Genomic DNA, 72,089 nt, shown 5'->3' on the forward strand with positions numbered 1-72,089 from the left:
TGCTCTAGTTGCAGTGAGTGGGGGCTACTCTTCGTTGCGGTGCGCAGGCTTCTCATTGCGGTGGCTTCTCTTGAGGAGCACAGGCTCTAGGCATGCGGTCTTCAGTACTTGCAGCACATGGGCTCAGTAGTTGTGGCTCTCGGGCTCTAGAGCTCAGGCTCAGCAGTTGTGGCACACCAAGTTAGGTGCTTCCGCCATGTGGGATCTTCGCGGACCGGGGCTCAAACCTGCGTCATCTGCATTGGCAGGTGGATTCTTAACCACTGCACCACCCTGGGAGTCCCTGGATGTTTAAATTTAAAATACCTTACTTGCACCAAATTTTGTGGGAATCAGAAATTTCAAACTGGAAATGAGTTAAAAAGCCAGGCCACTAACTGACAAAGTGTTTCTTCATTCCAGGATGTCAAGATAGTTTAAATATAGGTTATCTGCCTATCTACTTAAAACAGAGTATATTTTCAAATTATCATACCATTTTAACCATTTTGATGGTTGAAGCTATGTATCAACTACTAAAGAAAAACGTGAGAAAAATGGAATCCAAGTAATTAAACTCTTAGCCATTACATTCATTTCATCCCATTTCACAGAACCATGAACAAGAATCAAACTGAAGTTTTTAACTCAGTAAGGTGTATTATCACAAGAAGGCACAATGCTAGAATCTAGGATACCTGAGTTTAAGTCACAATTCAGCCGCAATTATTAGGAGTCGTGGCTGAGTCATTTCTAATTTCTCTAGCATCAAGCCCTTCAAGATTATTCAGAGGAATAGTTTTCAGCTGTACGAACTACAGAACTCCACTGGGTATTTTTCTACTGTCAACTGCATAAGTCAATTTTATTCGTCTACTCCAAAAATTTTGATGAATGCATGGATGAGAACACCTGAGCAAATAAGCAGTAGCAGAAAACACTGGAAATAACCTATTTAGCTGCACTTTTAAAACTAGGTTTGACGTCAATGGAATTTCTAGAAATAGTAAACTATGAGACATCAAATCATGAGGGAAAATACCCAGTTACAAACGATCCATATTTATACACTGGCCATTCTAAACCTTTCCTGTTAGTGCTGAAGCTCCCAACACTGTCAAATAAAAACCTGGTGCTTTCAGAAATTGAGTCCAGAAGTACAAGGAAAAAGGCAAGTAAGAGTAGGAACCTGAGAGTTCACAGAAGATGGGAAGGAAGGTTAGCAGGAGACAGTCATATGATACCAGAGGTACCATCCTCACCACTAAACTTTTCTTCTATCCTACCTAATTCACTGAAGTTTCACTTTAATTCCTAAACTTCCATGAATTGGGCCTGGGAATTAGCAAATACCCTTAGTGAAGAATGTAAATACTTTTCAGCAGGGAAAGGGGTTAGCAATCATTACCTTCTTAGTAAGAAAGAGTGTGGATATTTTTCTTTCCTCCTATATCCTGAGATCAGCTACTCCAAAGGAATGAGTTTCTGATGGGGGAGAAAGTAAACATTAATTTGGGAACCTGGAGCACTTGTAGGGAAAGGTCAGGAGGCTTCGGTAGTGCAGTGGCTCTAGCAGTATGGAAATGGAGAGGAAACTAAAGGATGGCTGACTTCTTAATCTCTATAACGAGATTGCTGTGTTAAGGAAAAACCTTTTCTTTACATCAAATGCTCCTTTAAAAAAAAACCTTATAACATATAACATAGTTGAACTATATGTGGACTGCATCAGAGGCCTAAGAATAATTTAGGCAGTGATTCTATGGCAAAACTTCTTTCAGCTCTCTTAAATTCCTAGTCAACGTCAGGAACATAGCTTTACTCTATGTGCAAATGCTACCAGCGGATCATGTAGAGAAACCCACTTGGTATCACCATTTGTCATACCAAAAAATTACATGCATCTTATGTTCAGAATACAGATGAAACTCAAATCTTTGGTAATGCACTTCAGAAATGGGAATACTTTTAACAAAAATCTTTATCTGGATAAGCAATCATGAATTCTACAACAAAAAATATTTTTACCTGGCAGACTGATCAATAGTTTTGGGTTTTTTTTTTACTAAATTAACATTTACCATGTAGTTTTGTTTGTTTGTTTGTTTTTTGTTTTTTTGTGGTACACAGGCCTCTCACTGTTGTGGCCTCTCCCGTTGCGGAGCACAGGTTTCAGACGCGCAGGCTCAGAGGTCATGGCTCACAGGCCTAGGCGCTCCGCGGCATGTGGGATCTTCCTGGACCGGCGCACAAACCCGTGTCCCCTGCATCGGCAGGCGGACTCTCAACCACTGTGCCACTAGGGAAGCCCCTACCACTTAGTTTTTCATGTGTAAACAGGTAAGCAGAAAAAAATACCTACAGACAAACAAAAAGTTCATTATGTTAACCAATCAGGGTCTGGAAACTTCTGCAGTTTTCTTCCCAAGTGTTCTCCGATCAAATCATCTTTTTTTTTGTTTTCCAGTAAACAGTAACATAAATACAAATTGTTTAATAATAACCATAAAGTCTCATAGGCTGAGGTTTAAGTATTTATACTTCATATGGTAAGGAGACAGATATTGGACAATTTCTAGACTCCTGAAGATTTGGCATTAAAAACAAAAACCTCAGTCATCAGAATTCCTATTTCTACGTTTGTGACTAACTACATAAATAACCATTGGAAAACAGGACTTTCCAAGCTAACTTTCCAGTTAGACTTTAATCTTTTTTTTTTTTTTTTTTTTTTTTTTTTTTTTTTTTTTTTGCGGTATGCGGGCCTCTCACTGTTGTGGCCTCCCCCGTTGCGGAGCACAGGCTCCGGACGCGCAGGCCCAGCGGCCATGGCTCACGGGCCCAGCCGCTCCGCGGCATATGGGATCCTCCCAGACCGGGGCACGAACCCGTATCCCCTGCATCGGCAGGCGGACTCTCAACCACTGCGCCACCAGGGAGGCCCTAGACTTTAATCTTAAACGAAGTGTGTATGTGGTTTTATTAATCTACTACAATGCACAAGTTGGATGTCTTTCCATGAATGCTACTTACCACCACTGACATCAACCAATGAAACAGAACACAATACTTCCAATTTAATGAAATTCCAACAGCAAACAGTTCCTATGGGTTTTGGTTTCCAATACCTGCCTACCTAAAGTTAATAATACTTATTACCTGTTCAACAATTACAGAAAAATCTTTTAAAGTTAAGGAAAGTTTGAGGTAAATAAAGAATATTCATTTAAGAATGAAATAGTCAAGATTTCCTTTTACTCAAAAAAAACAAAAAACCAAACACAAAAATCACTTCCAAGAGTCAACCTCCATGTACAAAAGGCAAGATCAATCACTGGACACAAAGGATATTCCAAAGGTCTTTAAAAATGGTAATTAATCTCAAAAAAGGAAAATTAATTTTAGCTTTTATATTTCATTCATTATCAAGACCATATTTGCTTAACAAGATAATTATGCGATTGATACAAAACATACAGCATTTACACTTAACTGTACAAAATAATTTAAGGTTTATAAAAATATTAGAATGTTTAGAGTTGACTGACACAGTCTTAAATCATCTCTTCTAGACAAGTATAGTAAGACCACTGATTTCCATTTTATTTCTTTTTTAATAAGTCAAAGAAAGGATGCTGCAATGCTTCATCCAAGGTAATTCTTTTCACTGGATCATATTCTAACATTCTTTGAATCAGGTCAAACAGTTTCTCATGTTCTTCATCATGACAGAGCATAAATTCCTGAGGGGAAAAATGACTTTGTTTAAGAAAGACAATAAAAAATAGTTAAAACAGGTTTTTTTTTTTTTTTTTTTTTTTGTTTTACCTTTAATGGTTTGCAGTGTCCCGTAACATATCTACCAGCAGAACTACGTTCCTCCCAATCTAGCTGATTATGATGAAAATACATCTGTTTCCTATAGGAAAGAGAAGTCTGGATTAAATTTTAAGAAAAAAAGAAACCCCAAACCCACATTCTTACCCTGCCCCAAACAGGGGATTGGGGGAAAAGATGGAACCATAGACATCTCTCTATATATACATAAACATACAATTTCTAAAAATCTCAGCAATAATTATATCGGATACCTTATATGGTATTTTTCCTAATCTTGTACCCTCTGAAGTTTTAGTATCCCACCTAAGTTGTACCATATGTGAAACAATGCCAGCTTCAAAAACAGAGGTTCCTAGATCCATTCCTGTAAATTCTGATTTCACTAGATCTGGAATGGGGCTAGAAATCGTTAACAATTCCCTGGATGACTTCTGCGGTGAAGCTATGTTTTGAAACCACTTATAGTATTCTTGTCCAAAGACGTACATGTGGTTTGCAACAGTCTGGAATTCAAATTTAGATAGGACTCCAAAATCAAGCTCTTTTTACTACTCTATGTATTATTTTTAAATCAACCTAGGAAAACATTTATGCAAAGGTTAACCTGAGTATAAAAACACCACTTTATTTACTGGATCACAAAGTAAATATTGCATTACTTTTCAAAAACTTGACTTCATGAAAAAGAATTCAAAATCTACAGTCTTTGGAATAAGCAATAACAACAAAGATGGGTTTTCTATAGTTTGAATATAGGCCACTGCATGTACCCAATAAGGACTTTAATCTTAAAAAGCATACCTTGTTTTCTGAATCATGTGTGTTGGTATGGGTCCTAATATACGTTCCATCATTGCCAGGTGTTCTTTATTATCATCAGTCTAAAAAAAATAGGAAAAAGAAACTTAGCACTTTCCATTTCCCTACACGCACATAAAAGGATAACACAAGAAAACAGTGTGTCCGGGACTTCCCTGGTGGTCCAGTGGTAGAGAATACACCTTCCAATGCGGGGGACGTGGGTTCGCTCCCTGGTCGGGGAACTAAGATCCCACACGCTGCGGGGCAACTAAGCCTGCCCACCACAACAAGAGAGCCCGCGAGCCACAAACTACAGAGCCCACACACTCTGGAACCCGCACACCACAAGTGGAGAGAGAAAACCCACGTACCGCAGCAAGAGAGAAGCCCACGTGCTGGAATGAAGACCCAATGCAACCCCCCAAAAAAAGTAAATAAATAAATGTTAAGAAAAAAAAAAGAAAATAGTGTTCCCATAAAAGGACTAGATTAGACAGCTATACAATTTATATTACACTCTACTTCAAAGATGGAATAAAACTGAATGAGCTACACTGATTGTCTGATTTCTGAAATGAATTGGTAAGGTTTGTAGAGCTGATTGAGGAACAACTTTTTAAGTATATTTTACTGAAGTACAGTTGATTTACAATGTTCGAATAATTTGTTTAATGTAAAACAGAACAGTTTTTCCTTATTTGTATTACTTGCACTGTTTAACTGAGGGATGACTGGGAAGATTACCAATAACCTGGCTACTCATTTTATCGGTTGCTTAACTAACCTCCATTACCCAATGGATAGCAACTTTGTAACACTAATCCTAGACAATAAAAATACAGTCCCAATAATTCTTACAACAACCTTGAGCTAGGAATGTGGGAACATAACTTTCAAAGAGGTTAAGATACTAGCTCAAGCTCATATAGCTCATCAATGAGGAAACCTGAGCTGTGAACCCAAGTCAAAACTCATATTCTTAAATTACACAGTAACAGAGCTTTGGCTAAAGTCGAATAAATTGTTAAACTAAATGGTACACTCCTAAGCAGAGGCTGGAAAGCTTCTTCTATAAAGGACCAGATAGTAAATATTTTAGGCTTGGATGGTCACAGATGGTCTCCACCACATATTCTTTTTCATTTTTTAAAGCAGGCATCAGATAGGATATAGTTTGCCAATCCTTGCTCTGAAGAGCAGAGTCTATGTGCAATGCTTTTTAAATCCATTAACTACTGTGCCTAGCACACTGCTTTCAAAATGTTCTTAAGTCATGACAGGAATAAATAATACAAGCTCCATTATCTTCAAAAAGTTCCTTAGTTGAAGACTATTTTGGAGGGTGGAATTAAAATATAAACCACATCTCAAACCAAAGTTAATAATCGACGCTTAAGGTCTCAGAATGATTTACAATCATAAAACCATCTGAAGGATTTTATATGTGTCAGAATGAAGAAAGCATGCACTGTGCTCAACTTTTTCCTTGACCCTATAGCTTACTACCACAAAACCAGACACCACCCCCTAGAAATGTCCGACAGCTATGTTCTAGATATCAAACTTGTCTACAAACTCAGAGTACTTTTAACAGATCTCTACGGAGTAGACAGAAGTTTGGTGAGGTGCCCCAGAGCGGCGAACACATATATTCTGCAACAGCCACCTAAGTGACTTATAATTCATCACAGCTTCCTCCCTCCTCATCCTGCATTGCCATAACCTCAAAGCAACCTTGACAGTATTAGCCAGGAACTTCCTAACCACCCTCACCCCATCCAACAACACACCTTGATCAAATCACAACCCTCTTAAAGTTCTCCAATGGTTACACCACTTGAAGCTTTCAAGACTTTTAGTTTTCCGACATAAGCAAAATTATGAGGAAAACAAGTAGAGACCTAAATAACATTTTCTCCTTTTTGTTCTGCCAAGTAAGCCAATAACTATTATCATTGCATAGAAAGAACATTTTAATACCAAAAAAAACAGGAGAGATAATTTCTAAATGAAAGCCAGAACGGCAACCCTACAAAATCATTTTCATTTTAGACCGGTCTACATTTGGAAACCACTGACTCCTAGGATAAAACAAATACCTTTCTATGGCAAACAAGTCCACTATGAATCAGTACTTGCCTACTGACACCATTTTCCTATTTATCCAAGACACTCCGGCAGCACTATTCATCCTTCCTCAACTAGAGTAGCTTCCTTTATGCCTCTTGCATTTATGAATACCATTTCTTCCTGATATGGCCATCACACACTCTAGTTTTCTGACAAACTCTTACTCTTCCTTATAGCTTGGATTAAACTCCCTATTCCTCAGTGATGCCTTCTCGAAGGAAACTTAACCGTTCACCTTTTCTGGGTTCCCTTCTACATTGTTCCATTATAGCAAGTATCATATTGTACTGTACGTTTTCCCATGTCTATCCTGTGTATGTCTTCCTTGAGGAGAGAGATGCTGTCTTTTCATTTTTATACACACAGTGCTTAGAAATGTGCCTAGGGTGTCATACATGCTTAATACAACTTACTGTTTCTGAATTCTTTTAATAAAAGTGCAACATAACCAGCGCTGAATTAAAACTGACCATAGTAACACTAATGTAAATTTATGAAGGAGCATCACAATAAAATGGATCATATGAAGTCAATATGAACCATGTGTTTAAAAGCTCCACATGCAGAATGAATTATGACCATTCACTGAGAGTAGTTCATTCAACTGTGGTTTTAGAGAAGGATGACTATTTTGCACATGGAAGTTTACATCTTAAGAATAATGACACTATGGCAACTTTCCAATATGGAAACCAAAACTTTAACATGCCTTTAACATTAAAGCTCATTATGAATCAGTAAGTAACATTTACTAAATACATACCTGAAAGACTGTGAAACCAAGGTAATATTCAATAAGAATGCAACCTATGCTCCAAACATCACATGGCTGAGACCAACCTAAAGCTATTTAAAAACAAAACCAAACATTTTATTAGGCAACAGTTTTTAATTGCCAATACACAATATCTTTTCCTATGTGGGTGCTCTCTTTATATAGCCCATTTAGGAGAAGATGATAGTAAATTCAGGGTTTACATTTTTAGTTTTATACCAAACATGATTCAGTATGCTTTCAGAGTCCTCCATATCCTTGTATCAACTTACAGTATTTTAACCTGGGGGAGGAGGCATTTTATGGAAAGTAAGAGGGGTGAGCAAATAGTCCATAGTCTCTGAATTGCTTGTGCAATGAGGAGCACTGTTATACCCACTTAACGGTTGTTCTATGAAATTTTACATTTTATTAGTGCAAACATAGGTCAATAATTATCCTCAGAGTGTAATTACTAACCCCTTATCAATTACCATCAGCTTGATATCTGAGTTTATTTCTTCCATTAAAAGAAATAGTAGTGTCACCTAAATTATGTAAGAATTATAATGGATATTATAAGCAGTGTCACCCATAAGCAGAATTATACAGATATTTAAAGTTCACATAGAGAGGTATCTATATATGTACTTTCAGGTTGTCTAGACATGATCATATATTTTCTCCTTCAGAATTCTCAATAGTAACATTATTCAGAAAAGAAAAAAACACCTAGCCTTAAGTCTCTATCTATTTAGAAAGGAAAAGAGTAAACCTAAACCATACAGATGTTTTAACCTTTTAAAGATTAAGTTTTTAATAAAAAATAATGTACAAATAAAACCTACTTTAAAAGACATTTCAATTACTTTCAGTAACATTACTGAATTTAAAGACAAAGGAAGAAACAATATATTCAAGGAACTTGACTATGACTTAGCCATTTTTGTTAACCCTCATGGTACTTATCACTTGAACAAAAGGATAATGGAGCATGGTTTCTACTTACAGTAACACATACAAAATCTGCAAATGATAGAGCTTGGATCTAAGATGAAAGTTTTCTTTTCCAGCCACTCCTGTCTCCCAGTCCAGCTTTCTCCCAAGTGACTGTAAACTACCTCATTCTCTTATGGCTCAGCTCTCATACTCTTTGGAATTTCACATCATTCACTTTGACCAACTTCTGTTTACTACCAACACCCAAGACATGAGACCAACTGCCCTCCTCAGTGGTGGCACCTGACAACATCTTCCTCTTCAACCTAATTCTGCCTTAATCCTCAGGAGTAACACTTCACAAACACACAAAGAACCCTTCTAATCTTCCCATCTGTTCATTTCTTTTCCTAAACACCAATAACCCCAATTTCAGATTTATATCAACTATCCCCAGCCTGGCCACACATGGGACTGTATTATTACTAAGAATCACTGTATCTTACGCAATCTAGGAGGAGGCCATTAACTAACTGTAAGATACACCACTGTTTTATGAACCAATAACCAAGAAAAAATGCTGTTTTGTCTTATGTTTCCTCACATGTTAAAATGTGGAGAAAAATCTTCTTCTTAAAATTGATAAAACACAGCAAGTTATCTCTTTTTAAGCTCTGAAAATACCTATCTGTCCACAATCTCCTCCCACACTCTTTTCTTTTACCTTCATTGCAGGCTTCAGTCCTCAACCATGAATACACTTTCTAAACTACTGCAACATAGCAGCTTCTTTCAGACCATACTAAGCAGAAATCCTAGTAACATCAATCTCAAAGATGAGCTCCAAACCTGTGCTATCCTATGTGGTAGCCACTAGCCACATGTGGTTATTTAAATCTAAAAGTTTAATTAATTTAAAATTCAGTTCCTCAGTCACACTGGCTATACTGAAAGTACACAGTAGTCTACGTGTGGCTACTAATGGCTACCATGTTGGATAGTGCAGATATACAACATTTCTATCATCATGGAAAGTTCTACTAGCCAGCACTACAAACTATTCTTAATTTCCTGTCCCTTTTACTAATTCTTTACTCTAGGTAAACATCATTAGTTTGCTTTCACACTCATATTCTCAACTACCCAGTCCTCTTCGACAAAAGGTAAAAAGTGGAAAAGACTGATTCCACAAAGATGTTTTACTATCCAACCTCGGTTGAAACTTACTTTTGGCAAAGTAATATGCTTATACCATTTAACTATCTCCCAATATCACCTGATCTGAATTTTTCCCACTGTCTCCAAGCCCCCAAATCCATCTCTGACTTCCTTGCTCTATCAACATGACTCGGTCTCGAACTTTTAAATTTTGAGGCATAAGATGCGCTCTCCCTCACTGAGTTCCCTTTTATTAATATTGAAAAACCCTGCACCTTAACTAATTTTCCTTTCCATGCTTTCCCATGTCAAAGATGATCAAAGAAGCTCTCCTCTTAGACTAGCCCCTCTTTCTTCTCCTCTTAACCTCCGTCCACCCTACATCTAGACGTCTGCCAGCCAAATCTTTAGCATGTTCCCCAGCACCATGCTTTGTGATGAGACGAAAAGAGGTGCCCACATCGCTTCAAAATCACACTGCTGTCATGGACTTAGCCAATACAGCTTGTTCTCTTATGATCTTGTAAGACTGACTTGTTCAAAAAGAACCACCACCTGGAATATCTTTACAGATGATATCACATCTTTCCCACTCAGGAAAATTATTTATAGCAATGTCCAGACAGCTTTTATGAAAACAGAAAACATTTTCTGTACACTGCTAAGAAAATTACAGCTATCCCCCAACTACCTGCCCCCCAATAAAAGCTATAGAGAACAAAAAATCTCTTTTTCAATTAAAATATCAGGAAGTCTGGTATCTACTAACCCAAAATGACCTCTGGAGCTCTGTAATGCCGTGTAGATATCACAGTGCTATGATGTTCATCATCGTATGTTGCACTTCCTAAGTCAACAATTTTGACATCTGTGTTTTTCAGTGTGCGTTCATCACGTTTCTAGAGATACAGTTAAGTAAACACAAAGATCAATAAAGATATGAAATATTTTATAGCACTATCCAAAAGGCTTGCACATGAATTCTCTTTTTGATTTTCAAAATAACCCCATGAGAAAGGCAAAGGATTACCCTTTTGGGGTTAAACTTCAGGATATAATAAGCCTCAAAGGTAAAATTCCTCATCCAAGGATCACCAAGCTAAATTAATTTTAAAGACAACTACCAAAATTAAAACAAGTGTAACTTACCATTTTTGAATTATACTTGACTACATAGTCAGACTCCACAAATAAAATATTTTCAGGCTTCAGATCTGTATGGGTTAATTTATTATGATGCAAAACTACAAAAGAACAAAAAGACATTATTAGTTTCACTTACAAATGTAATCTGTACCGGGGGAAAGGAGAATTAGTAGTAGAGGTAGGGATCAAAAGTGGTTTCATCTTTACTTGCAACGTGCATTTTTAGTGACAATGGTTTGATATGTTGCTTGTCCAATAAAACCTTTAATTGACTGGTATTTAAAAATTTAACAAGTATACTTACAATTTACTGACTGACAGATCTGATATGCCATTTGCCTGATATGGTCAATTTGAAATGGCAGAAAGCTATTTTCTTTAATGAAATCATAGGTACTAAGTCCCAGGAGTTCGAACACAATACAAATATGACCATGATGATCAAACCATTCTAGCATCTGGACACATCGGCTGAAACAGATCAGAATACAAATAATTCAGTTCACAGAATTCTGATTATTTCATGGAACATAATGGATCACAGTTCCAAGTTTCTTACTTACAAGACATTATTGGGATCAGTACTATTTAAATGCTCCAATACTTTGATTTCTGAATGAGCTGCTTCACGATATGGTCCCACATTTTTTGTGATTTTCACTGCTACATGTATGCCACCCCTTAAAAACAAAATGAAAATGGTAAATGTACAGAAGGGCGTTGAAGACATGTATCCTCTAAAGCAGCTGTCCCCAACCTTTTTGGCACCAGGGACCGGTTTCATGGAAGACAAGTTTTCCATGGTTGAGGGGAGGGTGTGATGGTTCAGGTGGTAATGCAAGCTATGGTGAGCAGCAGATGAAGTTTCACTCGCTCGCCCACTGCTCACCTCCTGCTGTTAGGCCCAGTTCCTACCAGTCCACGGCCCAGGGGTTGGGGACCCCTGCTCTAAAGCATCATCTTGTTAAGTACCAATCACTCTATGCTATTTTCCTAAAATAATCTTTCAGGGTATATTATAGCAGATCTATAAACATTTTTTCAAAACATTTTGACAAAATATACATTATACAGAGTGATGATTTCTCTTAATACTTAAGAACGTTAATGTTTGTTTCCAAAAGTTTAAATTGACCTAGATTTTATAAGTAGTTTTTTTTTTAAAAAAGGATAAAAATATAAACCTTGAAGATACTACTGCTGAAAACATTCACTCATTCGCCAGGCTAGACCGAATGTGCCAGATGTTGCATTGGAATCACTGTTAAAAGGAGCTTGTCCCATGTACCTCACAGTCTAATGGAAAAGACAGACACTTGAACAACTTATCATTAGGTTAGAAGTGCCTGGTATAAGGTATAGAGAGAAGAAAGAACCTAACCATCAGAGTTAGGGGAGCTCAGACTTCTTCAGAGAAGAAAGACAACTATCAGTTTGTTAGATAATTCTGGCAAAGGAGACACCAGCAATAAGTCATCAAGCCAAAAAAATGTTTAGTGCATTCACGGATGCGAAGAGGTATAAATAGCAACAATGTAGGGCAGCGTGTTTTAGACCGGGGCATCTGTAGTACTTCCTAAAAAGTACAGAGGGAATTCCCTGGTGGTCCAGTGGCTTAAGACATGAGCTTTCACTGCCGTGGGCCCAGGTTCAATCCCTGGTCGAGGAGCTGAGATCCCGCAAGCCATGTGGTGCGGCCAAAAAAAAAAAAAAAAGCCGTAAATGATTTTGAGGAAAAGGATTTCCAAATCTTCAGCTTCCTTCTGTCCTCTTTTCTAAACCTGATCTTCTTGAATACAAGCCAGCAGTCAACCCTGCATTTTTCACTATGGCCTTCCCACATTACAAAAGAGAACCCCATGCACGTGAAATTAATATGGCAAGGTTTGTGCCCCAGGCTGTTTATAAAAAAGAAAAAAAAATTCTTTGAGGCAAAAATTTTTCTAGTGGCTGAATAGCAAACCTATTCCGAACTCATTTCTTTTGACAAGGTCCCAATGAAGTTGTGGGCTGATATATAATCATCAAAATAAATTTTTAATGATTTATCTCCCTATGATGTATAGCATATATCTCAAGACTTAAAAGAATTACTATAAAACTGCTGTGACAAAACTTCTTCTAGTCTCATCTATTTCATCATATGGACAAGTTTTCTAACTGCTAATAAGCTATAAAAATGAACAGTGCTAATAGCTATAAAAATGAAAAATGGATAATGGTGTTAGCTAATGCTACTATAGTAATCATATTGCAGTATATAAATGTTCAAACCAACGTTATACACCTTAAACTTATAAGCTTTCATATTACTTGTCAATTAAAAAAAAAGAAAAATGGAAACTTAATGTTAAAACAGTAAGATTTATCTATGGACACATGAACTCATTTTTTTAAAGGCCCCAACCATCTCGATAAAAGATATATTTACAATTACATTGTATGTTTTAGGTCTAATAAGTATCAAAATTTGTAACAGATTTGTACTTGATCAATTGAATACTCTTCATTGGAATATCTCAAATACTCAAGTCTTGGAACCTCAAGAAATTTTTAAAAGACCTCAATGGGACAACTAGTGAAATGTGAATCAGGTTGTAGATAAGCTGGCAAAACTTGAAAATACATATAACATGTAAATATAGAGAATGATTAAACACTGTAAAATGTTAACATTTGTGGAATCTGGGTGAAGAATAGATGGGAATTCTTAGCAACTTTCCTAAGTCAAAGTATTTCAAAATATCTTAAAATTTTACTTTATGTTCACATTTTTGTCATAGAGAGGAAAGGGTGATAATAAAAGACACTTAGGATAATATTCTTTATAAAAAGTGAAGTAAAAGTTAAGTTCAAGATAAAGCATTTCTAAGTATTCAAGAAAAGTTTGTTCATGGATGACAGGAGGTATCAAGCTGTTGTATTTAGATTCCCCCAAACATATTTAGAAAGAGAGATATGTTTTTTTTTAAAAAATCACCATTTACAATAAGCTGGAAATTACATCCTCAACTATTTTATGATGAAAAGTATAGATGTCAATTTAGAAATGTGCAGTTTCCACTAAACTGTTGTAAGACGTTCACTTACAAAAAAATTTGCAACCGCAGAAGAGAGATCCTAGAGGAAAACATGAAAATGAAGCAGAGAGGGTCAAAGAACAAAAAGTTTAGTATAACTCATTAAAGAATCTGGACTTTATTCTGTAGGCTTCAAGTAATATAATTTTTTTATAGTTTGAGAAGCTAACCCTAACGTGCAAATATTATCCTTTGGAAATAAAAGTTTTTGAACCAAGAAGATTAGACATGCTAATTTATTGTCTCTGCAATTCAAAAGTAGGGTAAAGCACTCCAAATCTCTTATAGAAAGCTAAGGACCTAAGTTCTGGGAAAGTCTTCACTTGAACACTGACATTAATTTCCATGAACTCCATCTGATAAACATTTTCAGCATTCTTGGTCAAAATCCATACTTATGGTAAATAAATCGTACACAGTTCAAGAACTTCTGAATACTTATACCTCCCAGGAAAACACATAGCTACCACTTAAATTCCATTTCATCTAAATTATGGATCCTTCTCCACCAAAAATATCAGAATGTTCAAAAAAGAAAAACAACAAACTTACATGCCATGATCAAGGCACTCTACAACTCTGCCAAAGGTCCCTTCTCCCAAAGTGTTCACGATTTCATCTAAAGTGAGGGGGGAGAAAGAAGTGTAAGTACCTGAGTACAAATTATCAGTTATTCAAATAATGAATGCTTAAGTGTGGAATTTTTTCAAATGCTCTCTATTAAAGCATAATTAACGTTCCAGCCCTCAAATTATTTTATTTTCAGATGCTACAAAAATAATGTAGATAGCTATTTTTCTTGCTCTAATCTCAAATTCCACTGATTATTTTGGAACTTTAGAGTAGAAATATTTAAACTCTATAGAAAAGAAGAAATACAAAAGAACAACAAACAAACCCACAAAAAACAAAACAAAAAAGCAATGAAGAGTTCTTTAGACCCCGCTGACAAACTATTCTTAAAAAGATTATTCTGTCTGCAAAGTTTAAAAAGTGTTGAAAAATATTCTATACATCTTGCTTTTAGAACGTCTCCACTTTGACAGATAAGGTGACCCTCTTCATCATCTTCTATACTCCTGGATCTTTTCCTTTGGTGGCTCTTCTGGAACGGCAAGTGGGCAGCACCAAGATCGTCCAGCCAATCAATATAGCAGAGTGAATTCAGGGCAGAATACGCAATTCATTCAGCGGGGAGATATTCAGGCATTCAGATAAGAACCAGGCCACGAAGAGTTGGCAGGAGCAAGTTCAAATTCAGTCCCCAGAGATTCACAGGACACAGTTTATGTTACAGAAGAAAAACATGGCAAGATTTTCAGATAAGTTACTTAAAGTGGCAATAGAAAAAACAACACAATTGTCTCTAAAACACTGACTTAATTGAAGTCTGAAATTTAAAGAATGCAATGTCATGATCTATTAATCTCGTTATAAAATAGCCTATGCTGTGAGTTGAGATGTCTAGTTTGTCAGGAAAATGTTTTAAAACGTCAAGATTAGCTCAAATTGATACTTAGCAATATTTTTAAACATACTTATTAAAATAAAAGGGGAAAATAAAGGCTAATGTCAATGTTTGATCTAATCAATGATAGTTCTACTGAAGAAAACTTGGGGAGGAAAATAATAACTCATAGTTTACTGCAAACAAGTGAAGATTCATGAGTGTAAAAAAAAAGGCAGGCTTTCTGGACAATAATTTCCCCTTCAGCACCCACTTTCAGAACTCCAATGGAACTAATTGCAGATTGTGCTATACACAGGGTAAGTATCCACCAGTGCAACTTTCTACATTTGTCTCCAAGTACTGGGAAAGGGGTTTCTTTTAAAGTAAAAAATGTTTAAGATGAAAGAAAAGATGGGTGCTTCATCTTTTCGTATGATTATGTTATAAAAGATAAAAATATTTTTAACATTAAAATCAAGAACCTCATGATCTGGTCTGCAGAAAATGAGTAAATGTGGGCAAATGAGGACTAACTAATAAATGCAGATTAGTTGTAAGAATTTGGAAGTTTCCTTTAAGGATTCAAGTAATATAAACACAATTATATTCATATAGTATTATAAACTTTTTCAAACTTATTGGCTCAGTAAGAGCTTTTACACACAAATAAGTATCCACCCAAAATAAAAACAAAATCAATCATACCGAACGTGACTGATTACTTGAACATTGTCTATTACACTTCCTTTTAGGACTGCTTCTCCAGCTTCGGACTGAAGATTTACTGCAGTGGATTCGATAACTGCTTTCAACGTCTCTGTGATAACGTCTAGGAACACATCTTTTGCAGTAATCATTTCTGTATTCATCAATGTTAGGAACATATATTTTGCAGTAGTCATTTCTGTATTCATCAATGTTAGGAACGTATATTTTGCAGTAGTCATTTCTGTATTCATCAATGTTAGGAACGTATATTTTGCAGTAGTCATTTCTGTATTCATCAATGTTAGGAACGTATCTTTTGCAGTAGTCATTTCTGTATTCATCAATGTTAGGAACGTATCTTTTGCAGTAGTCATTTCTGTATTCATCAATGTTAGGAACGTATCTTTTGCAGTAGTCATTTCTGTATTCATCAATGTTAGGAACGTATCTTTTGCAGTAGTCATTTCTGTATTCATCAATGTTAGGAACGTATCTTTTGCAGTAGTCATTTCTGTATTCATCAATGTTAGGAACGTATCTTTTGCAGTAGTCATTTCTGTATTCATCAATGTTAGGAACGTATCTTTTGCAGTAGTCATTTCTGTATTCAGCAATGTTAAGAACATATCTTTTGCAGTAGTCATTTCTGTATTCAGCAATGTTAAGAACGTATCTTTTGCAGTAGTCATTTCTGTATTCAGCCATGTATCTCCGGTCCTGATAATATCTCTCATTCAAGAACCTTGCTTCTAAATAATGACTGCAAACACATTAAAGGATTTAAAATTACTCTCTTCATTCTAGAACGCTTTAACGTTTAACCACATTTTAACGTGGTTAAAATAAAACATTCTCTCAAGAATTCCTGGTTTCAACAGCTAACTCAATAAAAGAAAAAAATACAAATTGATGAATTAGAACTTATACTTAACTCACAAAACTTAAATAATTTTACTTTAACCAACAAGCAAATGGGTACATATATCTCTATTAATATATACTGCTATGAAGGAACAAACCTTGGGTCAAATCATTCAACATATTCAGTGTTTACTTGATTAAGTGTCCCTTTACCTTCTGGTGAAAGTTAAGACCAAAAATTCACAAAACTGCTCTTCTGAAATTCATCAATCTTATGATATATGCATCTGTAACTAAGCTCTCTTCCTTTTTGCAGAGCCACACACAACATGAGGCAGGCAAAACAGGATTCCTTTCCTTCTTAATGTAAGTTAGGTATCTCTGGCACACAGAGTTCTTTCACAAAGGGTGTATTAGAGGTAAAAGGAATCTTAAATATATTTCAGGCCTTTCATTTTACAGATGACTACACTGAGATCCCTAGAAGGAAAACGATTTGCCATGGTTGTAGAGCACATTCTAAATCCTATTGTATGTGCCAGTATTATTATACACACCACCTATTCCATCTCCTCTCCTCTATTTCGAGCTTCCTGTATCTTTCTGAGAAATAGTCAACACAGTTTTTGAACGCTGCTTCATGTGCCAAAAATATCCAAAATATATGCCCCTCAAATGAGAAAAGGTTCTTATAATTGCTTGCTTAGGATTTCCCAACCCCCTACTTGCCTTTGCATTTTGAATTTCCTGTCACTCCTGCTTGTGAAATAAACAAGAATTCAGGGAAAACAGCATCATCTGGTACCATAGTGCTTACCTTCTTTTTGATTTTTTTATTTTTTTTGCGGTACGCAGGCCTCTCACTGTTGTGGCCTCTCCCGTTGTGGAGCACAGGCTCCAGATGCGCAGGCCCAGCATCCATGGCTCATGGGCCTAGCCGCTCCGTGGCATGTGGGATCCTCCCGGACTGGGACACGAACCTGTGTCCCCTGCATCAGCAGGCGGACTGTCAACCACTGCACCACCAGGTAAGCCCCATAGTGCTTGACTGCTGAATCTACACATCCCTTTGAAAATCTAATTGAGAGGTATGGGCCCTCTCCCCTAAGAAACGCACAAATGCGTAAACAAATCTTGGCAAGGAATTTCAGAGATCATGGACCTCAGGAAGTCAATGGATTCCAGTTAAGCAGCCTTGATTTGATGGAAAGAAAAAGACAGAGTCAATTGGCCCAGTTTCCCGTCCCCCTCTCTACCTGGGATGAGTATCCTTTTCAACAGTGTGAAGCTTCAAGAGGGATGCACGTGGAGCACTGAGGGAGAGAGGGGACACCTGCCCAGTCAGACACACCAGCTAAAATAATCCTGACAAGCAATGGAGTGACAGATGTTAACTAGACTGCCCTCACTAACCTCGTTCTTTTTCCCAGAATATGTTGTCATTCTTTTTTCTCAGGAGGCTGGTTTATGCAAAAATAAAGGAGAAGCATCTCTAAAACTGCTACTCAACAGGGCTGGCATCAAATCCAGGCTGGGGAGATGCAGAAGCCCCCTTTCCCCAGTGTCAGCCTTAAGTTCTAGCCATTGGAGAAACAACTCAGGATATTAGGGTCTAAATCTGGGTCTAAGTCAGGGATCTGATCAGTTGCTTGGAACCGTTAAGGGAGAGATCTACAATACATCAAACTAGAAATTACCATACTCTAAAGGGCATCTGTTTAATTCTGTAAGGCATCCTTCCCATAAAAGTCTAAAATGTATCGGAAAACTCTAACACTAATAATCCTTAGCTGGACTAGTGCATGAAATTAGAGCTGCTGATAATCCATAAATAATCTATAGAATGACAAACATGGAGTGAAGTAATACTATGAGGATAAACTAAAAAGATGAGGACCTCTTCAGCCTACAACAACCGAGCCTTAGAGATTAGATAAACAAAGTCTACAGAATTATAAAGGCTATATGGACAGAGTGAACAGGATGAACAGACTGACTGAATTTCTAAAAAGAGTCACTGAATGTCCAGTGAATATTTCACTGTAGTTCTTTAAAACAGCCAAGACTAATGAGGCTATGGGCATTCGTTTTTATTTCCACACAGGTCCTGTGGAAGATAAAAAATATATGAGGCAAAATCCCTGCCAACAAATAACTGTTCAATTTGAGATTACTCACACAAAAATCAAACAAAACTCAACCATGCAGGAAATGCCAAAAGCCTGGATATGAGTGCTTAGGAGAAAAAACTCATAATGCTTAAAATGGTCAGGGAAGATTTCGTGAAAAAGAAGGGAAGAGTTGCATCTTAGAGGGACATCAGGATTTGGATAAAGTAGGAAGTAGAAGAAGTGCCAGGAAAGAAAAATGGCATATTACCATCTTACATTTATAGAGTACTTTTAGCCAGAATGGTTTAGAGATGAGTTTGTCTACATGCTACTTAGGAAATAGTAAGTAGACAATTTCAGCAAGAGCAATTTTCACATAGGGGAACATAGGCAAATAAATAAGCTGGGAACAGATCATCCAAAATCTTGCATGCCAGGCTAAAGGGCTTAAAACAGTGTTTCTCAAAGGGTGGTCTGTTTATTAACAATATCGAAATACTGAATTTTTAAAAATGAAGATCCCTGGACCCCAGGTCAGACTCACTGAATAATCTGGTACTATGCATTTTAAACATACCTCCAAAGTGATTCTATTCACACTAAAGTTTCAGAATCACTGGTTTAAGGCTTGATACTCTATGTTACAACAAGACATTTAAGGATATAAAATGTGTTCACAGTGTTCACAGCCACATCAGTCTTCCTGTGTAGAATTAATTGATTAAGCTTGTAGGAAGGGAGCAATTCACAGGCTACTTACAAATCAGAAAGAAAAGACACTCTGAAATATATAGGAAAAAAGGTAAGATAATTGATCTACAATAAAAGCGCTGATAAATCATAAGAAAAATATGCTTTAATAGAAAAAATAGGCTAAGAATACAAAAATAATGTTCACAATCAACTAGACTTCAATTAAAAAATATTCAAGTGTTCAATAAGCACATGACAGAGGACAAATTCAGCAGAAATTTAAACATTCAAATGAAAAGAAAACACTATTCTTGGCATTTCAAAATAGACAAGACTGGTGACAGCATGTCGTAGGGAGTGTAACTTGGTACAAACTTTCTAGAAAAATATGTGGAAAAATATGTGAATATGTAGCAAGAGCCTTATAAGAGTTCACACCCTTTCACTTGAAACTGTCCCTTCTTAGAACCTATTTTCAGGAAATATTCAGAGGCAAAGATTTGTATACAAAGATAGTTTTCAGAAGAAATAACTTTACATCCAAATGGGGGACTAGCATCCTACCAAGAGTACCTTCTTTATATGCTTCTGTATTTTTCAGTTTTTTTCCTATAATTTTACAAAAAAACACTCTTATAAAGTTTTGAATCTTGAAAATGACTATTAGATTACTCCAGATTATGGAGAGCAATTACCACCAGACATCTCTGGTGCCAATATCAAAGAAGAAACTATTGGCCTAGTGGTTATTGCACTGACTCAGTATCATCTTTCTGTGGTTAATTATGAATATGAATAACTGTTCATCATTCATATCACTTCCTTTCGACACATACAATGCATAATAAATCCATGAATGGTTAGTACTATATGTTCAGCCTTACAGAGTATTTTGTAGTTATCTTAATATAGGGTACAGATATTCTTGTATAATACATTAATTAGCTCAGGTCATTGAAATCCTGGCATAGATTCTCCCTCTTCCCTCCATATGATAGTGTGTGAAGAATGATTAGTCTGCACTGATTAACAACAAGCTCACTGTTCTACAGAACAAGTCTGTTTTGGCATGGAGAAGGAAAAAAATTGCATACTGTTTTTTAAAGTAACCCCAGTTGGCTAATTTAGAAAGCAATCTGGCAAACAGTCCCAGTGGAACATCTGCACAAAACAAGGAGAAAACATAGAACCAACAAAAACAAATGAGAAAGGGAAATTAATGGAGGACAGAATGAAAGAAACTCTATTCACCTAGGCTTTGTTTAATCATTTAGGAACTTGAAAAATTCCTTCAATTCTATATAAACGTAGTACCTCCAAATTTTACACGGGTAAGAATACAACAGAACAGGACACATGCCATTGGAAATTTTTATTGAGGCCCTTCTTACAACAGCCAAGCTTCTAAGAATCCCAAACATATCCACTGGCCTTATCTACAAATATAACCTGTAGAATACAGTATAGGCAACTAATCCCCAACACACTGTAACATTCTCACACACCACATGCTATTTTTCTCATCTGGATGAACTCTTCCCCACCCTTCATTAGCTCTCATTTGTGGAACCCTAAATAAGTGCCCCAATGTACAGCTCTCCCTACTACATACAAGTTAAAGGCACTCACTGGTCCTTTAATCACTTACTTAACTTTCGTGTGTCTCATTTCCCACAACTATATTACTGGCAGCTGGGACTCCATCAACTGTCTCCTACAGCTCCCAAATGGACACAGATATGTGAGAGCAGGAACTCTGTTCTATTCACAGCAGTGGCTAGCATATAATAGGCACTCAGTAAATATTTTCTGAATGAGTATTTGTTGACTGATTTATAAAACAATCTGACAGATGAAAGTTATATAAGCTAATGACAAGTCATTACAACTATTAGTGTTAAAATGGTACTAGTTCAAGTGTAATTTACCAATAAGATTCTTTAAGCTGGTGATGTGGTTTACAATGTCTGTTCTCTTGTGTACTACTGTGGGATCTCCTCTTCTGTTTGTGCCTTCCACTGTAGCTTTCATGTCCCAGGCTTTCTCTGTTATCCCAGTCAGGGCAGTGAGTTCTGTTGGAATGACTCATCTGTTAATGGAAATGAAAAGTGAGTTGTGGAATTTACAGATGGTTATATTTAGTAAATAAAATATTTCACATTACTATTAATTAAATAGAAAAACCCCAGCACATGGGGTCCTACAGGTTCTAAAATCTTCGTAGGTAATGGTTCCCAAGGCATGGAGGCACTGTCCCACTGGTATGTCAGATGATTCTAAGTGGCACACACACCTAGCACTAAATGATAACACTGTGAGACCTGAATGCATTTTCTTTCCATTCTTCTGGATAAATTCTCAGCTTGGTGCATATCTTCAACTAACACTTGCTAACTGCCATTTTTAAAAAAAGAGTCAGGATTCAGGCTTACAGCCTTCAGTAGACAACAATATCTAGCTAGAAATTAATAACTTTTTTGGTTTTATTTTTATCATTACCTTCTTTCTATGGCAAATTATTACTAATCTCTTAAGTTATTGATATAATCAAATTATTAAGTTATTGATGTTAACTTTAAATGTGAACTAATTTAAAACAAATATCACAAGCGTCATGCAGCTTTGTTGAAATACTGTGATACAAATAACTGAAGTCAGAGAAACACTTAGGGATAGAATATAGGAGATGACTGTTTATTTTCAGATCATCCTGCAACCATTCTTAAAATTAAACATATTTGTTATAGATCTGGGGTGACTAAAGAAATGAACCTATAAGGATGAATAGGGTCACACTGAAATCAGATAATTGTGACAATTCCTTGACTCCATCTACATCCTCACAGGTTCCATTCAGGATCACGATCTGTGTTCTAACAATGCCATCCCTATCTGCCTCTTCCCATCTTAATTCTTTCACAAAGCAGTTAAGTTTTTAACAGTGATGTCCAAACTGTTGAAGAGGGTGAGGTTCACAACTCAGCAAGGAGCTGAAAACAGGTAAAATGGAGCAAAACCAACTTAGTTAACCTCCTTCAGTTAGCCCAAATGACTCAGTAACAAGCAGACAAATTCAAGTAAAAAATTTAAAAGATTTCAAATGAATTAAAAGACTTTAAAATGAGGCATCTCCTGGGAGGTATTCCCTAAGAAAATGTAGGTATCATGCCATCAGGGACCGAAGCCACCAAATATTTAGATCTTTTAACTCACTTCTCTTGTTGATTCTTAGGTCCAACAAAAATCCTAAAACTCGAGTCAGGGTTCTCACTGGAAATTGATAAGTGAGCATTCTGATTTACATAGTCATTTGAATATGGGAAACTGAAATAAATGACATTACAAATTAACCTGAGCCAAAAGACCATCAGAAAAGCCATCAAAAAAATTATATTTCTAGTGGAATTCTTCTAACCCTTCAATTACCCAAATTATATTTTAACCACATAGGAACTCTTTAAAATTGTTTAGTTAAGCATTCTTAAATCATAGCAAGCAAAATTACAACATCTGATGACTGAGGTTTATTACTATGATTATTATAATGCATTTTTTGCAAAACACGTGTGTCTGCTTCAGTTTTGGTTTTTTCCTTCTACTATCAGTAGGCCATAACTAGCTCACCAAGGCAGAATTCTTAAATAACCACAGTTATCAATATGCAAATATTAAAATAAGCATCTTGGGAGAGCCAAAGGTTTTTATTTCTCTAGCCAAGTTCATTACTTTAAATTTAATTCAGCTGATAGGAAGCCGTCCCCCCCCACCACTACTGTTCAGAAATATTTTCTCAGGAGGCCAAGAGAAGAATCCCAGATCCAGGTTATACAGATTAGGTTCCTTCGCATACAAAAAAAGAGAAAAACTAGCTAGAATTATCACACTATTTCTTATTAACAAAGAATCCTACATGTTAGAATCATCGGACATCCTTCAATAAAAACATCAGATACAACAAACATCAGATGTTTATATCCATCGTAGAAACCTGATTCTCTACTGCCCTTTAACACCCTATATTACCCGACAATTTGATGTTATCTATATAAAAATATCTATGTAGGTTAAAGTTATGATTAGATGGCTCCAAGAGGACTGTATGGAATGGATAACAAGAAGCCTGTGGGTGTATGTATGGAGCACAATCATACAAAGATAGCTCTAAAATAAGACCAGGTGGTTGACGTGGTCAGTTTGGAGCGCTGTTTCCTAAGAATAGTATAAGCGTTTCATGGTTACTTAAGTAATCAAGGACAGGGTGATCCAAAAGTATCAGAAATGCACATCTGATGCAACAATACTATGCTCCACTTTAGGAAAAAAACAGTTCGCACAAAGGATGAGCCTCTCCGTATTTACCTCTCACAAGCACGAGCTAAATTCCACCACCTGGACTCGCAAACGAGCAGTTCCTCGGACGCCCAGTCCCCACCCCTCGCCTCTCCGCCAGGGCACCTGGCCAGGGCCTTTGGCGCACTCAGAGGCAGAAGTCTGACCTCGGAAAATCCCAGAATGCTACAAACGGCCGAGGCCAGGGACCCAGAGTAAGCCTTGATCTAGGACAACACTTGCCCCAGGAGGCTCTCGCAGGGTCTCACTCTGATCGGCGGGACGGGTCACGGGCCTAAGGAGCCGTGATATGAGTGGCCTGGCCTCTCTGAGACGAGTCAGCGGCAGAGCCGAGGCCTTTCCGCCCTAGGATTTTAAATCTACCATGACACCGGGGCAACTTTAGGTTTCAAATGCCACGAGCAGAGCTGTGTCCCGAAGAAACCCCGGTCGCCGAGGCCCCGAATCCCGTCGTTTTTCTGACACCTGGCTTTCGAGACCTAAAACACTGGGAAACCGCCCAGCCCAGAACACCCTATCCGAAACCTTACCTCCTCAAAAGCAAAAGGCCCTTTGGCCAATAACTGTCACCAAACCGCCGTCTTCAATCCCTGTCGCTGCGACACACACGCTACAAAATGACAGCAAAACCATCTCCCCAAAACCCCACCGTCGGCCTCTAGCGCCACTTATATAGGACGAAGGCGCCTGCGTAACAGAGCTCCCGCGCTCCCGCCCCGCCCCTAAGGGGCGGGGCCCAGTGTGACGTCAGGGCCGCGCCCGGCCCTCCACCACGCTGCTGCGTGGGCGGAGCAGTCCCGGCCCTGAGATGTGCAGTGGCTGAGGCGACTCCTTAGATTGTTTTCATTGCGGGAGAACCTGGCTGAAGTCAGGAGGAGACGGCTTAAGCCTGTGGCACGCGTCTGCTGCTACTCGAGGAGTTATGCTGAATGCAGCACCTCTTAGCCGAGCCAACCTTGGCTCCGTTTCCTGCTCTCCCACCCCAGTGGGCCGCAGCACGGCTGAACTGTCAGGCAGAGCCACCGTGCAATAGACAAACCCCAAACCGTCTCGGTGCTAGGCCCAGGCTGGTGCTGGGGTTAGCTCAGTGAACGCGATTGTGTAGTCCAGCCCGCTTGGAACGTCCTGTCTAAAAATGGATTCTGATAAATAAGATGTCTTAGGAAACAAGCTCAGAGGTGCTTATCTTTTTAAGGCCTGTGTTCCTGATAAGAACAAAAAAAATAAGTTTCAGTTGAGACTCCTTACAAAATTTTTCCTGTTGTGATCCCTGCCTCCTGGGCAGATTCGGTAGCTGGAAGTTTCCCTAACAAACTTTTCCCCATTATTTATTCCTGTGAGTCAGTTTTAGTTAACCAATGCAGAGTAATGTCTGAGAGCTAGTGAGCCCCGTTAAGGGGCTTGCTTACCTCAAATAAGGTATTTCGCAGTTCTAAAGATCCCCAGACAGTTTCCCGTTGTGAGCGTGTAGAGTGAGAAGAGAGAAGAGGGCCAAAATCTGAGCCCTGGGGAGCACTTCAGGGACAGAGGAAAAGAGCCTGAGAAGGAATGATCAGAAGGAGAGGAGAACCAAGAGTTTGGTGTCAGAGTAAGTGAGAGAAGGGTTTAAATGAGGGAAAGGCTGACAGTGACAAATGCTGGGAAGGAGTCAGGTAGGGTTGGTCCTGAAAAGTGTCAAGGGGATTTTGTGTTCTGACAAACATTCGATGGATAAAAGAGAAAGTCAGAAATCAGATTTGGGAGGGCACGGTTGGACTCTTGCAGGCATAAATCCAATAACATGTGGGTTTGTACCTTGTACCTTGTTAGGTGAAAGGAGGGCCCTGTCATTTCATGATCTAATAGTGTAGAAAATGTGTGCCACGTACTTTGGATAAATTGAATTGTTATGGAGATTGTACCCCATGTGAAGAAGTGAAGAAGTGAAGTTGAAAAGATACTTGGAAAATTGGAAGTGAAAATTCTTTATGCTGTAGAACGAAACAGACGTTATTCTCCTCACCTGGAATAGCCACCATTTATGCATCTACAATTGTAAATCTTACCCATCCTTTGAGGTCTATCTCTAACATGCTATCTCTGACTACATGAGTTCCCACCCATCTCCCTGCTCTTGACTACTCTGGTTAGAGATGAGGTCCTTAATCAGTTGGCCAAGGCACACTGGTGTGCCTGGAACCACCAAAATATGATGACCAATTTTGCCCATAGTGTGAAATGTATTGGTTCTACAATTGATTACACCTACTATTTCAGGGACATCTATCAGTTGGAATGTTTATCTGAGTAGACTGGGCCATCTTGCGAGGTAAAGTGGGACTCAGCTTGAGGCATATAGAGGCATAAATTAAGCTGGCAGCAAAGAAAAGTTCCCCTTTTTTCCTGGCACATGAAGGATCTTTGTCTTGTGAGGCTAAAAGAGAATGTGGTCAGGACAGTGCACAGTTTTGCTCAAACAACAATAGAAAGTTAAAAGACAGCCAAGTGGAAAGGCCCCCTACAGAGGGATTTATAGACATCACAAAACAACGTTACCCAGTAGTGGAGTCTGCTTTGTAGTTGCTGCTATCTTATTTTAGTGTCATTTTGAATCTTCAAGTTTGTCTGCCACTTAAATATTAAGGTCTAATATTTGAAAGTGTGTCATGATCAGGAGGAGGTCGACATGTATGGTGCTCCTATTTACTCTCTGTGGCTTATGTGCTTTGACTGGAGACAAGGACCTGATTTATATTATCTTTGGTATCTCAGTGGCTACAACCCAGTACATATTTGTAGGTTGTTTATGGAAGCTGCTTTTGGTTGTTTTGCTCAGTTGGGTTAAGTTGGATTAAATCAAAGGTTGAAATTTACTCCCAGAATCCCTGGGCCAGTTGGCTTAATAATCTTACCTGGCACCTTAACCCTTTCTATTAAGTCAGTTACCTGGAAAATGAATACCTTGTGTCAGAGGACTTAATAAAAAGTCTGTCTAATTTCTCAGAATCTACTACTAACACCAGAAAATCTGTCCAATCTGGTAACTTTGTCTCAACACAAGAACAAGTATGTCTAAGAAATCCTTAAGTTAAACCATATATAAAGAAAATCTTAGCTTTGAAGAGCAACCAGAGGAATATTCTTATCATATATTCTAGCACAGACATTCTACAAGTTTAACTTCAGATATAGGAAACAGTCATCTCTGAAAGCAGAGTTCCAGAGTAAAAGTCTAAATTGTTGTGTAAATTACGTTTAACAGAAGATTTTCAGCTATATGGAGAAATCTTTACAAAGCTATAAACCTTTATGAGTTTATAATTTCTAAGTTGCTATTACTGATAATTACCAATCTGTATTTAATTAGATTTTTTTTGTGTTTTTAGCTATCAATTAAATACTCATTATGTGCTAACTACTTTGTATACATGATCTCATTTAATAATCTAAACAACACTGTAAAGTGATCATTGGTTACTTGCTTGCAGTCAAGTTATCAAGTACCAGAACCGAGATTCAATCTCAGGACTTACTTGCTCCAAAGCTCTTGTGTTTAACCCGTTCTACTGGCTGCTTCAACTCATACAGCAAAGTACAAAGCAACTTACTTTACTTAGTCATTAGGGAAACCAGGCTGAGTTCATCTTTCAGCAAGATCAAAGGAGTTCGTCTTAAAAAAAGCACTTTTCAAGGTGATATATCATCAAGGGCTCCTCATGATGAAACAATGACTCAGTTTATCTCCAGCACATCAAGGTCATCAAAGGTCCCAGGGTGCCTTATTCACTGTTCAACAGCAAGTCACAAAGGGTCTCCCGTGCATCCCATGCTGCCTAAGATGGATAACATCCCAGGTTTCTCCAATATTTCCTGAGACTGGTTGTGAGGAGATTCATACAGCACACCATGAAGCAGGATCCAATCATCAAACAGTGCCAGAAACATTCCCTGATACACAGTGCACTTTGCAGTGTATCAAAGGTGGGGAGTGGAGGGGTGCCAGGAGTGATTTAATTCAGAGGTTCTTTTGGGAATAGGGTAAGCTGATCTTTCCAATCTCCTTGTCAATTTTCACTACCTCTAATGAAAGGGCTTTGGAACTAGGTTAATCAATTAGTTTCTCAACACCTGCTACCAATAGTCTCAACTATCAACCATCCAGTGAAACCACTGAAGGGAAAATATATTTGCCTAAGTAAATTCCTAAGTTCTAAATTTCCTATGAATATTGTAGAATCCTACATAAGCATATGAAAACATGTAATATATATTTGTCTCCAAATCTTCTGGGGCTACCTTTTATTTTAATGTATAAATATCAAGCTCCTATTTCATGTAATTGTAGGAAGTACAGTATCCTTCAGAGTATTCTGATGATTTCTATAGAGGTGTTAACTTCTCTGGTGGCTTCCTGTCACCTCTCACTCTAAATTCCCATTCCTGGCTCTATCCCTCAATTCCCTTATACCATCTCATCTGCAGTTGCTGTCTTTGCTTCAGAACATTTTGTACCAAGTATTGACACAGACTTCTCCTTGATTCTCCAAAGACTAGGTACCTTTTATGAGGAATAGGCTTAAAATTTTGAGAATACCAGAGGGTGGGTACAGCACAGAAACAAAAAGAACTGAAATTTTGTATCAGAATTCACAATTCTGAAGGTCCCAATCATTTCTTATCACAGAGAATTTCTTACTGGCTTTCATCTCCTTAGGACTCAACTAGGGGAATGGATATAAGTAAAATGGATATATACTACACATTAGTTAAAAGCAATGAACAATTTTGCTAAATTTATGCTAAATTGACATATAGCAATATAAATAGACCTAAAAAGTTAATGCTGAATGAAGAAGAAAATGTGATTTATAAAACAATATCATTTAGGCAGATATTTAAAAACTGCAACTACACCACATGTTTTCGAGGATACGTATATATTTAAATAAAGGTTAGAGAGTGAATTGGAAAGACAATATATTAAATACACTAGAGATGTGCTTCTCAGAGTTCTGAACTTTAGCCTAGAGACCATTTAGGCTATGCACTCAGTTTACTTTGTAGCTTTGTTGCCCTGGGTCTAATTTTCAACACAGTCTTCCCTGTGGCTACAGGAGACAGCTGAGTCAATAGTGTGCCTTAAGTTGACAGCTGGCTGACCTGATCTTCTCAGTTTCCATTTTCAGAGCTTTTAAAACAACTGACCAAAGGCAGACAACTCAATAACTCTTACAACTGCAATTGTCCCCATACTATTCAAGTGCCTCCAGCTATTGCATAAGCTGATGTTTCACCTCCATCTGAACCTCATCCCAGTTCACCACCAGTGAGAGTTTTTTCCTGGACCCAAAGGGCTATGTTCTTTATTCTGTTTCACCACCTTCTCTCTTAGAAGCAACAATAAGGGACATCCTTGCCTGATTCCTCTTTGTAAAGGGAATGCTTCTAAAGTTTTAGTTAAGTTTCATGTTGTAACTTTTCTTCTCAATGTATTGTGGAAATAGGTCCATACCAGTTAATACTTATATATAACCAATCCTCATTATTGGTGGATTCAGCTACTCATTAAAATTTATTTGTAACCCCCCAAATCAATACTCATAGTGCCTTCATGCTTATTCATGGGCATGAGCAGAGCAGCAAAAAATTTCTCAATGTGTACATTCCCAGCTGAAGTCAAGCAAGGCAATGCTCTGCCTTCTTTTCCAGTTCTCATACTGAAAAGAAGTGCCTTTTTCGCAGTCTATTTAATAGTACATTTTTGTGCTTTTTCTTGGTGACTTCCCTGTTTAAAATGGCCCCTAAGTGTAGTGCTGAAGTGCTATGTAGTGTTTCTAAAAGCAAGAAAGTTATCATGCACCTTATGGAGAAAATATGAATGTTAGATAAGCTTCATTCAGACATGAGTAATAGTGCTTTTGGTCATGAGGTGAATGTTAATGAATCATCGAGGTTTATTAGGTAAGGTTTGTTTGTTTTGTTTTGTTTTTGCAGTACGCCAGCCTCTCACTGTTGTGGCCTCTCCCGTTGCAGAGCACAGGCTCCGGAAGCGCAGACCCAGCGGCCACGGCTCACGGGTCCAGCCACTCCGCAGCATGTGGGATCCTCCTGGACCAGGGCATGAACCCGTGGCCCCAGCATCGGCAGGCAGACTCTCAACCACTGCACCACCAGGGAAGCCCTAGATGAGGTATTTGTAAACAGAAAACCACATTTCAAAAATTATGGGCTGATTGGATGATGAAAGTATTGTGAACCAGAGGCTCACAGAAACCCAACCTTATTTCTCCTAGGAGTGATGAGTAACTAGTCACCAATTCAGTGTTTTCAGCAACGTTATAAAACCTAATTCCTGCAAATAACGAGAATCAACTACATATATTAAAATAAAAGAAACATTACATGGGACATACTTCTACTACAAAATAATTTTTTATTATTTATCTGAAACAAACTCTACATATCTAAATTACATCTCTTTAATTATGTTTCCCTGATGGTTTGGATCTCAACAGTTCCTTGTTTTGTAGAATTTGCTTAGACATTTAATGCAGTTATAATCTGTGTTCTATTTAAACTGTACATAAACTTTCATTTTTTTTTAAGTTTTTTTAATGTGGACTATTTTTTAAGTCTTTATTGAATTTGTTACAATACTGCTTCTGTTTTTGTTTTTTTTGGCTGCAAGGCATGTGGGATCATAGCTCCCCAACCAAGGATTGAACTTGCATCCCCTGAATTGCAAGGGGAAGTCTTAACCACTGGATGGCCAGGGAAGTCCCTTATTTCATTCTTTTGTCCACTACTATTCTTTAGTGAAAAAAGACTCTCATAATCAGCATTATGACCCACTCTACTGAACATGTGTTGGCATAAAATTGGTAACTGAGAATTGACCTTCCAAGTTGATTTGTTGAAGTGCATAATACTATCTTTCCATTCTTCAGTATTACTTAGCATCTCTTCATCAAACTCTAGGTAAAAAAAAATAAAGTTTTTCAAGTAATAAAATCCATTTCAAAAGATAGTCCTGGCAATTTCATAAAAATTACCTACGTCAAATGAGAAATTCTTTTCCATTTTAATGAGGTCCCTCTTAAAAAGTGTCTTGACACTTAACTCTCTAACACCATACACAAAAGTAAGCTCAAAATGGATTAAAGATCTAAATGTAAGGCCAGAAACTATCAAACTCTTAGAGGAAAACATAGGCAGAACACTCTAAGACATAAATCACAGCAAGATCCTTTTTGACCCACCTCCTAGAGAAATGGAAATAAAAACAAAAATAAACAAATGGGACCTAATGGAACTTCAAAGCTTTTGCACAGCAAAGGAAACCATAAACTAGACCAAAAGACAACCCTCAGAAAGGGAGAAAATATTTGCAAACGAAGCAACTGACAAAGGATTAATCTCCAAAATTTATAAGCAGCTCATGCAGCTCAATAACAGAAAAACAAACAACCCAACCCAAAAATGGGCAGAAGACCTAAATAGACATTTATCCAAAGAAGATATACAGATTGCCAACAAACACATGAAAGAATGCTCAACATCATTGATCATTAGAGAAATGCAAGTCAAAACTACAATGAGATATCATCTCACACCAGTCAGAATGGCCATCATCAAAACATCTAGAAACAATAAATGCTGGAGAGGGTGTGGAGAAGAGGGAACACTCTTGCACTGATGGTGGGAATGTGAATTGGTACAGCCACTATGGAGAACAGTATGAAGGTTCCTTAAAAAACTACAAATAGAACTACCATATGACCCAGCAATCCCACTACTGGGCATATACCCTGAGAAAACCATAATTCAAAAAGAGTCATGTACCAAAATATTCACTGAAGCTCTACTTACAATAGCCCGGAGGTGGAAGCAACCTATGTGTCCATCATCCAATGAATGGATAAAGAAGATGTGGCACATATATACAATGGAATATTACTCAGCCATAAAAAGAAACGAAATTGAGCTATTTGTAATGAGGTGGATAGACCTAGGGTCTGTCATACAGAGTGAAGTAAGTCAGAAAGAGAAAGACAAATACCGTATGCTAACACATATATATGGAATTTAAGAAAAAAAATGTCATGAAGAACCTTATGGGTAAGACAGGAATAAAGACACAGACCTACTTGAGAATTGACTTGAGGATATGTGGAGGGGGAATTGTAAGCTGGGACAAAGCGAGAGAGTGGCATGGACATATATACACTACCAAACGTAAGGTAGACAGCTAGTGGGAAGCAGCCACATAGCACAGGGAGATCAGCTCTGTGCTTTGTGACCGCCTGGAGGGGTGGGATAGGGAGGGTGTGAGGGAGGTAGATGCAAGAGGGAAGCGATATGGGAACATGTGTATATGTATAACGGATTCACTTTGTTATAAAGCAGAAACTAATGCACCATTATGAAGCAATTATACTCCAATAAAGTTGTAAAAAAAAAGAATTCCTGAGTCGAACGTATGACTAATTTGTTTATTGATAATTTTCACTTGAGGTAATCAGTTAGATATCCTATCTTCACTAGGTGACTAGACTCTGCAGGAAACTTCTGCCTGAGCTCTCCTGAAACCAAGTTTCAGTGCATGTACATCAGCACAAATAACAGCAGTTTCATTCAGAGATGATGAATCATGTCTTCAGGCAAATAAGGACATTGGGAAGCTTGTTCCTGGATGTTCCTTTGAATTACCTTTCTCCTGTTGCCTTATATTATTTGCCTTTATTAAAAGCATTATATGATTATGCTCAAAAAAATTAGAAATAAATATATTTAAAAAATAAAAGTAAAAAATAAAATTAAAAGATAAAAAAATTTAAAAAGTAAAAATTTCCCTGGTGCCTCCGCTATTATTGTCCTTGCACCCACAGAGAGCTACAGTCAACCCCTGACTTCCCAGGAGGCCCTGCAAGACCTCTAGGTAGGTCTCTGGACCTGCTTTGTCGGACCCACCTCTGCGTGTGTTCCTCTCACCAGCTTCTGCTCCTGAAGCTGGCCTGGAGCATGTGTGCTAGTGTAAGCCATCTGGGGTGCAGGCTTCCATGGGCATGGCACAAACCACTGGGACCTGCATGGCCAAAGGAGGCTTTGTTGGGGGCAGCACGCAGGCCACCAGGACCTGTGCTGTCTGGCGGAGGCTTTGACTGGGGTGGGGGTGGGGTGTTCCTGGTATTTGTTTTGGATATATCTCATATCTTTTTTGGTGCCTCTGTCCTCTTTTACTTTCTTCTTTTGTGTTAAACAGATATTTTCAAGTGAGGAATAAAATATGCATTGTAAGTTAAAAAACAATTTCAGATTAATGTTAACTTAATTCCAATATTACACAGAAACTGTTCAAATATGTTTCTCTTCCTACCCCCTCCTTTGCGCTATTTTACTGTAAAGTATATCTTTAACATTATGAGCCCAACAATGTTTTATAATTGTTTCAGGATACGTGCTGCTGAAGTGAGCACTATAATTATTGTTTTATGCAGTTGTTTTTAAAATTATTTGAGGAGAAAAGGGTATGCATCATATCAATAGAATAAAGGATAAAAACCACTTAATCATTTCAGTAGACACAGGCATTTGACAAAATTCAATGTGATAAAAGCACTCAAGAATCTATGAATATGGCTTCCATTGTGGTGCAGTGGTTAAAAATCTGCCTGCCAATGCAGGAGACATGGGTTCCAGTCCTGGTCCAGGAAGATCCCACATGCTGTGGAGCAACTAAGCCCATGCACCGTAACTATTGAGCCAGCGCTCTAGAGCCCGTGAGCCACAACTATTGAAGGTCATGTGCCTAGAGCCCATGCTCCACAACAAGAGAAGCCACTGCAATGCGAAGCCTGCACACCACAATGAAGAGTAGCCCCCACTCGCCACAACTAGAGAAAGCCCGTGACCAGCAATGAAGAACAAATGCAGCCATAAATAAATAAATAAATAAATAAATAAATAAATAAATAGAAGGAAACTATGAATACAGGGAAGCATCCTCAGCCTGATAAAGAGCACCTATGAAAATTCATGTTTAACATGATCCTGAAGGGTAAGTGACTGGATGATTTCTACCTAATGTCAGGAACAAGACAAGGATGTCTGTGCACATCATTTTCCTTCAACATTGTACTGAATGTTCTAGTCAGGGCAATTTAGACAGGGAAAAGTTATAAAAGGCATCTGTATTGAATAAGAAGAAGTAGAACTATATCCATTCACAGATGACATGAAATTATGTACAGAAAATCTCAAGGAATCCAATAAAGCATTATTAAAACTAATAAATGAGTCCAGCAAGGTCATAGGATACAAGATCAATAAATAAAAATCAATTGTATTTCTATGCACTTTAAATGAATAAACTAACAATGAAAATAAGAAAACAATTCAATTTATGATAACATTCATTGAAAGGAATCAAATTCTTAGGTTCAAATTTCACAAAAACAGTGGAAGACTTGTATACTGAAAATAACAAAATATCATTGAAAGAAATTAGAGGGTCTAAATAAATGGAAAAATATCCCATGTTCATCAGAAGATGAACAGTATTGTTAAGATGACAGTACTCTCCAAATTAATCTAATGATGCAATGGAATCCGCATCCAAATCCCAGCTGGCTTCTTTGTAGAAACTGACAGGCTGATCCTATAATTCATGTAGAATTGTAAGGGACCTTGAATAGTCAAAAGAAGCCTGAAAAAAAAGTTGGAGGATCCATATTTCTCCATATAAAAGCTTACTACAAAGCAATGGTAATGAAGATGGGGGAAGGGTAAAGGCATACAGGTAGATATCTAAAACAGTAGAATAGAACTGAGCATTCAGAAACTCATAGGTCCATACTCAACTGATTTTTGACAAGGGCATCAAGGCCATTCAATAGAGAAAGAGTAATTTTTTCAATAAGTGATGTTGGAACAACTAGATTACCACATGTAAAAGAATAAAATTGGACCTTTACCTCATAACTTATACAAAAATTAACACAAAATGTATCAAAGACCTAAATGCTAAGAGCTAAATCTATAACACTCTTAAAAGAAAACATGGGGGTATAGCTTCAGGATCTCAGATTTGGCAATATATCCTTAGACATGACATCAAAAGAATAAGCAATAAAAGAAAATAAATTGGGCTTCCTCAAAACTAAAAGCATTTGTGCTTCAAAGGACACTATCAAGAAAGTGAAAAGGCAATCTCAGAATGGAAGAAAATATTGGTAGATCATATATCTGATAAGGGCATTGTATATAGAATATGTAAAGAACTCTTACAACTCAAGAATAAAAAGGCAAAGAACCCAATTTAAAAATGGGTGAAGGATCTGAATAGACATTTTTTCCGAGGAAGATATACAAATGACTGAGAAGCACATCAAAAGATACTCCACATACTTTCAAGATTCTCTCTTTGTCCTTTGGCAGTCTGACTGTGATGTGTCAAAGTGTTGTAACATTGATTATATCTTATTTGAATTTCATTGACTTCTTGGGTGTGTAGATTCATGTTTTTCATCAGATTGAGAAATTTCAACCATTATTTCTTCAAATATTTTTTCTGCCCTTTTTTCTCTTGCTTCTCCTCTGGGACTTTCATTACACGTTGGTTGATATGCTGAATGGTATCCTACAAGTCTCTGAGACTCCATTCATTATTTTTTTTTCATCCCTTAACTTTCTGTTCTTTAGACTGAATAATCTACATTGATCTACACCAAATTCAGCTGATCCTTTCTTCTGAAGCCTCAATTGTGCTGTTGAGACCCTCTAGTAAAATTTTCATTTCAGTTATTTTACTTCTCAACTCCAGAATTTCTATTTGGTTGTGTGTGTGTGTGTGTGTGAATTTTTGTCAAACTGTCATTTAACTCTTTAAATATGGTTTCACTTAGTTCACTTAGTTCTTTAAACATATTTCTAATACCTATTTGATGTCTCTATGAATTGCACCCAATATCTGGGCTTCCTTAGGGACAGTTTCTATTGACTGCCTTTTTATCCTGTGTATAGCCACACTTTCCAGTTTATCTGCACGTCTTATTTTTGTTGTTGTTGAAAACTGGACATTTTAGATAATATATTGTTCTGATACCACCTCCTGGGGTTGTTGTCATTTCTGGCTTCCTAGGGATTACCTTGGGTCAGCATAGTTTAGTAGTCAGTCAGATTGAATGCTGCTGAAACCGCACTCCTTCTTGAATGTGACTCAAACTCAGCCAAAACTCAGATTGGGACTTGAACCCATGATCCCTGACTTAGGAGACGACTCACACCCACTGTCTTTTAATTGAAACTGCTCACCTGGTGTCAGGACTTATTGAAGCTCAGGTTCTTTTTTCTCAATGCAGAAAGAATTCAGTGTGAGGCAAAGTGATTGGCAAAGAGTGAGCTTATTAGCATAGGATGCTTGTGAGAGATACAAATGGGCAGGCAAGGGAGCACAGCAGCCCCAAGAACAAAGCAGCCTATGTTTTTATAATCAAAGAAAAAGTGGGGAGGGGAGAAGACCACCTTCTTCCTCATTTTGTGGTAGATATCAAGGCTTACATCATTAGTTCCTCATTTGGCCCTATATGGTCTAAATGGGACTGTCATGGTACTAGTTAAACATACGTATATTAGCAGAGGGGTGGTAACATATACTAAAATATGGTACTTCATATCAGGTTTCAGTATAATGTCCCCTTTCACCTAGTTTTTTTTCCCCTTTCACCTATATTCCTGCCTTGGCCACATGCAGAAATGCTACTCTTCAAGAACCATTAACTCCCTGAATTCATGTAACAAGATTCAGAACCCATATCTACTGTCTTGCATTTTAATTAACAGGACTTGTGGCTTGAGTGTGCCTGGTGCTTGAATGTGCCTGGTCTTCCTTCAAGTAGTGTAGATTGTTGCTAGGTTACTGGATTCTTTTCTTGCATGGTCATTAGCTTACAACAGTCTTGCAGACTCCCTTAAAATTCTCTCTCTGTCTTCAATCCTCCAGTGGGATATTCAAATTAACCATTTAATTACCCTACTCTATCACTTTGAGTTGGTTAGGCTTCCATTCAGTGCAAAGGTGATCTATGTATGCGTTAGGGAATGCATTCAAAATTCAGGGAGTTAACAAGTCTGCCTGGGCTTTCACTTCTTGCTTGCACAGTGTCTAAATGTCAGTCAGATATGAACAGTAGACTGGGGTCCTCTCTGGTGTTTCCTGTGTGTGAATGTAGGCCTACCCGTGTGCACAGCGTTCCAAATCAGCAGGAAAAAGTCAGAGTTTTCATATCCTTATTTGAACTGTCTTATTCCCTTCATTTTAAACTTTTGGCTGGTCTCTTGCTTGCCCGTATTGTTATTACAGCCTTAGGCAGCTTCCGTGTTGGCCTTTGACTGTTTGCTACCAAGCACTATTGTTTTTAACAGAGCTGTGGACATGGGGCTTTTCCTTGGAACTCCAAATCATATCAATCCCTTCTGGCACCAGCAAGGTCTATAATACCATGTTGCTGAGTCGGGGAAAGTGAGGATGGAACAAGTTCCAAGTTAAAATGTCACAGACCCTATTGTTCTTACCGAGGCTCAGTAGTTTTTCTTGAATAAATGTTTCTCAACTTGTATACCTTTAGTTAATTTCCAGAGTTCTGAAATGGTTGTTTCTAGTAATTCATCAGTTTTTTAGTTGCTTCTTTTGGAGAAAAGATGTGTCAAGGTCTTCTATCTGTTCTTCTGGAAACTCTTCATGAGTATAATTAAAATTTTTCTAATATTTATGGTTAAAACATAAAAAGAACAGCTAAAATTAATATTAAATTGTTTTATTTAATCCAATATATCAAATTATCATTTAAACATGTAACTTATATAGTTTTTCCAGCTTTATTGAGATATAATTGACATATAACATCATGTAAGTTTACGTTGTACAGTGTGATGATTGCTACAAGTATATATTGTGAAATGATTGCCACAATAAGGTTAGTTAACACTTTCATCACCTCATATAGTTACCATTATTTTTTGTGCAGTGAGAACATCTAAGATCTACTCTCTTAGCAACTTTCATGTATACAATATGGTATTGTTAACTACAGTCACCATGCTGTACATTAGGTCCAGAGAACTTATGTACCTTATAACTAGAAGCTTGTATCATTTGACAAACATCTCCCCATTTCCCCTACTTCCCAGCCCCTGGCAACCACCAAGCTACCTTTTTTTTTCCTGTGAATTTGGCTTTTGTACAGTCCATATAAGTGAGATCATATAGTGTTTGTTTTTCTCTGTCTGACTTATTTTACTTAGTTAATGCCCTCAAGATTCATCCATGTTGCAAATGGCAGGGTTTTCTCCTTTATTACAGCCAAATAATATTCCACTGTACATATATCAAATTTTCCTTATTCATTTAAATTTTGAAGGACACTTAGGTTGTTTCTATGTCTTGGCTATTTTTAATAATGCTGCAATGAACATGGAGGTGCAGATATCTCTTTGAGACAGTGAATTCATTTTCTCCAGATGTATACACAGAAGTTGGATTTCTGGATTATATGGTAATTCTGTGTTTAATTTTTTGAGGAACATCCATAGTGTTTTCCATAGTGGCTGCACCAACTTACATTCCCACCAACAGGGCACAAGGATTCCCTTTTCTCTATATCCTTGCCAACACTTATCTCTCTCACTCTCTCTTTTTTTGATAACAACCATTCTAACAAGTGTAAGGTGATATCTCATTGTAGTTTTGATTTGCACTTCCATGATTAGTGATGTTGAGTACCTTTTCGTGTACCTGTTGACCATGTATATCTTCTTTGGAAAAAAAAATGTCTATTCAGGCCCTTTTCCAATTTTTAAAGTGGATTCTTTGTTTTTGTTTTTTTTGCTATTGCATTGTATGACTTCTTATGCATTTTGGACATTAACCCCTCATCAGATATATGGCTTCAAACATTTTCTACCATTCAGTAGGTTGCCTTTTTATTTTGTTAAATTTTGTGTGTCTGGTGCAGAAGCTTTTTAGCTTGATATAGTCTTATGGGTTTACTTTTGCTTCTGTTGCTTGGTGCTTTGGTATCCAATACAAAAACTCATTGCCAAGCCATGCCAGGAAGATTTTTCCTGTAATTTCGTTTAGAAGTCCTATGATTTCAGATCTTACACTTAAGTCTCTAATTCATTCTGTGTTAAGTTTTGTGAGAAGTGTAAGAGGGGGGTCCGATTTTATTATTTTGCACGTGAATATCCAGTTTTCACAACACCCTATATTGAGGAGACTATCCTTTCCCCATGAGTGTTCTTGGCTCTCTTGTCTAATATTAGTTGATCATATACATGTGGGTTTATTTCTGGGCTCTTGATTCTGTTCCCATGAGTCTCTGTGTCTGTTTTTGTGCCAGTACCATACTGTCATAATTACTATAGCTTTATTAGTATAGTTTGAAATCAGGAAGTGTGATGTCTCCAGCTTTGTTCTTCTTTCTCAGGATTGCTTTCGCTATTTGGGGTCTTTTGTGGTTCCCTATGAATTTTAGGATTGTTTTTATCTATTTCTGTGAAAAATGCTATTGAAATTTTGATAGAAATTGCATCAAATCTATATGGCTTTAGGTAGTATGGACATTTTAACAATATTCATTCTTCTGATCCATGAACATGGGATATTCTTACATTTATTTGTGTTCTCTTCAATTTCTTTCATCACTGTCTTATAGTTTTCAGTGTAGAGATCTTTCACCTCCTTGGTTAAATTTATTTCTAAGTATTTACTTATTTACTTATTTATTTATTTTGGCTGTGCCTCGTGGCTTGTGGGATCTTAGCTCCCAAACCAGGGATTGAACTCGCACCCTCGGCAGTGAAAGCACAGAGTGCTAACCACTGGACCACCAGGGAATTCCCAATATTTTATTGTTTTTGATGCTATTGTAAATGGGAGTGTTTTATTTGATTATTTTTAGCTAGTTTATTGCTAGTGTATAGAAATGCAACTGGTTTTTGTATGTTGACTTGGTTATATAAATATTATTAATAAAATACATTACATTTTTTAAAATACTGTCTTTGCAATCTGATATATATTTTACACTTACAGCTCATCTTAATTTGGATTAGTCACAATTTAGCATATTGGCTAGGGGCTACTATACTGAGCATGCAGCTCTAACATTTGTTAGAGTAGAGAAAAGCAATTGATTTTTAATATCAATCTTATGTCTGGTCACTTTGTTAAACTCTCTTGTTATGTCCAAATTTCTGTCTTTGGATTCTTTTAGAGTTTCTATATATAAGACCATATCATCTGCAAATAATAATGGACTTGTTTCACCTGTTCCAACCATTACACCACTTATTTTTCTTCTGTTCCTGTGATGTCTAAGACAGTTATAAATAAAAGCAGCAATAGTGGGCAACACTGTCCTGTCTGATTTTACAGGAAATATTTCTAAGATTCTGCCATTAAGATAGATATGTATAACAGGTTTTTGGTAGCAACTTTTCACTAGATTAAGGTGGTTGCCTTCTATTTCTAATTTGCTTAATTTACAAACACACACACACATTCTTGGTAGGCATTTAATTTGCTCTTTATGCTTCTTTTGACATGGTCATATGCTTTTTATAGTAACATAAAAATTATATTTAGATATTCTCTAACTTAAGCTACCTTTGCATTTCTGATAAAACTTTCATATCTATACATTTTGGTCATTGTTGTGGTTTGCAAACTTTTTTTAAAAGGATTTTTGTATCTGTGTCCATGAAATAAATTGGGTCTCTCTCTCTACTCTCCTTTAATTCATTATCCACACAGAAGTTCTAGTAATCTTTGAAAAATATTAAACTGATTACTCTATATAAGGCTATCAATAATTTTAAATCTTAATTAAAAACAAGTCCAAATTCATTACTATGACCTATAAGGCTTTACAAAATCTGGCTGCATCTTATGCTATTCTCCATTGCCTTAAGCTTTTTTCAACACTACTCAGTATTTTTCTGGAGATCCTAGCACATCAAAGCAAGAAAAAGAAATAAATGAATTTCAAAGGAAGAAACAAACTATCATAATTGTGGATGTTAGTGTATATATGTAGAAAATGCAATATAACCTATAAATTATGAACAAGTCTGATGGATGTAAAATCATGTAAAAAAATCAAATATTTCTATATGCAAGCAACGAATTGTTGGAAAGTTAAATTTGAAGGATGCCATTTTCATTAACATAAAAAATCAGGTAGCTGAGGGACTTCCTGGTGGTCCAGTGGGTAAGACCCCGTGCTCCCAATGCAGGGGGCCCGGGTTTGATCCCTGGTTGGGGAACTAGATTACACATGCCTGCTGCAACTGAGTCCACATGCTGCAACTACAAATCGCATGCTGCCACAACTAAGAAGTCTGAATGCCACAACTAAAGATCCTGCATGCCGCAACCAAGACCCGGTGCAGCCTAAATAAATAAAATAAGTAAATATTTTTAAAAAGTCAGATAGCTGAGAGTAAACTTAACACAATATGCATAAAACCTCTATGGCAAAAATGATAAAAACTTTACTAAGATACCTTTGAAAGACCTAAATAAAGATATACCAAATTCACTGGGTGAAGGACTCAATATTTTTTTTAAAAAACTGCCAGTTCTTTAAACATTGACCCATTAGGTTCAAAGCAGTCACAAGCAAAATCAGAATGAGACTTTTTTTGTACACTGACAAGCTGACTCTAAAAGATCTATGAAACTACAAAGGGCCCAAATAGCCAAGTGACTTGAAGAAGAATAAGGTAGGGGACATGTTCTAATATTATAGTAAGTCTATAGTCATTAACAGAGTATGGTATTGGCACAAAGGTAGGTAAACCAATGGAACAGAATAGAGAGCCCAGAAACAGAAATCTATACGTTGGGTCCCCCAGGAAACAGACCCTGAGACTCTGAGATTTGTGGCAAGAAGTTTATTAAGGAATGTTTTGGGGCATAACACCTCTAAAAATGTAAGAGAAGCAGGGTTGGGTGGAGGTGATCTCCAGCTGATCCTCTTAGGAAATCTAGTTCTGAAGTCACCTTTCACAGTTGTCCCAGTTGAGTCCAGATATTTATGTTCACACATTGACTAGCCATTAGAAGTAGGCTGACACCAGGGAAAGCATGTTACTTCAGATAAGAAGCTTCTTTTGGCTGAAGGCATTTTCTGGAGAGTGAATGAGTTATAAGCCAGCAAAGCCCAGACTTTCTAGCAGCTGGAGGAACGAGTGCCTTGGTCCTGAAGTGGGATCTGGGTAGCACTCTATCCTCTTCTACTACTCAGATCCACCTCCTTCATATAAATCCACTCCATCCAGAACAACTCTTCCAGGATTCTGGTTGTTCTCTTCTCCTGAGGAATAGAGGTAGGCTAGTGGGATGAAGTATATATAGCACCTTCCACTACAGCTGGTTCCCAGGTCACAGCTGGTAACCATGTTCTCCTTCTTCCACAACTGGCTGAAGTGTTTCAGTGCAGCTGACTTTTATGACTCATGTTCACATTGTTCACATACCAGGTAGGAAAATAGAGATTTCACCAAGGGGAAAAGAAAGATTCTCTTCGTCTTTGGCTAGCTCCTTTACTGATCTTGGTGACTCACCTGGTGAAGTAAGTCAGACCTTCAACCCTGTGTGGTCTGAGCCCCTAGTCACTGTGTCCTTCTCAGGTCATCGCTGCTATACTTGTCCATTTACTGTCAAGACTGGAAAATAGAGTCCCAGGAGCACCAAGTGGATCATCTCAGTGTCTAACATGTTCGTCCTGTCTCCATTATGTAACAGCAATCCTGCCTCCTCCTAATGGTCGGGGTCAGTATTCTGACTCACTCCTTTCCCTCTTGGCACAAGCAGCACAAAGGGAATGGGCAGCAGTCGTAGCTTAAAGTTTTATGGGACTCTTTCTGTGTCCATGTGGGAGCACTCTCCCTCTGAGAATGAAGACCTCTGGAACAACGGAGCATAGAGTTGTGGGGAAATAGAGCACAAATTCCCCTCATAGCATATTTTTCCCCACCACAGATACCTCTAATACCAATAGGTCAGCCAGCTTCTATAGCCCAAGTGGCAGGGCTGTGTACACCGAAGCCTAGACCTACTACATAGCCATTTCCTGCTCTGAGCTCCATTTCTGAATAACTTCTTCTATGGCAGTGCTGTCACTGGAGGATATTCACCACTGAGCTTCTTGGTGATGCTGGTGACCCTCTCAACAGCACTTCTCTTATCACTTTAGGAAATGCAGCATCCTCCAGGCCCTCCTACAACACGTAGTCAGCTGATGAGTTTTCTGGTCTTATAGAATATGTTCCCTCTAGCATGCCCACTTCTGGGTCTTTTGATTCCTTCCTCTACCATTTTCCACAGCATTTCCAGCACTTGTACTTTACATAGTGTGAATGGCACTTTTTCTAAGCTTCTAAGAGCAATTCTAGAAGCATACTAGATTTGTCTCTCAGGGTCCTTGCCAGGATATTAAAATCCTGTGTCACAGGTGAGTTCTCCCATATTGATAAACTCTCCCTCTTCCAAGCTTCTGTTTCACCGACCTGCTCACCCTGGCCTCTTTATCTAGTTCCTGGAGGATCCAGGTCCATATATACTCTTTCAGCTCCCACCAGTATTTGTTGGCAAGGCCCTGGAGCTTATTTTTCCCACAGTCCCTTTCTTCACTTAACAGGCCTAGGACTTCCCTGGCCAGCTTAGTTGTTGGTCACCTGAGGGGAGGTGTGGGAGGACCCTGAGTAAGGCGCATGCTGACTTGTGAAGCAGAAGTCTCAGTATCTTCAAGCATGGGGGGCAGCACTGGCCTTTTACAGGGAAGAGTAGGCTACTTCTGCATGCCCAGAAGGCTCAGAGCATTCTAAGAATTCAAGATACTTGAGTGCATCAACTCAGATAGCCTTATTCCAAGTGTCAGGTCCTACCCCTTCCCACATAGGGTCCTGACCACGGCATAGAAGACTTACTGGGGTTGAGAAGTCAACCTCTGAATTTCTACTACTCTTATAATTAAGTCCTGTGAATGTTGGCTATGCACTCTTTCTGGACTTAGTGATTGCTTATGTATTTGCCTTGTGAGTTTTCTTTACCCTGGGTATGGGCAAACTATGGCCAGCGTGGCCAAATCCAGCCTGTTTTTGGTAAATAAAGTATTATTGGAACAGTGCCATGCTTGTTCACTTACATATTTTCTGGAGTGGCTTTTGCACTATAACTGCAGAGTTGAAAAGCTGTGACAGGCTGAATGATCCACAAAGACTAAAATAGTTACTATCTAGCCCTATACTGAAAAAGTTTGTCAACCCTGCTTATACATTTCTTTTTTTTTCCTTCCCAGATCTTACATTTGCTTTTATACTTATTTCATTGATTCTGTGATACATTTTTTTTTCCAATTTGGGAATATGATTTTTTAAAAACACAGCAATAATCCCTGTAACTAAATAATTATACATTGGTCAGATTATTTCCTTGGGATAACTTCCTGGAAGTGGAATTCCACTAGAAGTGTGTACACATTTTTTAAGACTTTCTGATACATACCCCAAAAACTTTATATCACAAGATGATATTTTTTTATGTTTTCCAAGTCAATAGGCAAAAAAATATACCTTGCTTTTAAATGAACATATCTGTTACAACTTAAAAACCCCAAATATTTCAAAAACCTTGCTTCTACTTTTCAATATATTCTTTTCTGTGCATGCATTATATCTCACAATTTAAAATGAAAAAAAAAACCTTTCCGTTATCTACATAATCTGAGAATGTATATATTACATGCCATTATTATGCTTTCATGTTAATAATTCTTTGTTGTATAAAACCAGCCTAAATATTTACAAATGCCTTTCATGGTGGAGACATCACACAATAGCCTATAATTTGGTCTTGGGAATTACTTGAGTCATACTAGAGAAACCTGGAACTCATAAATCTTGTCTCACTGTCTTACCCCCTTTCACATTGTTGCAGGCTAATTCATCAGTCCAAGGAGCACCACAAGATAGCTGTCTGAGGGCCATCAAAAGTGATCTGAAAAGTTCTTTTCTGTATCTGAGACATGACCTTGGGAATAGGGCAACACTGGGGAGAGTTACCAGAGGTGACTTGTTCAAGGGAAAGGTGATATGTGTTTACCATTCGGGGGCATAATACCTTTTTAACATGGGAGTGTAGGCATGTAAAAGAGCAGATGGGTCACTGGAGATCTTTACCTAGACATGAGAAGATTGAATAGGTTTGTGCATGAACATATTCACTAACACACAATTCTGGTTATGTGTCTAATACAGGGGTGGATTCTTTGGGGAACGATAAAGAGGTGGTAGCTACAGCCCCCTCTTCCGTGTGTGTGTGTGTGTGTGTGTGTGTGTGTGTGTGTGTGTTTAATGAACGGGGAGGGATATGTCATGGTAATGCATGAAGATATTTTACAAGGGTGATGGGAAAACTGGCCTGTTTTTGCATCCTTTTTGCTGTGGTAGATCTATATTCTTTTTTTCTCCCTGCTCCTCTTCCCCCTTCCCTGCTTTGTTATAAGTATTGCCTTTTTAAACAGCTGAGAAGGAGGGTGAGGGTAGTGTCATATTTTGAGCTGAATCACAGGGAACTCAGGCTCTTAGGTACCTATGGAAGCGGTGGCATTCTGAGAGATTTAGGGATAGGATATTTCAGACGGGGAGTTAAGGAATTCAGTGAATGGAAGCTCCTGAGAGAAGCTTTTGAGCTGGCTGGTGACAACTTTAGGTCTTCTTGGTCTCAATCAGGTTGAAGCTACCTTTTTGAGCCAACAGCTCACTTTTCCTTATTTTTGTTCTCTTTCTTATAGGGTAGAGAGTATTTTGTGGAGAAAAATAGATGATAGAACTGCAAAATATAACCGCAAGAATGAGGTGTAGGCTTCCCAACTAGAATATTAGGAGCCATATCTGCATCTAGTGAAGGGATGGGTCCCATTCTTGGTTAACATCCTTAATGTGAAGTTGCATTATGTCACTTTCATATTATTTTTCTTAAATAAGAAATGTGGCTGCTTTTGGCCAAGAATTCTGTTAATGCTGATTCTTTTGTTCATGTCTTCATGTGCCATGTAGATTGGGATTAGTTGTCTTCAGTGACCATATGTTTCCATAACTTCTGTTTTCTTAAGCCAATCCCAAGCTGGGGAAAGTTTACCAGAAAGACTTTTCAGAAAAATTAGATCAACATAAGAATAATGATTTTTTTTTATTAAAGATACATGTTCTCATTTTATTCCAATGTAAAATGAACCTAGGAATAGTAATATTATATTAATTTTCAGGAGCTATAGTGGAATGTTCTGATGGTAGGGGTTCATTTTCCCTTTTACCTGATATTCATTTTTTAAGTTATTGAGGTATAATTGACATATAATATTATATTAGTTTCAGGTGCACAATGTAATGATTTGATATTTGTATATATTGCAAAATGATCACAAGAAGTCTAGTTAACATCCATCACCATATGTTGTTACACATTTGTGTTTGTGTCATAAAACTTTTAAGATCTATTTTCTTAGCAACTTTCAAATATGCAATACAGTATTAATAACTAGAGTCACCATGCTGTATGTTACATCTCCATGACCTATCTATTTTATAATTGGAAGTTTGTGCCTTTTGACTTCTTCACCTATGTTGGCCTTCCCCCCACACTGTGTTTCCCCCTCCCCACCTCTCACCCCACCTTCACCTCTGGCAACCTCCAATCTGTTCTCTGTATCGATGAACTCTGTTGTTTTTTTTTAAACATTCTACATGTGAGGTCATATAGTACGTGTCTTTCTCCCATAAAAATAGCTTACTGATGCAGGGAATGCTAATTGTCCCTAAATCTACTCTTTCCTACTTCCTCAGTAATAGTTCTCCTCCCCAATATTTAGCAGCTGATAGTCAGACTAAAGACTCTATTTTGCCAACTCTGTTGCAGATTGGTAAGGCCTTGTGAACAAATTTCAGGCAATGATAAGTAAGTAGAAATGTTCCTAAATGTTGAAGGTATACATTTCTATTCTCCTTCCTCCTCCTGCTGGCTGTGATGCAGATGTCATCACACCCGCTACAGCAGGAATCCACAACCCGTGGGCTGGCTGGCTGTTCTAGAAACAAGGTTTTATTGGAAATCAGCCTTGCTTATTTATTTACATATTGTGTATAACTGCTTTTGTATTACAAAGATGGAGTGATAAGTTATGACAGAGACCATATAGCCAGCAAAGCCTAAAATATCGAATATCTGGCTCTTTAAGCAAAGTTTACTGACTCCTGGGCTAGAGCATGAATTGCCTTCTTGGACCACAAAGACACTGAGAAAACAGTACGATACAACTTAATGTTCTTTTATCTGGGGATTTCTTTTAATATATAATGTTATCTATGTACCTATTTTTAACTGATAGCTTGATGAAGGGATCATATCACTAATTATAGTTTATAATATTTTCTGTGCATCTTAGCCATGAACGTTTTATTAATATTTGATTGAACTTTTAATTGGGTTTCTTATTAAAACTAATTTAAAAGTAAATTTGGTATTAAGACCTGGGAAGTATATACATTCCAAAGTTCCATCTGGGTGATGGTTGGAGGCACAGGCAGGGACAGGGTCAGTGGACGGACAATGGAGGGACATGGGCATGGGTGAGGATGGAGTCCTGGGGGGCAGCAGAGTTTATGGGGTGAGTGTAAGAGACAGTGAAGGAGACTGAGAAAAAGAGGCCAGAGATTCAGGAACAGAACCTGGGGTGAGCAGCAGATCTCAGGTACCATATAAGGGGAGAGAACTGAGTTGTGTCAAGAATTGTGTTAAAAGCTAAAGAAAGGACACATTGGATAAAGAATGAGGAAAAAAATGAATTAAAAAGTTAGGAAGTCTTTCATTTTCAAGGAAATGCAAATTAAAACCATAATAAGGTATGATATCACAGCCCCTAGGATGGCTAAAGTCAAAAAGTTAGAGAGTAACTAGTCTAGTGAGACATGTACAAACTGGAACCCTTGTCCACTGCTGAGAGAATTAAAATGGTACAGTCTGATAGCATCTAAATGTTAAATATGGAGTTACCACATGACCATATGACCTAGTAATTCTACTTCTAGGTATATATCCAAGAGAAATGAACACATGTTCACATAAGAACTTGTTCATGAATGTTCTCACCAGTGTTATTCATAATACCCAGAAGGTGGAAATAATCCAGATGTCCATCAGCTGATGAATAATGAACAAAATGTGGCATATCCATACAATGGAATATTATCTGGCAATAAAAAGCATTGAAGGGGGCATCCCTGGTGGCGCAGTGGTTGTGACTCCGCCTGCCGATGTAGGGGACATGGGTTCGTGCCCCGGTCCGGGAAGATCCCACATGCCGCGGAGCGGCTAGGCCCGTGAGCCATGGCCGCTGAGCCTGCGGGTCCAGAGCCTGTGCTCCACAACGGGAGAGGTCACAACAGTGAGAGGGCCATGTACACCAAAAAAAAAAAAAACAAAAACAAAGCATTGAAGTACTAATACACACTGCAACATGGGTGAACCTTGAAAACATTATGCTAAGGAAAGTAGCCAGTCACAAAAGGCCATATATTATAAGATTCCATTCATATGAAAGAAAAGGGAGTGACAGAAAATATATTAATGATGGCTCAGGGCTGGTAGGGGATGGTGGGAAGATGTGGAGTGATTGCTAAAGGGTATGGGGTTTCTTTTTGAGGTGATGAAAATGCTCTAAAATTGAGTGGTGATGAGTGCACATATCTGTGAATATGCTAAAATGACTGAATCTTGAGCTTTAAGTTGGTGAATTGTATGGTATGTGAACTATATATCAATAAATCTGCTTTAAAAATTAGGATGTCACCAATAGCTTTTGAGGAAGCATTTTAAATAGAGTATAAATAGGTGAGAATAGAAGACTGTGGCATGTGAATGGGAGGTGTGGAGCCATGTAGGGGAAGCAGTTTTGAGAGAAGGTTATTTTAGGTTTGGGACGATGTGAAGCCACTTGGAGAGCAGCAGGAGAATCCTGTAAGTGTAGAGTAAGAGTAATGACCAAGGGAGAGAAGTGATGATTGATGTAGTTAAGGCCAAAGGAAGTTCTTAGGAGATATAGAGATGGCAAGGTGAACTTTCTGAAACCTGTTTTTTTCCAAAATGTGAGAGAAGAATCCTGGGAGCTCATTGAAAAGAGGAACGGCATCAGATTTATTTTTGTAATCTCAGTATCTAGTTAACTTAATGGTAAAGGCACATTTATTCATTCTCTACACATTTAACAAGGGCATACTCTGTGCCAGGTACAGAGCTCATGGCTGGGGATCCAGCAGGGAGGCCTAACAGATAAATCTCTCATAGAAGTCACATTCAAGTTTGTGGGGTAAAACAGTGCATGGGTTGTGGAGGAGACAGTGTTCACTGAATATTCATGTGCTCCTCTCTTTTTCCCAGCATTCCTTGCAATGAGGTTGGAACCATGTGACTAAATCTGGCCAATGGACTGTGGGCATTCATAGATTTCTGGTTTAGGCTGTATAAAGTCAGTGTGCAGCCTCCATATCTGCTCCTCTGCTATGGTGACCTTGGAAACCACATGCTCATGAAATAATACTTATCCATATTAACTGCAGTATGCTCTCATATCTCCTATTTGTTTTGATTCGCCTTCTCTCCATTTCTCTTTCCGTCTCCTGCCATCTCTTCTTCCATCCCCCTGTCCTGATTTTTCTTTCAAGGGCTGGTTCCAACAGCCTAAACTGATTTCATGAGTGATTATTAGGCTCTTTGAAAAAAGTATTGTAGATCAGCATTTTCAACATTTAATCTGTACATGAATCATAAGGGATCTTGTTAATGCAGATTCTGATTCAGTGGGTCTGAGTTAGAGCCTGAGAGTTTCTAAAAGGCTCCCAGGTGATGATGGTGCTTGCTCAAGGACCACACTTTATATAGCAAGGTTCTAGAGGGTATTCCTCAACTCTGGTAATGAAATTTCTGACAAAAATTTATTTCTCTGGAATAATGCACACATGCACACGCAACAGATTTGTATGTATGCATACAAACATATGCATATGTATATGTGTCCTCACAGTTGCTTGACAATATATCCCCTCCCAGGCACCCTCAATGGTACCTTTCTTCTTAAAGACAGGATATGTTCAAACTTTTGTTTATTAACTGGTGTTTTAGTAGTGTGCCATTTCCTTGTATCTGTTGAGAGGGTGAACACACATAGTCATTCTTGAGAACAGTTATGAATGTCTGTGTGTGGAGGAGAGATGCTAGGGAAAGGAGATCAAAACTTTATGAGAGATGAAGGAAGCTTCTTGTGCCTGGCGGAATTCCCACTCCCTTGCTTGGCTTCATCCAATCTCTGTTACTCATGAGAGCTCTTTTAGAGACATCAGAACATGTAATTCCTGCTGTCTGTAAATGTCTCCTTTGGTTTTCATCTCCTAAATGAAGTTCATCTTCTCTGTGTCTGTTGACATGTGCCATAAGTCTCATCACCTTCCAGTCTCCTAAATCCTCTGCTCTTATTCGCAGGACCCTACACTTATGTACGTATTATTATCGTTGGCACGGTTGTTTTCATGACAATACATCAACGTGTTTGCTGACAGTGATGAACCTGGGGGAACAACTGATACAAAAATGTGAGCTTTACACAGAGAAGAATTGGCTGAAAGTACATAAATCATCAACATTAATACTATTAAAGTAAGAGCTGACTGTAAGGGCCTCTGTACCGCAGCATTTAGTGTTTTGATGATAACCTTTACATATATACTAATTTTATGTCATTATAGGAGTACTGTTTAGGAGAAAAGCAAAACAAACTTTCTTCAAATATGCACCAATAAGAAATACAATAAATCCTTGAACATCCCCTAATTTAGAGTCAAAAATGCCTTACATTTCCAGTCTACTCTTTTTCTTTTCTTTTTTAAAAATTTAATTGAAAAAATTGAAGTATAGTTGCTTTATAATGTTGTGTTAGTTTCTGGTGTAGAGCAAAGTGATTCAGTTATATGTCTGTGTGTGTGTGTGTGTGTGTGTGTGTGTGTGTGTATATATATATATATATATTCTTTTCCATTATGGTTTATTATAAGATATTGAATATAATTCCCTGTGCAATACAGTAGGACCTTGTTGTTTACCTAATTTATGTACAGTAGTTTGTATCTGCTAAACCCAGACTCCTAATTTATCCCCCACCTCCCCTTTCCCCTTTGGTAACCACAAGTTTGCTTTCTATGTTTGTGATTCTGTTTCTGTTTTGTAAATAAGTTCATTTTGTATCATATTTTGGATTCCACATATAAGTGATATCATATGATATATGTCTTTCTCTGACTGACTTACTTCACTTAGTATGATCATCTCTAGGTCCGTCCATGTTGTTGCAAATAGCAATATTTCATTCTTTTTAATGGCTGAGTAATAGTCCACATTATATATATATATATATATATATATATATATATATATATATATATATATATATATCACATATTCTTTTCTTCTTTATCCATTCATCTGTTGGTGGACATTTAGGTTACTTCTTTGTCTTGGCTATTGTAAATAGTGCTGCTATGAACATTGGGATGCATGTATCTTTTTGAATTATAGTTTTCTCCAGATATATGCCCAGGACTGGGATAGCTGGTAACTCTATATGGTAACTCTATTTTTAGTTTTTAAAGGAACATCCATACTGTTTACCATAGTGGCTGTACCAATCTACATTCCCAACAACAGTGTAGGAGGGTTTGCTTTTCTCTACACCTTCTCTAGTATTTATTTATTTGTTTATTTAAAGAATTAATTATTTTTTTGATTTATTTTATTGTTTTATTTATTTACCTTTTGGCTGCGTTGGTTCTTTGTTGCTGCATGCGGGCTTTCTCGAGCTGTGGTGAGTGGGTGCTACTCTTTGTTTTGGTGCACAGGCTTCTCATTGTAGTGGCCTCTCTTGTTGCAGAGCATGGGTTCTAGGTGCGCGGGATTCAGTAGTTGTGGCACGTGGGCTCAGTAGTTGTGTCTCGCATGCTCTAGAGCACAGGCTCAGTAGTTGTGGCATGTGGGCTTAATTGCTCTGTGGCATGTGGGATCTTCCCAGACCAGGGCTTGAACCTGTGTCCCATGCATTTGCAGGCAGATTCTTAACCACTGCACCACCAGAGAAGTCCTCTCCAGTATTTATTACTTGTAGACTTTTTAATAATGGCCATTCTGACTGGTGTGAGGTTATACCTCACTGATGCTTTGATTTGCATTTCTCTAATAATTAGCAACATTGAGCATCTTTTTGTGTGCCTGTTGGCCATCTGGATGTCTTCTTTGGAGAAATGTCTATTTAGGTCTATTTAGGCCCATTTTTTGATTGGGTTGTTTGGTTTTTTGTTATTGAGTTGTATGAGCTGTTTGTCTATTTTGAAAATTAAGCCCTTGTTGGTCACATCACTGGCAAATATTTTCTCCCAGTTTTATGGTTTCCTTTGCTGTGCAAAAGCTTTCAGTTTGATCAGGTTCCTTTTGTTTATTTTTGCTTTTATTTTTATTGTCTTGAGAGACTGATCTAAGAAAACATTGCTATGATTTATGTCAGAGAATGTTTTGCTTGTGTTGTCTTCTATATTTTTATGTTTTTCCTAATCTCTTATGTGTCTGCTGGCAAAAATCTGAGGAGAACAGCACATGAGCATTTTAACTGGACCCTTGGTTCTGAGCAAAGTTGGCTTCCCCATGCACTAATCTCTGTACTTTAGCCCACAGAGACCAGCATTAGGCATGGCTTTGAATTCTGGTAATGACATATTTCAGCTGATTTGTCAACCAGAACTGTTTGTCAGTGGCCAGCCTCTGTAAGTGGCATAAGGAATCCAGTAAAACAGAACCTTAAATCAGAACGGTAATGATTCATGAAATGTAAAACAAACCTTAAATCTAAAGGGTACTTGAGTACCATCTCTTGGCCATGAGGCCACATACAACAAACTAAGGCAAAAACTGAAAACCTGGAGCGGCCTGATGTATGAGAATAGGAAAGTTGTCCACAGCCCCAAATAAATGGCAGACCACACAATTCTGCCTCCAGAATGGTTAATAAAGGTGTGTGGAGGCTCTTCTCCAAAGATGGCCTTCCAATGAGGCATGCCTCCCTTGGCAGACTTTCTGGCAGGTGGGTGTGCCAACAGATGGGTGTTCAGGCACACAGATGTCCAGATGTTACTGGCAATCTTGGATCTACATGCCCTTCATGTAGCAAAGACAATCTACTGACACTGGTTGTAGTGAAGGAAAGTAAAGTGCTTATTGCAAGGCACCAAGCAAAGACAAAGGACAGTTCTTGCTCAAAAGACCAGAACTCCCTAATGGCATTCAGGGAAGTGTTTTTAAAGGCAACATTAGGGTTGTGGGTTTCAGGGTGTCTGATCAGCTCATGGACACTCTTCTGACTGGTTGGTGGTGAGGTAACAGGGTGAAGTTTCAAGAATCTGAATCATCAACCTCTGGTCCCAATGAGTTCAGAGTCTGTGTACTTGTGGTCAGCAGTTTCCATCTGGTGGGAATCTGGTTTCTGTAAAAACAACTTAGGAATGTGCGTCAGACATTATTATCTATGTCTTTCAGTGAGAAATGGAAGGTCTGGTGGCTCTGCTATATGGCTGATCTATTGTTTAAATTTTTACCAGTTTCCCTGCCTGACAGCTATTCTTTGTTTCTACATGTTCACATTTTCCTAATCATTAACTCTTGAGCCAGCTTTTGAGACTCAGGGGAGCCTGAAGCAAAGCCTTTTACTTAAGAGAGCCGGAGCACGGGGTGGTGGGCTTGTATACCTGAGAGGGTCCTAAAGAGTCCTGCTTGGTATAACAGACAGACAGATGTTCAGACTGATTTCAACAGATTGACAGATGTTCCGACACACAAGTTTTGGACACACGGACATTCAGAAACACGATTATCAGACACATGGACAGGGGTTCAGACTGACGTTTAAACAGACTCACATTCAGAAAAGTGAACAGATGTTCAGACAGATGGTTGGTTGGACAGATGGATAGATGTTCAGACAGAGAGCCATTTTTGCAGATAAGCATGCAGACAGATGGATGTTCGCACAGACAGACTGAGGTTCGGACAGTGGGTGTTCAGACAGATGGACATAAGTTAAGAAAGATGGACATACAAACAGATGGACATTGGAACAGATTGATACACATTCAGGCAGATGGGCATTCTTAGAGATGGGTGTTCTGACACACAGACGTTCTGAGATGGACTTTCTGAAAAATGGATATTCTGATAGATTCATATTTAGACAGATTAATATTCAGAAAGACATTTTTACAGATGGACATTCAAACACATGGACACACATTCTGACAGAGAACCTTTCTGGCAGACAGACTTTCTGACAGATGGGCATGTGGACAGATGGGTGTTCAGACAGACCAGTGTTCAGATGGATGGATGTCCCCACTAATGGACAGTTAGGCAGATGAACAGTTATTCACAGAGAGGGAAGTTCAGACAAACAATTCTTCTGACAGACATTTCAGCAGACAGGTGTGCTGACAGATGTTTTGTGGCAACCCTGCATGAAGTGAGTCTATCTATGCCATTTTGTCCAATACCAGTTGCTCACTCGGTGTCTCTGTATCACATTTTGCTAATTCTTGCAATATTTCAAACTTTTTCATTATCATTTAATTTGTTATGGTGATCTGTCATCAGTGATCTTTGATATTACTATTGTAATTGTTTTGGGGTGCCAAGAATGGCACCCATACAAGATGGTGAACTTAATTAATAAATGTGTGTGTTCTGACTGATTCACTGACAGGCTGCTCCCCCATCTCTTTCCCTCTCCTTGGGCCTTTCTCTACCTTAAGACACAACAATATTTAAATTAGGTCAATCTAGAGGTCTACAATGACCTCTAAATATTCGAGTGAAAGGAAGAATCACATGTGTCTCACTTTAAATCAAAAGCTAGAAATGATTAAACTTAGGGAGGAAGGGATATCAAAAGCCCAAATAGGCCAAAATCTAGGCCTCTTATGCCAAACAATTAGCCAAGTAGTGAATGCAAAGAAACGTTCTTGAAGGAAAGTAAAAGTGCTACTCCTTTGAACACATGAATGATAAGAAAGTGAAACAAACTTATTGCTGATATGAAAAGAGTGTTAGTGGTCTGGATAGAAGATTAAGCAAGCCACAACTTTGCCTTAAGCCAAAGCCTAGTCCAGAGCAAGGTCCTAACTCTCTTCAATTCTATGAGGGCTTTGAGTAGTGAGGAAGCTACAGAAGAAAAGTTTGAAGCTAGCATAGGTTGATTCATGAGTTTACGGAAAGTAGCTGTCTCTACAACATCAAAGTGCAGGGGCTGATGTAGAAGATACAGCAAGTAATCTAGGACATCTAGCTAAGATAATTAATGAAGGTGGCTATATCAAACAACAGATTTTTAATATAGCCTCATACTGGAAGATGATGTCATCTAGGACTTGCATAGCTAGAAAGAAGTCAATGCTTGGCTTTAAGTCTTCAAATGACAGGCTGACTCTCTTATTAGGGGTTAATGCAGCTGGTGATTTGAAGTTGAAGCCAATGCTTATTTACGATTCTGAAAATCCTAGGGATCTTAGGAATTATGCTATATCTACTCTGCCTGTGTTCTATAAATGAAACAACAAAGCCTGGATGACAGCGCATCTGTTTTCAAATGGTTTACTGAATATTCTAAGCCCACTGTTCAGATCTTTCACTCAGAAAAAAAGACTCCTTTCAAAATATTACTGCTCACTGACAATGCACCTGATTACCCAAGAGCTCTGATGGAGATGTACAACAAGATTAATGTTTTCATGGCTGCATCCATTCTGGGCCAAGGAGTAATTTTGACTTTCAAGTCTTCTTATTTAAGAAATACATTTTGGGAATTCCCTGGTGGTCAGTGGTTAGGACTCCATGCTCTCATTGCCAAGGGCCTGGGTTCAGTCCCTTTTTGGGGAACTAAAATCCCACAAGCCATGCAGCACAGCAAAAAAAAAAAAAAAAAAAAAAAAAAAGAAAGAAAGAAACACATTTTGTAAGGCTATAGATGCCATCGGTAGTGATTCCTCTGATGGATCTTGGCGAAGTAAATTTAAGGACATTCGTGATTCATGGGAAGAGGTCAAAATATAAACATTAACAGGAATTTGGAAGAAGCTGATTCTAACCCTCGTGGACGACTTTTTGAGAGTTTCAAGACCTCAGTGGAAGAAGTAACTGCGGATGTGGTGGAAATAGCAAGAAAACTAGCACTACAAGTGGAGCCTGAAGATGTGAGCGAATCGCTGCAATCTCATGATAAAACTTAGTGGAGGAGTTGTTTCATACAGATGAGCAAGAAAAGTGGTTTCTTGAGATAGAATCTACTCCTAGTAAAGATGCTATGAAGATTGTTGACATGAAAACAAAGGATTAAGAATATTTCATAAACTTAGTTGATAAAGCAGTGGCAGGGTTTAGAGGATTGACTACAATTTTGAAAGAAGTTCTACTCTTGGTAAAATGCTACCGAAGAGCATTGTAGGTTACAGAGAAATCATTCGTGAAAGGAAGTCAATCGATGCCACAAACTTCATTATTATCTTATTTTAAGAAATTGCCACAGCCACCCCAGTCACCTTCAGCAACCACCATGCTGATCAGTCAGCAGCCATCAACAGTGAGGCAAGACCCTCCACCAGCACAAAGATTACAACTAACTTGCTGAAGGCTCAGATGATGGTTAGCAATTTTTAGCAAGAAAGTACATTTAAATTAAGGTATATACATTATTTTTTAGACATAATTCTATTACACATTTAATATACTACAGTACAATGTGAATGTCATTTTATATGCACAGGAAAACCAAAAACTTCATGTGACTCTCCTGCATTGTCTGCTTTATTGTGGTGGCCTGGAACTGAACCTACAATATCTCCACAGTATGCTTGTATTCAGACACAGAGACCTATGTTGAGGCAGATGAATGTTCCAAACGGTGGACAGACATACTAACAGATGGCTGTTCTGACACATGGATGATCAGACAGAAGGACAAACCTCAGATGACTGGATGTTTGGACAGATGGACAGAAGATGTTCTGCCAGACAGATATTCTGCCAGAAAGGCCAAATTACAACTATTTACAGAGAATCTATTGATGAGAATGACCTAAAGACTAGCCAAAAATGATATTCCATAACAAAATATATAAAGAAGGAACCACGATGTGATGGGTAGGAGGGGCGGAGACAAGGTATGGTCAAGATCCACAACCAACAAACTGGAGGATAATCATAATTGCAGAGGGTCTCTCAAAGGAGTGAGGGGTCCAAGCCCCACATTAGGCTCTTTAGCCTAGGGGTCCTACACCAGGATGATGAGCCCCTAGAATGCCTGACATGGAAGGCCAGTGGGGCTTGTGTATGGAAGAGTTGGAGAGCTGTAGGAAACAGAGACTCTGTTCTTATACAGCGCATGAAAAATCTCACATGCTTCAAGACTAAGTGTGGAGGCAGTAATTTGAAAGGAGAGTGGGTTAAATCCACTTGTTGATATTTGAGAGCAAGAGGCTCTGGAGAGGCAAGAGGCAACTGGGACTCCCTCGGGGGACACAGACACAGGTGAGAGCCATTTATGGAAGTTCGTTCTACCATGAGGACACTGGTGCAGGCAAACCCCATTTGGAGTCCTCCCTCAGGCCTAATAGTGCTGGGAGCTTACCTGTCCACCAACTGGTTGGCACCAGTCCCAGGACTCCCCAGGCTCAGAATTCAGCCATAAGGGACACAGCCCTGCTCACCAGTGGGCCAGCACCAGTCCTGGGCCTTGTCCCCGAAGGCTCACAGCCAGCTGCTGGGACCCAGCCCCTTCCACCAGTGGGTCACCACAACTCTAGGTCCCCTAGGCCATGCAGCCAGGCACACTGTGAACTGATGCCACCCATCAGCAAGCTGGCGCCTACACACAAAGCAGGGCCTAATAGCTAAGTAAGCCCAGGGGCTAGCCCTGCCTACCAGCATGCCCACAGTTGTCAGCCCCATTACAACAGAAGGGCCCATGCAGCCCACATAGGGGGCACCCCTAGAGCATATAGATCTGATGTCCAGAGGGGAGGGTGCTGCTGGACCCCATAGGACATCTCCTACATAAGGCCACTTCTTCAAGATTGGGAAACATAACTGAACTGCCTAATACACAGAAATAAACACACAGAATTCAGCAAAATGAGGAGATAGAGGAATGTGTTGTAAACAAAGGAACAAGGCTAAACTGCAGAAGAAGAACTAAGTGAGGTGGAGATAAGCCGTCTACCCAATAAAGAGTTCAAGGAAATAATCCTAAAGATGCTCAACGAACTTGGGAGAAGAATGGAAGAACACAGTGAGAATTTAACAAAGAGTTAGAAAATATAAAGAACCAAATGGAGCTGAATAATACAACAATCAATAAAAAATACACTAGAAGGAAGCAACAATAGATTAGATGATACAGAAGAATGAAGCAGTGAATGGAAGTCAGAATAGTGGAAATCACCCAAGCTGAACAGAAAAAAAGAATTAAAAGAAATAAGGATAGTTTAAGAGACCTCTGAAACAATGTCACATATACTAACATTCACATCATAGGGGTCGTAGAAGGAGAAGAGAGAGAGAAAGGGACTGATAACATATTTGAAGACAAAATAGTTGAAAACTTCCCTAACCTTGGAAAGACAACAGACATCCAGGTCCAGGAAGCACAGAGTTGCAAACAAGATGAACCCAAAGAGAGCCACACCAAGACACTGTAATTAACATGGCAAAAATTAAAGATGAAGAGAGAATCAAGAAAAGCAACTAGATAGCTACAAGGGAACTCCTGTAAGACCACAAGCTGACTTTTCAGCAGAAAGTTTGCAGGGCAGAAAGGAGTGGCATGATATATTTAAGGTGATGAAAGGAAAAAGCCTGTAACCAAGAATACTCTACTTGGCAAGGCTATCATTTAGATTTGAAGGAAAGATAAAGCATATTACAGATGAGCAAAAGCTCAAAGAATTCAGCACCACTAAACTGATTGATAACAATTATTAAAGGGATTTCTCTAAGTGGAAAAGTAAAGATCACAACTAGAAATATTAAAATTATAAAAGGAAAAACCTCATTGGTAAAGGCAATATACAGTAAAGGTGTAGATCAACCACTTATAAGGCTAGTAGAAAGGTTAAAAGACAAAAGTAGTAAAATCATCTATACCTATAATAAGTAGTTAAGGGATACACAAAACAAAATGATGTAAAATATGATGCAGAAAACAGTACATATGGACGAGGGGAGTAAAAATTCAGCATTGTTAAATGTGTTCGAATTTAAGAGATTTTAAGCTTAAAATAATCATATATATATATATATATATATATATATATATATGTATGTATATATGTTGTTACATATAAACCTCATGGTAACCACAAACCAAGAATCTATAATAGATACACACACACAAAAGAGAAAGGAATCCAAACATAACACCAAAGATAGTCATCAAATCACAAGGGAAGTGAGGGAAAGAAGAAATAAATGAAAAAGGACTACAAAACAACCCCCAAACAATTAAAATGGCAATGAGTATATACCTATCAATAATTACTTTAAATGTAAATGAATTTTTGCTCCAATCAAAAGACATAGAGTGGCTTGAATGGATAAAAAACAAGACCCATAAATATGCTTCCTACAAGACATTCACTTCAGATCTAAAGTCACACATAGACTAAAAGTGAGAGGATGGAAAAGAGTATTCCTTGCAAATGGAAATGAAAAGAAAGCTGTTGTAGCAATACTTATATAATAAAAATAGAATTTAGAACAAAGACTGTAATCAGAGACAAAGATATTATAAAGATCAGAGCAGAAATAAATGAAATAGAGACTAAAAAACCAGAACAAAACAAAACAAAAAATCAATGAAATGAGAGCTGGTTCTTCAAAAAGATAAGCAAAACTGATAAACCTTTAGCCAGACTCATCAAGAAAAAAAGAGAGAGGATTCAAATTAATAAAATCAGAAATAGAAAAGAAGTTAAAACGGAAACCACAGAAATACGAAGGATCATAATTAACTGCTATGAAAAACTATATGCCAATAAAACGGAAAACCTAGAAGAAAGGGACAAATTACCAAAATGTACAATGTGAAACAGAAAGAAATAGAAAATGTGAACAGACAAATTACTATTAATGAAATTGAAAAAATAAAGAAAAATTTAAAAAACTCCCAACAGGGACTTCCCTGGTGGTGCAGTGGTTAAGAATCCACCTGCCATTGCAGGGGACACAGGTTTGAGCCCTTGTCCAGGAAGATCCCACATGCCGCAGGGCAACTAAACCCGTGTGCCACAACTACTGAGCTTATGCTCTAGAGCCTGGGAAGCACAACTACTGAGCCCACGTACCACAACTACTGAAGCCCATGTGCCTAGAGCCCATGCTCTGCAACAAGAGAAGCCACTGCAATGAGAAGCCCATGCACTGCAATGAAGAGTAGCTCGTGCTCGTCACAACTAGAGAAAGCCCGCGTGAACCAACGAAGACCCAACACAACTAAAAATAAATAAATAAGTAAATAAATAAATAAATAAATAAATCCATTTATTTAAAAAAAAAAACTTCCGACAAACAAATTCTAGGACCAGACGGCTTCACAGGTGAATTCTATGAAATATTTAGAGAAGAGTTAGCACCCATCCTTCTCAAACTATTCCAAAAAACTGCAGAGAAAGGAATTCTTCCAAACCTATTCTATGAGGCCAGCATCACCCTGATACCAAAACAGAAAAAGGTATCACACACAAAAAAAGAAAATTAGAGGCCAGTATCACTGATAAACATAGATGCAAAAATACTCAAAAAATATTAGCAAGCTAAATCCAACAATACATCAGATGGATCATACACCATAATCAAGTGGGATTTATCCCAGGGATACAAGGGTTTTTAACATCCACAAATCAATGTGATGTACCACATTAACAAGCTGAAGAATAAAGAACTCATGATCATCTCAACAGATGCAGGTATAGCTTTTGACAAAATTCAAAATCTGTGTATTATAAAAACTCCCCACAAAGTGGGTATAGAGGGAATATAATTCAACATAATAAAGGCCATACCTAAAAATTATGTATTATATAACATACTACTCAAGGGTGAAAAACTGAAAGCATTTCCTCTAAGGTCAGGAATAAGACAAGGATGTCCACTCTCACCACTTTATTCAACATAGTTTTGGAAGTCCTAGCCACAGCAATCAGAGAAGAAAAAGAAATAAAAGGAATACAAACTGGAAAGGAAGAAGTCAAACTGTCACTGTTTGCAGATGACATGATACTAAACATAGAAAATCCTAAAGAAGGCAGCAGAAAACTACTAGAGCTCATCAATGAATTCGGTAAAGTTGCAGGATACAAAATTAACATACAGAAATCTCTTGCATTCTTACGCACTAACAATGAAAGATCACAAAGAGAAATTAAAGAAACAATCCTATTTACCATTGCATCAAAAAGAATAAAATACCTAGGAATAAACCTACCTCAGGAGGCAAAAGACCTGCACTCAGAAAACTATAAGATGAAAGGAATCAAAGATGACACAAACAGATGGAGAGATATACCATGTTTTTGGGTCGGAAGAATCAACATTGTGAAAATGACTACACTACCCAACGCAATCTACAGATTCAATGCAATACCTATCAAATTATCAATGGCATTTTTTACAGAATTAGAACAAAAACTTTTACAATTTTTAATGGAAACACAAAAGACCCTGAATAGCCAAAGCAATCTTGAGAAAGAAAAACGGAGCTGGAGGAATCAGGCTCCCTGACTTCAGACTATACTACAAAGCTACAGTAATCAAGACAGTATGGTACTGGCACAAAAACAGAAATAGAGATCAATGGAACAGGATAGAAAGCCCAGAGATAAACTCACACGCATATGGTCACCTTATCTTTGATAAAGGAGTCAAGAATATACAATGGAGAAAAGACTCCTCTTCAATAAGTGGTGCTGGGGAAACTGGACAGCTACATGTAAAAGAATGGAATTAGAACATTTTCTCACACCATGCACAAAAATAAACTCAAAATGGATTAGAGACCTAAATATAAGGCTATAAAACTCTTAGAGGAAAACATAGGCAGAACACTCTCTGACATAAATTGCAGCAATATCTTTCTTGATCCACCTCCTAGAGTAGTGAAAATAAAAACAAAAATAAACAAATGGGACCTAATTAAACTGAAAAGCTTTAGCACAGCAAAGGAAACCATAAACAAAATGAAAAGATAACCCACAGAATGGGAGAAAATATTTGCTAATGAAGTGACTGTCAAGGGATTAATCTCCAAAATATACAAACAGCTCATGCAGGTCTATGTCAAAAAAACAAACAACCCAATCACAAAATAGGCAGAAGGCGTAAATGGACATTTCTCCAAAGAAGACATACAGGTGGCCAAAAACCACATGAAAAGATGTTCAACGTCACTAATTCTAAGAGAAATGCAAGTCAAAACTACAATGAGGAACTAATGAGAACCTGCAGTAAAGCACAGGGAACTCTACACTTCTACTGTGTACAGTAGAAACTAACACAACATTGTAAAACAACTATACCCCAATTGAGAAAGAAAGCTACAATGGGGTGTCCTCTCACACCAGTCAGAATGGCCATCATCAAAAAGTCTACAAACAACAAATGCTGGAAAGGTTGTGGAGAAAAGGGCACCCTCCTACACTGTTGGTGGGAATGTAAAGTGGTACAACCATTATGGAGAACAGTATGGAGGTTCTTTAAAAAACTAAATATAGAACTACCATATGATCCAGAAATCCCACCCCTGGGCATATATCTGGAGAAAACCATAATTTGAAATGTTACGTGCACCCCAATATTCATTGTAGCACTAGTTACAATAGCCAAGACATGGAAGCAATCTAAATGTCCATCGACAGAGGAGTGCATAAGAAGATAGGGTATATATATATATAATGGAATATTACTCAGCCATGAAAAAGAATGAAATAATGTCTTTTGCAGCAACATGGATGGACTTCGAGATTGTCATACTGAGTGAAGTAAGTCAGAGAGAGAAAGACAAATATCATATGATAGTGCTTATATGTGGATCTAAAAAATGGTACAAAGGAACTCATTTACAAAACAGAAATAGAGTCACAGATGTAGAAAACAAACTTATGGTTACCAGGGGGAAATGGGGGAGGGGACAAATTGGGAAATTGGGATTGACACATACATAGTACTATATATAAAATAGATAACTAATAAGGGCCTACTATATAGCACAGAGAACTCTACTCAGTACTCTGTTATGACCTATATGGGAAAAGAATCTAAAAAAGAGCAGATATATGTGTAACTGATTCACTTTGCTGTACAGCAGAAAGTAACACAACATTTTACGTCAACTATACGCCAATAAAAAATTAAAAAAAAAAAAACAAATTGACAAAAAAAAGTTTCTTGTTGGAGAACATTCCAAGGACAGGTGGTGCCTAGGTCCTGAAGTGGTATGAAGATGATCTGTTCAATGTATAGAAAGAAACCTAGAGGCAAAGGGCAATGAGGATTTAAAAAAATTAGAGTTATGTCTTATTTTTTCCCTGAATTCTGTTAAAAGATGGACAAATAAATTATTTCCCCAAGTTCAATGGTTGTTTTGGGGGCTCACCATATATAAAGGTTCATGATGACAACCTTCTTCCTCTGAGCTATTATACATGAATTTTTAAAAAATAATTAAAATCGACAGCATTTGTCCCAATTCAAAAATAAAATCCTTCAGTTCCAACAATAACAAGAATAAATTAATCAATAGAAGCATATCCAGAGAAGACACTGATGACCAAATTAGACAAGAGCCTTATATATCAGTTATAAATATACTATTTCCTTTGTACAAGATAGAGGAAATTATGAGCATAAGTCAGGTGCTCCTGAGACACATCCTAGAATCTAGGGCATCTTGACTCCCCTGACTGGTTTCTGGGGGAATGTGGGGTAAGAGGTGCCCTTGGCTTCTGGGTCATCATGCCAACAGGGCATCTTGGTATTCCACTGAGACTCCTGGAGACTTCCATGCCCTCAAACAGTGTGAAGTGGTTGCTAGCATCCTGTGGCAGATGGGGAACAGGGAGAGGGAGGATGAGGGTTAGGGTCATTCCGTCCCAGGAAGCTCCCTGCCCATAGATGAAAACCCCAGTGGCAGCCCCCAGAGCCCTTGGTGAGCCTGGGTCTGCTTCTTCTGTCTGCTCTCTGGAGGAGAGCCACTGAAGGTCTTGGCATCCTTGGGGGATCTGGAGCTCTTGGGAATCTTCCTCAGGGCACAATGGCTCCCTTCAGCACCAAGAGTTAGTCCCATGGGGAAGGGCCACTGAGCCCAGGTTGGAGTGCTACAACCACATCCTGGTATGCCAGTGACTACACCTTCCTAAGTGGCCTATCAACGTGTCCTTGGTACACACCCAAGGGACCTGGCAGAGCCCCAGCAATCACCTGGGATTTCCCAAACAAGCCCAAAGTCTCGACCTCCTCGAAGGATTTTTCACCTTCAGGACTAGTGAATGGAGCCCTATAGTTGGCCACACATTCAAGTGAAGTTCTCACAAAGCTCATAATCTCCCCCTGAAAAGCAATATTGGACCAGTGATACAATTCTCATATATTTTTTGCCTTATATTCTTTATTGTTAGGAAAGTGAAAATCAAGTGACATGTTTGTGTGTGTGCATGTGTGTGTGTGTGTGAATGACAGTAAAAGTTGTTTAAGAGGAAGACTTGTGAAAGTGGGATCGACACAGAGGAGAAGTGTTTTGTTTTTGACAAATATCTCCTAGGACATGTGCAGAAAGCAATGAAGGAGACACAGAGATAATAACAATATCTATGTTATGATGGTCAAAGAAACTGAAGGAAGAAGCACCTGCTGCAACTTTGCCAGGAGGGACAGGAGGCCCAGTAATGCTCAATCAAAGGATGATGATGCCTGTAAAAATTAATAAACAGGGGAATTCCCTAATGGTCCAGTGGTAAAGAATCCCCCTTGCAATGAAGGGGACACAGGTTTGATCCCTGCTTGAGGAACTGGGATCCCAGACACTGTGTGGCAACTAAGCCCGCATGCCACAACTACTGAGCTCGTGCACCTCAACTAGAGCCAGCATGCTGCAAACTACAGAGCCCACATTCCCTGGAGCCCAACTAGAGAGAGAAAACCCGCACCCCACAACTAGAGAGAAACCTGCGCACCACAACGAAGAGCCCGTACACCACGTCGAAAGATCCCGCGTGCCCCAAGCAAAGATCCCACGTGCCGCAACTAAGGCCCGACGTAGCCAAAAATAAACAAATCTTAAAAAAAATTAATAAACACAAACCTCAACTAAAATAGAGCCAGGAGGCCAGAAGGGGAAGCTCTCATACTCTACAACCATAGTGGAACCCCAAAGGAAGAAGACTTCCTCCTCTTGTCTGGCAAGAGCTCAGCCAACGAACGATTGTCACAATTCAGTAAATGAGAAGCCACTAGACTCTGAATTCTCAATTCCTCTAAGGAACTCTTTGTTTACTAAAACCCTCCCAACTTCCTTTCCCCCTCTTTCCTTATGTGAAAGACTTGCATGTGACTTGCCATGGTTGCAGACGCCAAATTGCAGTTCTTTGATGATCATGAGTAAACCCATTTTTGCTGGAGAAATAACTTGCAGTCTATTTTAGGTCAACAATTTTGGCCCACACAGGGACCCAGAGAAGACCCCCGACAACTGGAAGGTGGGCAAGCAAACAAGTGTGATACCAACACTAACCTCATTGATGCTTGCTGGGACCCTGGGGTTTGAGGGTAAGTCTTTCTCCTGGATCTGAGCTTCTGCCCTCTTTACTTTGAGGCTCTCCCGGTTTTATTCAGGATCTATATTAAGGCTTTGTCCTCTCTGATTAAAGCCTTGTTTATTTGGCACATTGACCCGGCTCTTTTGCAATCAGGCTGCTCCAACTGGAATTCCCTTGCCTTCAGCCTGATTCCCATTGGAACAGGGGCTCTTCTGTTGGATCTGTGCTGTTAAGCAGTTGGCCTGAGTCTTTCAGAGCTAGGCCGTGCCCTTGGAACTGGCTGGTGTTAGGCCTACAGGCTGTTTGAGCTGTTAGGGTTTTTTGTAATTTATCCTTCTATTCTAGAGAAAGACCTCTGGGAAATAGGATCCCAGTTATCTAAACATTTTGAAGGAGCATTCCCCCCCACCCCTCAACCACAGGGGCCCTGGCTGATTTTATGTTTAAAATCTGTGGTCCTTCCTCATGTGCATTTCTATGTGGACCTGAGGCAGGAGATAGATGGGCCCCAGGCCACACATTTACAACTAGCCTCCTGTACATATTTCTTGAGGCAGGGTAGAGATGGGCTCCAGATTAGACATTTACAGCCAGCCTCCTGTTTATACTTCAAGATAGAAATAACAACAGGAATAGGCTAAGCACTGCCTGGGCAAAAGATCAAGAGGTCACATATTTCTCATCCTTGGGGTCAGGGAGATCTTGACTGCACATGCGCAGATAGGATCCTCGGGGGTCAAAAAGGGAGGGGACACAAGACTATACTAAGTTTTACTAACTTCCCAAAGGTCCTTGTGCTAAAATCCATCTTGGCTAAAGTATGTGTGTGCACATAGGGGTGCACATAGGGGTGGGCCCTGAGTCAAAGGACAAAGCAAGATGATTGGCCAGAGAAAAACAAAGACCTGGAAGACTGCCCCCTTACAAATGATTTAAACTTCCCAGAGGCGTGACTTTTCTCTGAACTCAACCTTGCCTGTGTTGGCATGTACTCTGCTTTTCTAATATATGCCTACTTTCCTCTTTACCTTCTGTCTCCTTGTCAAAATTTTTTTCAAGGCAGACAAGAAATGGGGCTCAGAATTTATCCGCTGGCCCTCCTGATCTAGTGCTTAAGATCTGGCACTCTCACTGCTGCAATCAGGGTTCAATCATGGTCTTGCTTCCAGCTGCTGCTCACTGCACTCTGAAATTAGACTAACCTAACCAAAGGCAATTACGGGAAACCTTTGAAATCCCCAAACTTACCTTTCTTAAAACCCCACTGAACAACCTTACCTATAAAACTTCTAAAACTGAACAAAACACTTATTTTTATTGGTATTTTGAGGCTTCCAAATGTTAGCAGGAGCCTAAAATTGCCTCTCTGCAAAATAAGATTTTAAGGTTAATTGAGGCAAACAAATGATTAAAGAAGGAAAAAATAGCTTCTGAAGCCTCACGTTCTTCTTCTGCAGCCTCTTTGTCTCAGGCTCTGCCTTTAGCGCCATCTTGTTTCCCTCCTCTGGGACCTTGTGCTCAGGCCCTGCCTTCAGGGCCATCTTTTTCCTTCCCCTTTATACTGCCTATTCCTCCTCTGTACCCTCAGGTCCTCCACACTAACTCCCTCGCTGAACTTCCCTTTCCCCCTGAAAATCTCCTCACCCCATTTTCCTCTGAATCTATCAGAACCTGTCCCTTTAGAATTGAGCTTTCTGAGGATCCAGAGGTTAAACCCTTAACTTTAAATATTCCTTGGGCTAAAACTGAACTGCGAGCCATAGTTAAAGAGTGTCCCAAAGTAACCAAAGATCCTCACAGATTTGCTGAGGAATTTCATATAACAATCTTACCAATCTTGTGCTCTGACTTACATCAGCTAGGTCATATGCTTGTTGGTGAAGGCCAGGCCCAGCATTGGATGAAAATTGCTGACTGGGAAAGTCCTGAAAGGTCTCTAGAATTAAAAGCAGGAGAGCAACCTGCTAACTTATATGCTCAGGCCAAGGCAATTTCTAGGTGACTTCATTGGGCAATTCCTAGGGCTTTTCCAAAGCCTATTGATTGGAATAAAATGCAGGCTTACACACACAAATCTGATGAATCTGTTCATAGCTATTACAATCAACTTCAGATTATTTTAAAGAAAATTCTGGTCTTCCTTCAGATGTTGATCCCACCCAGGTAGATTTAACTCTGTTTATTAATGGTCTGAACCAGGGTCTTTCCTTTCTAGTAAAAAAGAACAGGATGGAATAGGAAATGATGTCCACTCCAGATTTAGTTAATCTTACAAACCAGCTCTCTCACACTCTAGATGAGTCACCTAAAAGGAAAACTGCCAAAATTCTTAATCGTAAACTTCAGCAAATAAAGTTCCCTAAATGAAACAAAAACCCTCCTAGTTTCTGCTATTAGAGCAAAGAGCCAGGGCACTGGAAAAGAGATTGTTACAGATACAAGCCCTTCAGTCACCATCAGCCCTCTAACCAGGCTTTCCAACTTCCTCCCAATTCCCAGTTGTGGGGCTCCAAGGAACTACAGGGGCTCTTCCCAATCCTCCCTCTTAATCAGCTTGGAGAAACATTCCTTCAGATTTGGGATGGGTCTCTTCTCATCCTAACTGACACTGCAGCCACCCTCTCGGTGCTCAACCCCACTACTATAAAGCAGCCCCTGCCTCGGAGTACTAATACAGTTCAAACAGTGGGCATCTTTAATGAACCTCAAGAGGTTCCTGCCTGTGGACTGATTCCCTTTCGTTTAGGCCCTTTGAGAAACACACACTCTTTTCTCCTTAGTTCCTCTGCCGCTATCCATTTATATTAGGCTGAGACTTCTTACAGAAGCATCATGCTAAAATTTCTCTCCCCTGAAAGGGGAAAATAATTTTGGAATTTGATAGTAGTTATCAAAGCAGCCAACCAGATGAATTAAATGACTCTGACATCTTTTATCAGCTCTGTCTCTGAGCTGATTCTGGGAACACTGATCCTTTGTCCCTATTGAATCCACAACCACCTCCCTTATAGGCAAAATCTCCAACTGATATTGGCAAAATTCACAGTGCATCAATTCAAATAGATCCCTCAAAACCTCTCCCAGAATTAATCAACATGCTATAAGTAAAGAAGCCTTTCATGGCATAAAACCCATAATAGGACATTACAAGTCTCAAAGACTCATTATTTCTTGTAAGAGTCCCTGCAATACCCTTATTTTACTAATGAAGAAACCCAAGGGCCGAGGGTGGAGGTTTGTTCAGGACTTCAGAGCAATAAACAACATTGTCATCCCTCCACACCCTGTTGCTCCTAATCCTCATATTTCACTAACATCCATTCCCACTGGATGTAAATTTTTTATTGTCATTTGATTTATGAAGTACATTCTTTAGTATTCCAGTTGATGAAGATGGACTATTGTCTATCGTTTTTGCCTTCACTTGGAAGAAAAACAATTCACCGTGACAGTAATGACTCAGGGTTTTACTGAGCTCTTATTTCTCAAAACTTCTCAAGGCTGATCTGGATAATGTAAAGTTCCCAGAAGTTCTATTTTGTTGCAACATGTGGATGATTTGCTTCTTTGCTCTCCTTAGACCGCTTCACAGGAAGACAGCACCCACTTCCTAAAGCTTTTAGTCTTAAAGGGACACAAGGTTGCCAAGGAAATATTGCCATTTGCCCAAACCCAGGTTTGAGATTTAGGGCATCTGATATCAGAACAAAAGCTATACCTAGTTCCAGATAGCTTTCATGGTGTCCTGAGTTTCCCAAAACCCCAATCTAAGCATTGACTGCAAGGTTTTCTCAGGCTAGTCAGTTATTGCTGAAAGTCTATTCCAAATTTCTCTATTTTTTAAATTAAATTAAATTCTTTATTTTATACAGCAGGTTCTTAGTAGTCAAATTTCTCTCTTAAAGCCAAACCTCTGTGTGTCTTACTCAACAACAACAACTCTGACCCAGTTTTATGGGAAGAGCCAAACAGCATAAACAAACTTTCAGGCCTTAAATGAGAGCTTGAGAAACCCACCTGCCCTTGGGAATCCCAGTTATCAGATCCTCTTTTCCTTTTTTGTATATGAAAAGGAAGGGAATGCCCTTGGGATACCACTGACCCATAGGGTATTATAGCCAGCAGGTGGACCCTGTGGCACACCTTAGAGCCATTACAGCCACTGCCCTTTTGGTTGAGGCCGCCAAGAAAATCATTGTGGGATTCCCTTTAATCATCCTTGTACCTCATGCAGTAGAAACCCTCCTGAATTCTCATCACACTCAACATTTCTCAGTTAGCCACCTCACCTCCTATGAAGTCCTTTTGTTAACTGCTCCTCATATAACTCTTTTATGTTGTAATAACCTTAGCACTACTACTCTTTTCCCGTCCATCACCAATGAAGTCCCTCACAACTGCTTAACGCTGAAGGATCTCCTCTTTCTCTTTTTTTAGAAATGTATTTATTTTATTTATTTATTTTTGGCTGCATTGGGTCTTCGTTGTTGTGAAAGGGCTTTCTCAAGTTGCGGCGAGCGGGGGCTATTCTTTGATGCGGTGCACGGGCTTATCATTGTGCTGGCTTCTCTTGTGAAGCACGGGCTCTAGGAGCATGGGCTTCAGTAGTTGTGGCACACGGGCTCAGTAGTTGTGGCTCGCTGGCTCTAAAGCACAGGCTCAGTAGTTGTGGCACACAGGCTTAGCTGCTCTGTGGCATGTGGGATCTTCCTGGACCAGGGCTCGAACCCATGTTGCCTGCATTGGCAGGCAGCCTCTTAACTACTGCACCACCAGGGAAGCCCTGAAGAACCTCCTCTTGACTTCACTTGATTTGCAGGAAATTCCTTTGGGTAACAGTGGTTTCTCATGGTTCACCCATGGTTCTTATTTAAAGGTGACAGTGGCAAATATCGTGCTGGGTATTCTACTGCAACTTCCTTTGAGGTTGTTGAGGCAGCATCTTTACTTATGGGTAATTCAGCCTAATAGGCCTACACAGGCTTGAGCTCTTACCCAGGCCTGTACTTTAGCCAAGGGCAAAACTGCCAATACTTATACTGATAGTAGATATGCTTTTGGTGTAGCTCATGCTTTTGGAATGTGGTAGAAGCAACATGGTTGCCTTACTTCCAGCTGAAATAAAATTGAAAATGGCCCCTATGTTTAGGTGTTATTGGATGCAACACTTTTACCTGCCACTTTAGCCATTAAGATTTCAGGACATTCTAAACTTGACTCTCTAGAAGCTAAGGGAAATTTATCTTACTGACATTTCCACAAGGAATGCTGCTATTAAAGGGACCAAAACCAGCCAAACCTCTGTCATGGTCCAAAGGGATAGTTCCCCAAATGATAACTGAGGAAAACTGGACCAGAGAATTTCAACAATTGGCCTGAAAAAAGGAAAAACAAGACTGGAAATTCAATTTTTTTTTTTTTTGATAACAAGAGAATGCTCTGGTTTGGACCAAATAACAACCCACTCTTACTGAAGACTCTAAAATTCCCACCCTGACTGGACCTGTACATCATCTGGTGACCTGAAAATAAAGATTTCCCAGAATTGAAGCAGATGATGTCTGAGTTCTACTTCTCTCACTATTTGGGGAACTTGCATGTGACGTGCCACGGTTGCAGACTCTGAACTGTAATTCTCTGCTGAATAAACCTATTTTTTTTCTGGAGAAATATCTGGCAGTCTATTTGTTTTCAGTCAACACAATTTGGTGACATTTAGTACAATCACTTTTGCACAACCCTCACCACTATGTAGCCCCAGAACATTTTCATCATCCCCCAAAGAAAACCCTGTACCAATGAAGCAATCACTCCTCATTCATCTGTTCCCCAGCACTGGAAACCATTAATCTACTGTCTCTTGGATTTGCCTATTCTGGATATTTCACATAAATGGAATCATACGTGGTCTTGTGTCTGGCTTCCTTCACTTAGCATAATGTTTACAAGATTCATCCATGTTGTGGCATGTATCAGCATTTTATTCCTTTTTCTTGCTGAATAATATTTCATTGTATGGATATACTACCTTTTGTTTATCCATTCATTGAGTGATGGATACTGCATTATTTCCATCCTTTGGCTATTGTGAATAGTGCTTCTATGAACAG

At 38.6% G+C, this 72,089-nt stretch overlaps 1 protein-coding gene across 4 annotated transcripts; it reads right to left on the bottom strand.

Moving 5' to 3' along the window:
- Window positions 1-3,572: 3,572 nt before the first annotated feature.
- Window positions 3,573-21,739, bottom strand: LOC309805134 (dual specificity protein kinase CLK4-like; the record flags this gene model as incomplete). Of its 4 annotated transcripts, none has more annotated exons than XM_082622960.1 (14): window positions 3,573-3,722; window positions 3,808-3,898; window positions 4,621-4,700; window positions 7,514-7,596; window positions 10,371-10,500; window positions 10,751-10,845; window positions 11,052-11,218; window positions 11,311-11,427; window positions 14,380-14,446; window positions 14,842-14,932; window positions 15,983-16,118; window positions 16,659-16,745; window positions 20,745-20,811; window positions 21,579-21,681. In XM_082622960.1, the coding sequence occupies 14 exons, from the start codon at window positions 21,679-21,681 to the stop codon at window positions 3,582-3,584; spliced, it is 1,455 nt and encodes a 484-aa protein (XP_082479086.1). In that variant the 3' UTR covers window positions 3,573-3,581. The 4 variants fall into 4 exon arrangements, with proteins under 4 accessions (XP_082479086.1, XP_082479087.1, XP_082479084.1 ...); XM_082622961.1 differs by having other exon boundaries at window positions 15,983-16,114; window positions 16,655-16,745; XM_082622958.1 differs by lacking the exon at window positions 20,745-20,811 and having other exon boundaries at window positions 21,579-21,739.
- Window positions 21,740-72,089: the final 50,350 nt, after the last annotated feature.

This window comes from Mesoplodon mirus (assembly GCF_964341445.2).
Source record: "Mesoplodon mirus genome assembly, chromosome: 5".
NCBI classification, from domain to species: Eukaryota; Metazoa; Chordata; class Mammalia; order Artiodactyla; family Ziphiidae; genus Mesoplodon; species Mesoplodon mirus.